The sequence below is a fragment of the Magnolia sinica genome, chromosome 1 (assembly GCF_029962835.1).
Source record: "Magnolia sinica isolate HGM2019 chromosome 1, MsV1, whole genome shotgun sequence".
In the NCBI taxonomy this organism is placed as follows: Eukaryota; Viridiplantae; Streptophyta; class Magnoliopsida; order Magnoliales; family Magnoliaceae; genus Magnolia; species Magnolia sinica.
This window is the reverse complement of record NC_080573.1, coordinates 53295933-53368021: the sequence shown is the minus strand read 5'-3', so window position 1 is coordinate 53368021 and position 72089 is coordinate 53295933. Positions and strand designations below refer to the sequence as shown.

Below are 72089 nucleotides of genomic sequence, written 5' to 3'. Positions count from 1 at the left end.
GATCGAAGACAGAGAAATCATCCATGAAGACCTCTAGATATTGCCCTACCATATAAAAAAATACTCATCATGCATCACTGAAAAGTGGCGGGGGCATTACATAGTCCAAATGGCATCATTCGGTAAGCAAAGGTGCCGTAAGGACATGTAAATGTAGTCTTTTCCTGATCTTCAGAGGCTATCTCTATCTGATTGTAGCCTGAATACCCATCAAGGAAATAATAATAGGAATGACCAGCTAACCTTTCCAAAATTTAATAAATGAAGGGCAAAGGAAAGTGGTCCTTCCTCGTGACGGTATTCAACTTCCTGTAATCAATGTACATTCTTCAACCAGTAGTAACTCTAGTTAGCACGAGTTCATTAATGGCATTGGCTACGATGGTAATTCTGGACTTCTTAGGAACCACCTGAGTTGGACTCACCCATTGACTATTGGATATGGGGTATATGATACCTACATCCAATAGTTTAAGAACCACGACTTTAACCACTTATTTCATGTTTGGATTTAGTTTACGTTGTGATTGCTGAGATGTCTTCGCATTATCCTCAAGATATATGCGGTGAGTATAAATCGAAGGGTCAATTCCCTTGAGGTCCGCAATCGTCCATCCACGGGCTCCCTTATGTTCAATGAGAGTAGATATGAGCATACTCTCCTGTTCTTTCTCCATGTGGGAAGAGATCATCACCGGGTATATCTCATCTTGACCTAAATAAACATATTTCAAATTAGAGGGCAAAGGTTTTCGGTCAAGCTTTGGTGGCTTGAGGTTAGACGGTAAAGGCACTTCATTAGTTTGGGGTAACTCTTCAAATTGTGACCTCCATCGGTTAACTTCAAGTATTGGCGCAGTATCAAGCATGACACCCATCTCCCTAATCATGTCATCGTTAAAATCATGGGAGTGTGCCAGACACATTTCTAGAGGATTAGAGGATAAGGTCAGAGGCATTATATCTTCTACGAAAGAGTCAATCATGTTAATGTTGTGGAAATCATCATCATCCTCTAACCGTTTGCCTGTATTGAAAAAGATATTTAACTCCAATGTCATATTCCTGAAAGACATACTCATGACTCCATTCCTACAATTAATGATTGCGTTTGAAGTGGTAAGGAATGGGCGACCAATGATGACGAGAATCTAAGTGCTTATGTTACTGATGGGTTCAATATCCAGGATGATAAAATCTACAGGATAGTAGAATCTGTCAACTTGGACCAACACATCCTCAATTATCCCTCTTTGTACACGAATAGAGCGATCAATAAGTTGTAATGTGGTTAAGGTGGGTTTTAATTCACCCAACCTTAACTGTTTATACACTGAATAGGGAATCAAAGTTACGCTCGCACCTAAGTTAAGAAGTGCGTGCTCAATACGGTAATTCTTAATTACACAAGCGATGGTTGGGCTACCGGGATCTTTGAATTTCTGTGGCACATCTTGCTTTAGGATGATACTCACTTTCTTAATTAAGAAGATTTTCTTTTGAATATTTTATTATCTTTTGGTCGTATATAAGTCTAACAGGAATTTGACATATAAAGGCATTTTTTACGGCATCAAGTAGAGGAATATTGACCTTCACTTGTTTCAACACCTCTAGAATGTCTTGAGAGTTAGAGAGAGGTTTTGGTGTAACCAACCGTTGGGGAAATGAAGTAATCTGTAACATCTCGAAAAAATTCGTACAAAGACCCGAGTACCACCTCAGTCAGAAATCACCAAGGACCGAAACCTGTAGAAAAGTAGACAGAAATTAATTAAGTATTAAACTAAATAATTAGTGGAATTAGGTTGAACCACTATCTATGTGAACTACATAACCCAAAACCATTAAAATTCCTAACTCAACATTACCTAAAAACCTAGGAGCAATCTCAAAACCCAGTTGCTCTCGGGAGCACATTGAAACCCCGTATCGGACCTGGACCGCGCGTTAAAAGTCTGATAGCCGCGAAACTATAAGGTTATGACCACCTTACTGGGCTTGACAACCATCGCGGGAATCGAGCCCGAATAGTATCCAGAAACACACAACTAGAACCTTGAGTAAAGTGTGTGAGAAACGTGAATATCTTTTGAAATTACACTGAAACTTAAGTGAATTAGGCTATTCACTTGTGGGCGAAATTTAAGGTTTCAGACCGTCAATTTCAGACCAAACTCTACCCGTGGATCAGAAAAATTTCCTTGCACATGTCAGTATACTTGTGACCTTGATCGAGTAACGATGACCGTCGAACAGAAACAGGTCCTCCATGATTGATCCACTAATCTAATCAAACCGAAATCTTAACCTGGCTTAGATCCATCGTCAGGGAACTTGCTCCACGACTTAGGTAAGAAATGGACCTTCCTAATGACCCCGTTTGTCAAAAAACAGGCACCCTTTAGATATACCCTAAGGATACCATGGCCCTGGGGCCATTGACATCACTTCTAGGCCTATTTAAGGACCTTAACCCACCCCTCTCTCATTTTATACGAATTTCTCTAACCCTAGGTGAGAGAAGAGAGAAAAGAGGAGAAAAGAGTGTGGAGAAGAGAGAGAGAGATCAGTAGATAGTTGTTGAGATTCACTCCCACCACTCCACGTATCGAATCATCTCTCCCGTTTCGCTACACCATCGATTCCAACTTCAATTTGGGTAAGATATCCTAACCCTAATCTTGTCTTAGGAATCTAAATAAGGTAAACGATGAAGTAGCTAACCTATTTCGTGATTTAGGTAGCCGTTGTGCTGTAGACGGGGACGTTGTGTACGAACCGAGTTCGTAATAGGCGTACCGACGAAAGGTGTAGACTATAAACGTTTAGGTTATGATTTTCAAGGTTTTCAATGTCAGTTAATGATTTATGACTGACTTAATTGCTGCCACATGCACTTAGATACGATGTTTTCCATACACCACACATATATGAACTATGTTGAAAATATAATGCATTCCATGTGTTTGTTGAAATGTTTGGATGAAAATGAAATCATGATTTGTGCTTGCCATAACTATTAACCTAGAATATATGATTGTTATATAATTCCTTATGAAAGGATTTGCCCTAATATATGTTATAACTAATTTATTTCATATATGTTGAAATGTGTAGTCTAAGAGTTTGATAAAATGTCTGAATGAGTAAGTGTTTGATGAATTGTACTTACTAAGGGTGTTGAGATAGGATTCTCAACTACCTCAGCTATATGTATAAATTCCTTCATGTAACTTAAATTCAACTACGTGATTTATGTATGAAATACATATGTATGATAATATGTTCATTGTGTGTTTTATAAAATGCTTAAATGATTGTAGCATTTGAATTATTTGTTCAATATTGTTATGACTATCACATGTGATTACCTATTGCATTTGAGTGTGATTGGGACTACTACGTAGTCCAGGCAATCGGTAACGGTTTCCAATCGAGTGGCCGAACTATTCCTGTCACAACGGATACGTTCGATGAATCTGAGTCGTACGGTGATTATTGATAGTGGTTAGGCCACGAGGAGTGTATATGCACTCCATGTCGATTAATTTAGTGTGCGCTCATACCAATCGAACTTGTCAAACAACCTAATTGTCATATTGTACGTTTACCATGTATGGACACTACTGCTTGAATCTAAGGTACCACTTACCAATGTAAAGCTTGTTTCTACCTTGGTATCACGATCCGGTAAGACTCATGAGCCGGGCATGGTGGTATGGGACACCGTGGTTGAGTTGTCGGCCTACGCTGGAGTGATGAGCCTCCCTATAGTGACTAGTGAGCAACCCAAACTCATGAGCCGAACATGGTGCTATGAGACACTATATTCGAGCTGTCGGCCTATAATTAGGTGAAAAGCCTCTCGTAGTGACCTCGAGTATAAATTAGGCCTACGCTGAGGTGACGAGCCTCCCGTAGCAACCTCGAGTGTAAACAGTTGAACTTGCCTATCTACTGTTTTCATCAGGGGTGATGCCCTACAACTTGCCTATCATACATGATTAACTAGGATTGACGACCCTAGATGGATCCTTGCTTGGGTAAATGATAAAAAGGGAGGTACCTTAACTTTCCGAATCTGCTATATGAATAAGCTTAAATAATTACTTGGCTAACACGATCATGCATCGCATTGTATGTGCTTTGGTGAGGAAGCACACGTTTAGGGAGTTTGCCATGCGCGATCGTGAGATGATGTCACTGAGGGAGTGCATCATGACAGCATATCATTCTTGCATTAACAAGAGTACTTAGGACATGACTATTGTACTGCTTTATCATTACTGCTTGACTGAATTAATAACATGTTAGCCTTTGCCTTATAGCTCCACTGAGTTGAACACTCACTCCCAATCTGGGATGGTGTTTTAAAACACCAACCGACTCTGTTTTAGCTGCAGATGATTGTGAGGCTTATGTGATGGAGCCAGATTTTTATGATGAGGAGTTCTCCTACATGCAACTCTCTGGCGGGTCTATGTAGACCTCGAGTTGCGTCGCCAGGATTACAGGGCTATGGATTAGCTGAACCTTTACACTTGAGATTTTGTAAATTTTGGAACCATACATTATTTATTTAGTGAGGTAACATGTTCATACTCTGGGGATCTATAACAACTTATATACTTTATATATCTATCACGGTCTTCTGCTTGCTTAATTTAATTATCTCTAGAGTATGATGTGCTGATTTAGTATAATCCCACTCATGTTTAATGCACTAATATGGGCAATATTTAAACATCATTATCTATGTTGCATAAGTGAAGCGTTGGGTCTCGGGAGTTCAGCTTTGCTCGACCCTCAAAATCCGGGGTGTTACACAATCGGCTTCCCTTGAGGTTCCAGTTCTAATTCTTGTGGAGTAGTACTAGGTCTATCATCTTTATCCTCTTCTGTGTCCTTAGCCTTTTCAGCCCTTACCGGAATAGATTTGTCAATTATCTTCTCACTCCTAAGAGTGGTGATAGATTTAGCTTGCTCCACCTAATTTGAAGAGCTTGGATCACTTATCTTGTATTGTGGTTTAGGATTGGGGAGAGGTTGAGCAGGAAGCATCCCCCTTTTTATAATCATAACACATGAATCCATCTTTTGCATATATTTTGTAAGATCTCGTATTACTTGAGTAAGCCCTTAGGTTTGTGTGGAATTTGGAATCGGTTCTTCCTGAGGTTTCACTTGATTTGAAATTTGATTAAATAAACCTTGTGGGGTAGCAGTTTGTCTATTCCTCCAACTGAAGTTTGGATGATTTCTCCAATAAGGATTGAATGTATTGGAGGTAGGTCCATTAAAAGGTCTTTGGTAATTGTTCACGACATTGAATTGCACATTCAACACCTCTTGGAAGGCAGGTATTGTTGAACAATTTTCAGTTGTGTGAATGTTGCTAGCATAAATACCACAAACAGTTTCCTTAGCCTTATCCTTTAATTCCATGGCCTCGAGTTTCCTGGTAAGATTAGCTACTTTAGTACTGATATCATCGTCCTCTTTCAGGAGATACATTCCATTCCTTTCCTTAGATTGAGTCAGCCTAGACATGGTGCTTGGTTTTGGAGAGATGTTCCCATGATTGTGTGTTTTTAGCAAGTTTATCAAAGTAGTCCCACACCTCATCGACACCTTTTGTCACGCCCCAAACTTGAAAATCGGATTCACAGGAACCCCGATCACCGAATTCGGTGCCGACAGCCTCCATAGTACCCCATTCTCGGCTCTTAGCGTCCATACGCCAGGTTTCGATCTTGGGATCCTATAAGGAGGATTTTTCAATGTACATTTAACTCATAATAAGCATAACCACAAGTTTACCCAAGTCACAAAGGCAACATCATCATCACATATCCACTAATATAATCATTTGACTACAATGCTGAAAAGAAAATACATAAATCGAAAATCAAGCTCCAGAAGACTGCTGCATGCTCCAAGCTCAACACTGCTGCAACCTAACATCACCTACACGCATCTATCGTGCATAAGCTTATAGAAAGCTTAGAGGGTGGTGTAAGTGTGTGCACAAGGTAAGTGTCAAGTATTCATTACAATGTCATCATCATACCGTATCGAAAATACTGGTAATCTATAAATTGTACAATATCAGAATAAGCAGAAGTACTGACAAGATCATGAATGATCAGAGCAAGTAGAAACACCGACAAGATCATGAATTATCAGAGTAAATAGAAATATTGACCAGATCATAAGTCATACGATAACAGAGTAAGTAGAAATACTGACAAGTTAATGAGTCATATATTATCAGAGTGCACAATACATATCAGCTATGCAAATGAGGAGTCATAAAGAGTCAAATATCAGATGGCGGGGATGTAATATAATATACAATTCCTAATGAGTTCACGAATATCATTAGCCGTATCTATACCATATAAATGCAGAAACACAGTAACCTAGAATGTCATATGTCGCGGATGTAATGCAATATGTGGTGCAAATGGAATGATCATACTGGAATGTGAAGTCGGGATGATAGTACGTAGTATCGCAGGCTATGGGGTCCATCACAAGTGACTTCTATCCAAACCAGTCCCATACCTAAATTTAGATTATCAGACTCGATGTGGTAAACTCCTGATCTCAGGTTAGTCGTGCGCCCAACCAAAATCCTGGCCATGAGAAGATACACATAACAAATAGTTGCACATTACCAGCCCAAGTGGATAGTGAATGAATGAATGAATGAATATGTAATTCTTGCTCAATAAGTCAACATATCAGTACGGTTCCTCTCTAGGATCATCACCGGGGTCTAGTACACTCCACACCACCTGCCACCCCATCAAGCGCACAACTGGGTAAGTGGAAGAGATCTCACTATCCGCTTGGCCAGTAGTTTGCTAATACCTACCTGGCTCATCGATAGCAGACCCATTCCTTGAGCTGGTCAAACTCAGCCTAGCCATGCCTATTCCCTCGGGCGGGTAAGGCCACACCCCCTCCCAATCGACCATGACATAGTGGGAGACGTGGCCTCCTGGTATCTGGCACTCGGGCGCTCATATATATTCACTCAGCCTCGACGTTGGGGCGTCCTCAAGTACCAAGAGGGTTTTAGGGATTTTCACCCAGGGCCATCTATGACAGCCCGATGCTCGAATCAAACATTTTCAGTGTCCCATCTGGCCATCCATGATATGCCTGTGGAGGTTACGGTCCTAATGTCGCTAGGGCATACAGTAATTACAACACAATGCGAGATGCATGAGTCATATAATCCATTCATGCATCAAACCTGCGCATACCGTGCGCTCATGTGAGATAACCTTCGCCTATCAAGGAGTTTCATATAACCTGCCCAATGACATATGCAATGGTCAACAACATCTCATAACAGGCATGCAGATGATGCGTATGGACATGTATGATGATGCTATGCTGTCACGTACTCATTATCGGTATCAATAACCGGCATCAACAATCGGCTTCGACAATGTGGACATTTAACCAACATTGCCTCCAAGGGATGGTCCACATAGAGCCAAACATATAATGGGCCCACAGCCCCACACAAAGGCTTAATATACAACACAATGAGCCTTACTCAAGGGCCACATATACACAATAGGTGGGCCCTGCTCATGGGCCTCAAATGCATGAGATGTGGGCCCTACACATGGGTCTCGAATACATCAAATGGGTCATGCATCATGGGCCTAATACATATCACAATGGGCCTTGCCCATAGGCCATGAATACATCACATTGGGCCTTGCCCATGGGCCTCAAATACATCACCATGGCCTTGTCCATGGGCCTCAAATACATCACAATGGGCCCCATCACATACACCTCCTATTCATCACATTAGGCCTTAAACACGAGCTACATATACATCACATAGGCCGAATACACATCATAATGGGCCTCAACTACAGGTTGCATATACATCATATAGGTCTCAACAATTGGCCTCGACAATTGAAATCGGCCTCGATAATCAGCCTCGACAATCAAAATCAGCAAGTCGGCCACGACAATCGGGATCGGTCAATAATCGAAATCGGCAAATCGGTCACGTCAATCGGAGTCGGCAATCGGTCATGATAAACGGAATCGATCGATAATCGGAATCGGCAAATCGGTTAGGGCAATCGGAATCGGCAATCGACCATGACAATCAGAATCGATCGATAATCAGAATTAGCGAATCGGTCACGGCAATCGATCATGATAAACAGAATCGATCGATAATCGAAATCGACAAATCGGTCAGGGCAACTGGAATCGACAATCGGCCATGACAATCGGAATCGATCGATAATCAGAATCGACAAATTGGTCACGGCAATCAAAATCGACAATCAGCTATGATAATAAAAAACGATCGATAATTGGAATTGAAAAATCGGTCACGGCAATCGGAATCGGCATTCGGCCACGTCAATCAGGATCGATCGATAATTGGAATCGGTAAATCGGTCACATCAATTGGAATCGACAATCGGCCACGGTAATGGCACCAATAATCAACAGTTAAAGAAAGTGGGGTCCATAAATGATCAGCTGATCAATCATAGTATAAAGATCGACACTCTGCCGTGGTTATATAGAATCCGATAGCACGGAACCATCCGTCTACGGCGAATGGGGCCCACTTATTTAGGTTAACCTATTAAGAGAATGATGAGAATGGGCTTAACAAGGCCTAAGGAAAGGTCACAATGTGGAAATCCAACCATCATTGCCCATTAATGTGGACATCTAACCAACATTGCTCCCAAGGAGTGGCCTACATAGGGCCAAACATATAGTGGGCACATGGCCTCAAGTACAATCATGATGGGCCTCATTTATGTCACCTAGTCCTCATCATATTGGGCCAACATACATCTCATCGGGCCACGAATACACAACAACTGGGCCTCACACCTGGGCATCGAATACATCTCAATAGGCCGCTTATGTCAAGCAGGCCACATCACATGGGCCGCATTATATGAGCCGCGCCAACGGGCTTTATGTACATCAAATAGGACGCACCGATGGGCCTCATGTATATCAAATCGGGCCCACCCTTATGTATATTTGAGATCCAGCCTATTCATAAGTTAACATAGAGATAAATGAAGTGAAAATAATTGTCAGTTTAATTGGAACTACTGTGGCCTTTAGAAGTTTGAATGGGGGATGTCACGGTCCACTATTTAAATGGTGGGGTCTACTTGAACTTTAGATCTGATTCACTCATTCTCCCATGCCATAAAATGATCTCATAAAAGGGTTGGACGGTATGGTTGCAACGCATGCATCATGGTGGGCCCCACCATCCAAACTGTGGATGGTGTAGATAAGACACGTACATCATGTGGGGCCTGCGGGCTGGCTGCTGACAAGAGGAGCAACTACATAGCTGCTGTGCATACAACTTGCTGCACTTCAAATGGCGAAGGTGGGTCCCACGTAGGGCCCACCCTTATATATACATAAAGCATATATGTATAATATATTCTAATATATTTATATATATCTACTGCTAACGCAGCTTTATGCACTAAAAGAGAGAGGTGGGTCCCACGTAGGGCCCACCCTCATGAATGAATTATATAATATATAATATATTATATCATATATATTATATTAATATATATAATATATTAATATTATATTAATAACATGCAACATCTAGGCCCTGGACGTTCACGTACATCTAAGGGAGGCCCCACACATGGGGTGGGTCCCACCGTCCAGGTTCAGTGGAGACCACACATGCTTGATGGTGTGGCCCATTAGAATGGATGGACGACGTGGGTGGGTCCCATGGACCCCACCGTACGTACACACTTCACTGTTAGCCATTGCACTAGGGAATCAATCCCAAGACCTCAGCATTGAAACGAGATATCGTTCACTCCGTCTGCCAGTTGAGCTATGGATCTGGGTGTGTCAGGGAGGGCCCCACATGGACGTGGGTCCCACCGTCTAGGGGTGGCAGACGGTCTGGATAAAGCACACAAACCATGGTGTGGCCCATCTAAAAGGATAGACGGCGTGGATAGGTCCCATGGACCCCACCGTCAGCACACACACCGTCAGCCACACCTACTGTCAGACACACTTCATTGTTGATGCACCCACGTCAGTCCACACTTCACTGTTGATGCACCCACATCAGTGCACCCAATGTCAGTCCACACTCACCATCTCACACCTCCACTGTCAGCACGCTTCACTGCTAGCCACGTCCAGCGTCCCTAGACACTGGACAGTGAATACAACACAGGCATCATGGTGGGTCCCACTTGGACGTGGCCCACTAGATTTGGATCAATTTGATATTTGTGTTCTCCTACATCCAGGCCCACCCAAAGACGGTCAGCAAGGTGGGCCCTGCGGATGGGACGACATGGATCATACATCATAGTGGGGTCCACAATACATGAGAGAGAGAGAGAGATCGACGAGGATGGAGGGGCCCCGCCACTATGGGCCCCTCTTTAATACAAAGCCTACATCAAGGTGGGTCCCACCACAAGTGGGCCCTTAAATCACAAAACAAATAAATAAGTAGAGATCTAAGATCATCCACTGTTCCTTCTAGCTCCCTAGGCTTCCTTTGCTCCTTAGCTTCGATCCTAATGGAGGAGATGGAGTTTGGATGGTTGAGATGGGAGATGAGAGGGTAGGAAGTGGGCCACACATAAAGTTCTCTTGGAGTTTAGAAAGGCCTTGGACGTATGGTATCTTAGTTGCTTGGAAATGAGTTTGAAAAATGAGAGAGTGAGGGTTATAAAGAGAGAGAGAGATAGATGGGTGATGGATGTGTAAGAGACTTTTTGACTTTTGTGATAGACGGTGTAAGAAAAGTATGGGTGTGTAAGAACCTTTTTGAATTTGGGGGTTGCTTGGGGAAGGGTGTGAGGTGATGGTGTACTTAGTTGAGATGATTGGTTGATGGGTTGATGGATGTGACAAGTTGTAGAGATTTCCTCAAAATTCATACGCGTGGTGTTTTCTTCGAATTGAACACAGGCCCACATCTCCTGGACTAGGTATCTCTTCTGCGCGCGAGACGCGGCATCGGAATCGCGGCGACGGTGCGGTCTCTAGGGTACAAGTCTCAAGTTGAGTTGACTCAGGTTGACGGCATGTAACTTAGGGTCGTGCACAAATACAGTTTAAGGGTCGAAGGTTGCCAGAATTCGACCAGGAAGACCGCGGAAGTCTACGGAACATTACAGTGTAGGATACGGGTCTTACACCTTTATTCATGAATTCCCCATTATACATTATCTCGACTAATTGGCTCATGGGTGATGTTAGTCCATCATAGAAAAAGTTCGTGATGCGACACGTTTCAAAACCATGTTGTGGGCATGAACTGACAAGATCCTTGAACCGCTCCCAACATTGGAAGAATGGTTCATCTTCCCTTTGGGCAAAGTTCATGATCAACTTTTTAAGGGTGTTCGTCTTATGGTATGGAAAAATTTTCTTTATGAACTCCCTTGTCATGTCATTCCATCTGCTAATAGATCGAGGATGTAGTGAATGTAACCATGTCTTACCTTTCTCTTTTAAAGAAAAAGGAAAAAGTTTCAACCTGACCATGTCATCAGACATGTTAGGAAAGTATAGAGTGGATATGATCGCGTCAAACTCTTTTAGATGTAAATATGGATTTTCTGACTCAAGCCCATGAAATTTCGGAAGGAGTTGGATCACCCCTAGCTTGATATCCATGTGTCCCGTATTCTCTGGAAAAATCATGCATGAGGGCGTGCTCACCCCCGCCGGTTGTAAATAATCTCATAAAGTACGAGGCGGGGGTGCTTAATGCATCTCATTCTCATCCTGGACTTCCCCAACCCTAGGTTGAGGTAGTCTTTCTGGTTTATTGGCTAGTTGATTTGCAGCCATAACCTCAATTAACTCTGGGGATCTCGAGCGGTGTCTAGTCCTGCGATGGATAGTCAATCCCTCAACCAATCCTCCTTCAGTCAAGAGACGTTGAGTGTTGTCACAGACCCACTTGGGCATGAAACACTCGCAACCCTCAATCTCAGATTCTAACCTAAAACTAAAGAAGAAAAGAAACAAAAATCTAGAAATAAAGAGAAAGAAGAGTTGGAAAGATGTTACCAAATCAGAAGTTCCTAAATTAAGATCTTGCAAAATAAAACAAAACAAGTCAGTTTCTAAAATTAGAAAGTTCCTAAAAAAAAGAAGAAAGTAAATTAGTTTCTAAAAAGGGAAAATTCCTAAAAAAGGAAAATAGAAAGTTTTTAAAAACAAATTAGGAAAGTTCTAAACCTAAATTAGAAATTAAGTTAGTTTCTAAAAATAAAAGAGATTGTTAAAATATAAAGTTTCTAAAAATAGAAAATAAAACCTTAATCCTAAAAATAGAAAAATAGAAAAATTAAAAAGATATTACCAATTTGGAAAGTTTAACTCAAGGCCATACAAAGCAGGAAAGTTAGGTTAGTTTCTAAAAAATTCAAACAGAAAAACCTAAGCCTAAAGTTAGAAAATATAAAAACCTAATCTTAAATTAATCCTAAAACTAGTTAATCTCAGAAAAATGCAACCATCAGTCCCCGGCAATGGCACCAAAAACCTGTTCACTACCCCAAGTATAGGGTTGCAATGTAGTAATAATCTCGGTAAGACCGAGGTCGAATCCACAGGGACTGAACCTTGTACGTATTTTGAAAGTAACCAAAACCAGAACTAGAACTAGAATAAGATGTAATCGAATAATGGTGAAATATTAAACTAGAAATTGTAAAATTCAACGGTGGGAAACTAGAGTGCCAAGGATCCAGTTGTAGAGATCAGGGAGATCTATGCTTGATTCACAAACACAATTGTATTTAGAGTCCCATCTTCATCCCATTGGAAGATATATCATTAAAAACCAAATCCGAACTTCCTTTAATCCAGTTTTTAAGAGATGAGAGGTATGAGAATTAGAATTGATTCCATCACAAAATCATGCTCATGAGACAAAGCAAACAACAGAATTTAACCAATCCACAACCAATCTAAAAGATTTATTAACGTTAGGAAGGATTCCGTCATCCAACCATGTCCGTGAGACGATGGTGAACAACAGAGCTTTCTAACTTCACAATCATAATAATGAAAAGAACATACTCAAAGCTATTGCAGATCCATTGTGATTTAAGTCACAATAAACCATTAAAAACTATGAATATTCCTTTCAATCAAACCAAAATCAAAGAGAGTTCAAAGTAACATGAATCAAAGCCATAAAGAACACCCCATCACGCTACAAGCTTCACCTCTTAGCCCTAGCTAAGAGGTTTAGCTTATCATAAATATGATGTTCTAAATCTCAGAAAAAATGACATAAAAAGGAAAGAAAAATAGAAGTAGAAGGAAGAAACTCCTAGCCGGCCATGCTCTCTCTCTCTCTCTCTCTCTCTCTCTCTCTCTCTCTCTTCTCTTTCTCCTCCTTGCTCATGTCCTAGGATACCTTTCCATGTCTCTGCATCTCTCTCTCTTTTATAGCCACATGAGGTGGTAGTTGCTGGAATCGGTGGAGGGAGCTTTTACGCAACAAACTGTGCGCGTAGGAAAATGTAAAACAATTTGCTTTAGAAACTGATTTTCGGGATGCTGATCATCCTAAAACTTGATTTAACTTCATAGATAGGGTCGTGGCCACCTGTTGCAGTGTGTGACGGTCCACATCATGGATCCGACTGTGTTCATGATCGTAGAACGGCCCATAGCGGTCGGATTTCACTAACGCAGGGCCTTTCAGAAATTAACTTGCGCTGATGCTTGGTGGGGCCCATGATTGAAGTTGACGGAGAAATCCACTCCGTCCATTGGATGTGTGGTGAAAAACTGGTTGGGTACGGGTATTTTTGGACATCAGTTGATGCGGCCCATTGAATGTTTGCTTCCGCCATCCATCCTACATTTGAACTTGATTTCCATGTGTGCACGTGCATGACAGTACTTGGACACCATAGCTAGGGTCGGTCCCACCGTCTGGATCAAATGAATAGTTCAGATCGTCCATTGGGATGATGGGGATGACCTACTGGTCATCACAACGTCCGTTGATTGCTGACGTTGTGCGTAATTAGAAAGCGGATCGGGTCAACAACCCTTGACCGGTCTGCCCAGTCCGGTGCAGTGCGGGAGTCCACCGGCTGTGCACACGCACGTGTACGTGTGGGGTCCACTGTGATGTATATGAGAAATTCGCTCTGTTCATCTATTTTTCCCTCTAATTCAAGGGGTTGAGACCAACATGTAAGCATATCCAAAGATCAGGTGGGCCCCAAATCAGTGATTTATGGGATGATCTGTCTGTTGGGCCACTTCCACAAAGATCCAAGGGATGAATTTCGACGAGTACGGTTAATATAGGGTCCTCAGTCCAGATAGAAAGTTTCGAGCCAAACGGATGGTGGGAACCTAGTGATCTTGCATTCAGAATGACTTTCAGGCCCCTTTAATTTCAATCACTTAATTTTCTCGGATCTTTGGCATGTAAATTCTTTGATCTCGGTCTCCTATGATCCATCCCTTGTCTTGGTGATTTGTGAGCATAAAATCCATGCCTTTAGTATCCTTTTTCAGTTTAAGCTCCTAAATTCACCTTGCAACATAAAGCCGATTAAAATAAAACGTTAAACATTATCATGTTCGTAAAACCAAGTAATAACTGGGGTTTAATATATAATATTTGACCCTCAACATGAGACAACATAAAGAAAGGAGAAGTGATGGAAAGGTAGTACCTGAAGAAGTAGAATATACGCTATTTCAAAGATCTTAGTGTGAAGATGGGTTAACACAAAAACTAGACAAACCGAAAGAAAACTGCCATAATCTTACGAAAGAAATAAATTCTAATCATAAACTAGGAAAGCAAGGGAAATCTACTCAATCATGTAGCAAGGTTCCTCCTCTGGCCAGTATCTTGATAAATTTCTCAGTAGGTTTCTCAACAAGATAATTCAAAAGGCCTTTTTACAATAAGTTTGGATGCCCTGGAGCATGAATATCAAGAGAAATTTATGGACCTCACCACAAAGTTTCCTTTTCATCTCCTGAGGTGTCCAAAGTATATATGATTCACTTATGACAGAAAAATTTTCAAAGTTAGTACAATATGGTGAATCAGAGATTACAATTATATGAAATTTAGAAAAATCCTCAGTAGGTGGTGTAGTCTCAACACATTCTGAAGTTTCAGACTTCGGTTCAATTCTCAGCTCCTTGTCCCTTGATGGTAAACATTCAGGATTTGAAGAAGGAGGTTTTTCAGAATAAGGATTTCCTCGATCAGTAACAATTACTGAGGCATTGTCTTCCAAGGCATCTGCTATTTCTTGAATCATATAGTCATTAGGATTCTCAAAGTGTGCCAAACAATCATCCAGAGAGTGGAGAGATTCAATTGAGAGGGACTTATTTTCCACATTGAGGTTTGTGATGATATGCCAAAGGACTCCATCTTATTTAAGAATAGAGTGAAACATGCTCTCTTGCTCTTCATCTTGGTGAGAGTCGATCATCATCGAATACATCTCGCCTTGCCCTGCATAGACAGATTGAGAATCAGAAGGTGAAGATTTAATGTGAAGACTCAGTTCATTAATACTAGTCAGTAGAGGCATTTTATCATTAGGGATGATTGTTCCAATGGTGGCCTCCACTAGGTAGTTTCAAATACTGGAGTCATGTCTAGTAAGTCGTCCATCTGCCTAATCAAATCATCATTTAAATTAGGGGAGTGGGCTGAGCAAGCCTCAAAAGGGTCATGCAGTTCACTAGGAATGAACTCGTCCTCCACATTCAAATTAAATGTGTCAGATAGGTGGAGTAGATCATTATGGTCAACAATTTCTTGTACTTCTTGATCATTTACCTGGACCATAATTAAGACTAATTCCTAAGAAATTTGGGCTATAAACTTATGGTTGTCATCCCACTCTTCATCATTGTCTAATTTAGTACAGTTCACAAGTGAGATGGGATCACTTTCCTTACATTGTATTTCTATATTGGGTTGAGGCTCGAATAAACTAGCCTCTTCATCTTCATTGAGATCAAATGTGTCATGTGAATTGAGTGTGTCAGCATTATTATATTTGAAAGATACCCATGTCTCTTGATAATTCATTTGGACAGTCATCGAGATCGACTCATCAGAAAATTGAACCATATGCTCATTAACAAGATTCAACTTCTCATTCTCAATTTCAGTATTCTCCTTACTCACAGAGCGTGAACTTATCTCTTGCATAGCTTTTGAAACTTCTTGTAATGCTTGGATGAGCTCTAGAGTTCGTGTGGATTTCTGAAGTGAATTCTCTTGGATTGTTTCTGTTTGGATTTCAAAAGTAGGGGATCCAAGAGAATAGCCATTATAATCCATTGTTGGTTCATCTCTCCAATCTTGATGTTTCCACTGATCATAGTCATACGGGTCATAGGTGGGAGAGTTTGATAGTTGTTAGTACACATTATCACCCCAATAATCATGTACTGTTCTCTTAATCGGTGGGATGTAATTATTCTCCCTCATATAATCACATATAGACTTCTTAATCGGTGGAGCATTATATTCCGGTCAGTTCTTAATCATGGTTTCAACAAAATTTTGAGACATAAGTTGTTTTCTAACATAATCATCTGATAGCCCTTCACAATATTTCTCATTTTCTAGAAGTAGCTCAGCATACTGACGTTCCCACTCTTGCATATGCATGGTGAAACCCTAATTCTAAATTTAATTCTAAAAAAAAATAAATCTACAGCAATATAGAAAGTAAGTAGATGGAAGAAGTTATTAGAAGAGAAGAACTACAATTAAAAATCCTATAAAATCAAAACAATCAAACTATGTTAGCAATCTTAGAAGAAGAAAGAGAAAAGATAAATAAAAGATAAATCCTAAAAATAAAATCTAATAACTGAAGAATCCTAAAAGCCCCAATCTTAACCTAACTAATTAATTTCATAAAAATGTAACCGTAGTCCCTGGCAACGGCGCCAAAAACTTGTTCATGACCCCAAGTGTAGGGTCGCGACGTAGTAATAATTTCGGTAAGACTGAGGTCAAATCCACAGGGAATAATCTTGTACATTTATAAAAATAACTATAAGTAGAACTAGAAGAAGATATAAATCTAAAATCTTGAATAAAGGGAGTAATTGTGATGCCACCTTGCTTGATTCAAGAGATCCAACTGAAGTAAGAGTCCTATCTTATCTAGTTGGAGAAAGAGATGATCGAATCTTTAAACTTCTCATTGATCCAGTCTCAAAGGAGGAGAATTGTGAGGATTTGGAAGGGATTCCGTCACCCAACCATGCCCCAGAGACGATGGCAAACAACAGGATTTACCAATCCCACAATCTCAATTAAGAAAAGAAGATATCTAAAGCTATCACAGATCTATTATGATTTGAGTCATAACAAACCATTGAAAACTGAAAATATTCCTTAAAATCAACTATAAATCAATGAAGTTCAATATAAACAAGAATCAAAGCAAAGTAAACATCCTCATCATGCTATAGGCTTCACCTCTTAACCCTATCTAAGAGGTTTAGCCAACCAAAGACATGATTAAAATAAGAACTCTTAAACAAAACAAAAAAGACCAACTAAGGAAGAAGACAAAAACTCCCGAGCGGTGGCTCCACCCTTTTGCTCCACTCCTTGAACCATAGATGATACCTAGGAACTTCCTAGGGACTCTTATTTATACTTGTGAAGCCCCATCTAACGCAACTCCTTGAAATTTTCAAAAATTACCTCAAGTTACGTGCTCTGCATAACTCCCGTGTTATGCTTCAGTCGGACCGAATTAAGATTGGAAATCACACTTTCTCATCGGACAATTATGCGTGATTTCGGTCGAACCGAAGTTGACTTTGGTCAGACTGAAGTTGATGTTAAAAATTCTTGTGCAGAAAATTTATCATATTTAGGTCGAACTGACTCCAACCGAAGTACTTCGGCCAGACCGAAGTTGGCTCAGGTAGGACCAAATTATCTTGATTTCTTGCTGGACAGTTTTCTATGATTTTAGTCGAACAAAAGTTGGCTCGGATCTGACCGAAATGTCCTGTTTTCTGCTCTGGATTCTACACTCTTTCAAGTCCTTTCTTCATCCTATGTACTTGGTTTCCTTAGATCTTTGGCATGTGAATTCTTCATTCTTGGTCTCCTAAGATCCGTCTTTTACTTTAGTTATATTTTAGCATTAAATCCATGCTTTTAGCATTGTTTCCAATCCAAGCTCTCAGATTCACCTTGCAACACAAACATGCCTAAAATATACCATTAAGCAGTATCATGTTCAATAAACTAGGATATTAATAGGGGAGAATATGCAAGATTTGACACTCAACAATCTCCTTAACCGAGCCTAGATGTAGTATAATGCGGAGGGGCTCTTCAGCTCACAGAAAGCTACCAGGAGCACATGTAGCTCGGCTAATGAGAGGAATCACAAGGGGCAGAGGGAACCGCCCACCGTCAACAGCAAGAAGAGAATGGATGATGATCCGAGTAGAGGTTAGTGGCCGAGACAATGATTGAAGAGCAGGTTCTGCTCATATAGCCCACTGAACGCGCAAGTCCTTATGGAGATTCGCGACAAAAGGATCCTAAAGTGGCAGAGCAGGATGAATGCCAATGTAAACAAGACAGATAAGTGGAAGTACTGCCACTTCAACCCTGACCATGGATACACCATCGTCGAATGTTTCGACCTCAATGAAGAGATCGAGTCCCTCATTCGAGGTAAACACCTACATGAATACATCAATGAGAGGACGAATGAGCGACCTAATAAAAGAGACAACCACACGACGATAAAAATACAATGAAGCGACAAGTGAAATTCATATGATATTTTAGGAGGAACCACAGGAGGTGGGGACTCGAACAGAGCTTGTATGGTTCGTGCCAAAAGCATCAGCAGTAACAACACAGAGCATTACATACACCTCACAAGTAAAGTTGTGAATGAGTAGAAGTTGATTCCCTGCAGCTTGACCTTCACTGAGGAAGACACCTAAGGAATCTGCCACCCACACGATGATGCCTTGGTGGTGACCATGGCCATGGTCAATCTTCATCACCATCTATGATAAAATGGGAATTGGGAGGTCCAGACTATGTCCTAACCACACTCCCTTCCTCAGGTTCGGTGTGACTACTGTCTGTGATTGCAGGAGATGGTCATAGCTAGACCACCATGATGATCTACTTCCGTGTGGTTGGATGCCCCTCCTTCCACAACATAATATTAGGATGACCATCCCTTTATGTCATCAAAGAAGTGGTATTTACCTACCACCTTGCGATGAAGTTCTCGACCAAGCATGGTGTTAGTCAAGTTAGGGGCGATTAGCATAAAGCCCGACAATGCTACTTAATGGCGATTAAGGCAAAAGCGCATTGGTAGATGATGGTGATTACATTTATGGATCCCTGAGAAGAATTTGTAGAGAGAGGGTCTCCAGTGGAAGATCCAGTGGCCGTACCTCTCTACGAGACCGAAGCAACTTGAACGGTTCAGGTCGACTCACTGTTAGTTGCAGATCAACATGATGAGATCATCGACCTACTAAAGCGGCATGCTGAAGTCTTCCAATGGTCACACCAGGACATACCTGGCATCAATCCGAAGGTGATGGTCCACAAACTGAAAATCAATCACGACCATCGATCTGTGAGACAAAAATGATGAGCGTTCGAACCAGAGTAGTACACAATCATCGATGAAGAGGTTGGTAAATTTTTCGAGGCCAAATTCATTAAAGAAATCTACTATCCCGACAGGATAACAAATGTCGTACTGGTGAAGAAATCAAATGAAAAATGGTGGATATGTGTTGACTACACAAACTTGAATAAAGCGTGCCTCAAAAGATAGTTTTCTTCTACCAAGGATCGACCAGCTAGTCAACAGCACAACCGGCACGAGCTCCTTAGCTTCATAGATGCCTACTCTAGTTATAACCAGATCGTCATGCACGAACATGACAAGTAGAAAGTGACCTTCGTCACCGAAAAAGGGCTCTACTTCTACAAGGTCATGCCTTTCGGATTGAAAAATGCCGGAGAAACGAATCAACGCCTTGTCAACAAGATGTTTGCTAAGCAAATCGGGCATTCTATAGAAGTCTATGTCGGCAACATGCTGGTCAAGAGAACTAGAGTGACAAACCACATGCCTGACCTTGAAGAAACATTTTCCATCTTGAGGAAATACTAGATGAAGCTAAACTTGAACAAGTGTGCCTTCGGGGTAAGCTCGAAAAAGTTTCTAATCTTTTTAGTGAATTATAAGGGAATTGAAGCAAATCTAGACAAGATCCAGGCACTATTGAACATGAGCTCATCCAAAACTATAAAAGAAATTCAGTGCCTCACAGGAAGAATTATGTCCCTCAACAGATTTGTCTCCAGAGTTATAGACAAGTGTCTAGCATTCTTCCAACAAATGAAAGGCAAGATGAAGCCGACATGGGAAGAGGATTGCGAACATGCCTTTCAACAGCTCAAGCCGTAACCAAGGTCATTCTCATTGCTATCCAAGCCCGAATAGGGAGAGCCACTACTACTTTACTTGGATGTCTCAGCCGCAACGGTTAGGTCGGCCTTGACATGAGAAGTTGGAGGCAAGCAACTTCCTATGTATTATGTGTAACACCCCGAACTTTTCAATACCCGAGTATTGAAAGTTCTAGAGTGTTACCATGAAATTTAACTTAGTTTGTACATGTGTACGATACCAATTTAGCTATTCTAACCTTATATCTATTCTCCAACATGAATCTGACCGTTGAGAATGATCTTTATCCATAGATTAAGCCATTCGACCGATGATTTTAAGACATACCATCATATATCTAAGTATCCTCACTTATACATCATAACCAACTGCATAGTCAAATATTCACTACTAGATAGAGACATCTGACCATCCACTTTGATTTTGGACCACCAGATCATAGTAAATTGCCTACTTAATCTCTACATCCATTTGTGCATGCATCAGATTGAGATTCTGATCTGTTTATCTTGTTCACTACCAATGAATATGCCTAACCCACCATCAAAACTACAATCTGAGAAACTTACACATGTGAACAAGTCACTTGAATCTAACGGTATACATGTCCTACATCTTAATCGCTCTAAAAACCCACTTGTGATCATCTGTTTACAAAATTGACCGTACATCCACATACATACATGATCAAATTACTAACCATCAAGTTTTCCTATTTTTAACATGTCATCTAACCATCTGTTATATTGGTTGATATATGTACATCCCCTTAGTTAATTTGGTGAATAATTTTTTATTCATAAATATTTGAATACAAGTTCCCTTGTAAGAATTACTTAGAAACGTGCCTATAATGATGTAAAAGTATTAGATTTTCCAACACTTGAATATCAGAAATAATTACGAAAATGTCATTAACCTAGACCCTTGAATTCTAGATCACATGGTTCTCATGATCTGTTTGATGTGAAATTTTATACCATACTTATGTATCATAAACCCCCACTTGGGGTGGTAAAAGTTCGACCACCATCTCCGCGACCATACGGGCACCAATGGCCTAAGCTTCGGCAAACGAAGCTGACCCGATGACCGCCTCGACCGCAATGACAGCAGGAGCTAAGGCCGACACGTCCCTTGTGACCTCCTAAGCAGCAGAAGAAGAAGGTACAACCTTTCCCTTGCTCTTGGAGGTCAGTTTCTTCTTCTTTTGAGCAAGCTTGGCTGGAGGGGGTGCCTTTCGCTTTGACGCCTTACCTCTGGCATATCTGCACAGCAGAAAAGCTTAGCGAAAAATTTACAAAGTATGACATATCCCGAAGTGACCTACTAAAAGACTTATAACTGTCAAGAAAAGGTCAAGACCTGACTTGAGGAGAAGCTCAGGTGTAAGGAGCAACCTCCAAGACCTTAGGTCGACATCCACCGACCGACCTTCAACAATCCGAGTAAGGGTCTTTGCGCCCATTGCAGTAGGATATTTGGGAACAACTGGAAAAAGAGAAGAAAAAGAATACCAATTAGAACAAAAGCAACGAGCAAGCAAAGCGAAGCGGGTCTGGACATACCAACTTGGCATAGAAAAGGAGGTCGGGACCCACGAACGCAGCTCGGAGATCCCTGGCGCCTCCCACTCCCTCGACGCCTATAACCATTTTCTTCTAATTTTTGTTGGAGGTTGGGACATCCATGATCAAGGCATTGCCAGTCCCCCACCAGGAGGAGAAATAATACCAACACTCATGTAGAGGGTTGGATTTCACTTGGTAACGGTCAACTCGGGTTGGTCGAGATCAGATTAGAGGATGAATGACCGTAGCAACGTTCTCCAAACGTTGGGGATTAGCTATCTCGGAGATAACCCAAGATTAGCAAATACTTCTCTCACTATCCTTTGAAGAGGAAGCCTAAGGTCGCACTAGAGGGCGACCTAAAAATGGCCACCTCTCCTTTAGGGGCTCATTGGGAAGCTCGCCCAGTGAGGGAACTTGGGGTACCACAGATTCTAGAATGTGGTATCCCGACCTTATCCTCACAATGTCGGCCTTCTTTAGCACAGACTCTACTTGCCCCCTTTCCTCCGACTCCGACGGATTCGCTATCCTCCTCCACCACCGGGAAAGTCCCCTTTGTCTCTGTCGGCTGCTCTGCCAGGGACTGTTCAAGCATTGGTGACGTATGGGACGCCCAAAAATCAATGTCGCTCATCATCATCAGCGGTGATGGCGGGTTCGACATGGGGCGAAGATCTTCTACCTTGCCATCATGGTTGGAATCCCCTTCAACGAACTTGAGGTTTTCGGCATGGCTGTAGGCACAAAAATGATGAAAAATCAGAAGAAGAAAAAAGAAAGAAAGGGAGGGGAGTAATGGAGTATAAATGAGGCTCACTAAGGGAAACAGTCTGCTTAAGAAGGACATCAGAAGAACACTCGTCGAAAATCACCTGATGCAAAGGAAGGAGAAGCACGCGAAGGTAGGAAAGGGCAAGTAACCCCTCCCGACATTAGGGCACCCCCTTTTATAGTGGAGTCACGCATACGAGCATTCATTACTTGTAATCAATGCGTAGCTGAAACAGCTCCTTAGCTCTTCCATCTCGACACGTGGTGGGCTCTCACTCACCGCATGACTCCACAGCCATGGATAGGCCACGCATCACTGCCTCACTCGCCTGGCACCGAAAAGGCGCTCGGACAGCCCACATGACCTTGAGCCATGGTACGCCACCTCGGGGGTGCCATAGTATGATTACCGATATGCCTCAATATTCGCACCTGTTGCCTTATTGAACCTTAATGATAGGATGACCCGACACTGTAAGTAAAAACAATCCAACCTGACCGGGTCTGACCTACTTCTCAAGCCTGTTCCGCGGACTTGAAAGCAGGGGGTCTTACTATTATGGGGGAAAATGGACCGACCCATGGGAGCAGGTTAGGTTGGAACCTTACACGCTCGACCAAACAAAAGACGACAAGAAGCTTAGTCTCCATAAGGGCCTGCTTCCTACTCAATCCATGACCGAGGAATGTGCTCGCAAAAGCACCTCCTCTAACGATTCCAATATCTCTAGAGTTCGTCAGGAACTCCCATTTCTCTGCTCGACTAGGGAGGCAGGTCGGTATGTCCTAGGTTGGCATGACACATGTTGGCATGTCCTAGGTCGGCATGACCCAAGTCGGCATAACCCCAGGTCGGCGTGACCCAAGTTCGTATGACTTAGGTAGGCATGGCTCAAAGTGGCATACCACTCCCAAGTCAGGTTAGCCAAGGCCACCTCGGCCTCTCACTGCACATCTTTGATGGTTTCGGGTAATCAGACCTCATCCATGAGAGATCCACCCAAGGTCTTCTCCAAAGATCTTGAAGGATATCCACAACACGCTCGGGATCCCGGGATCTTTGCCAAGGATTTCGGAATATCCTCTTACTAATACGGGATCCGAATCCACTTACAATACGTGCCTATTAAATAGGAAGATCTCCTCCATGTTACTGTCTCTCTTAAACTATAAATATATCTCTTAAACTATAAATATAGATGCCTTTAATGGTTAAAGGTACAGTCTTTAGCAAAAAACTCTCAATACTCAACTAGACCCAGATTCCCCACTTGACTTAGGCATCGTAGGGTCCCTTGCTGTCAGCTAGGGTTTTTCTTATCTGTTCCTTGTGCAGGTACACGGGTCCAGAAAGGGCTGACCGGATTTTTGCATAAACAACATGTAACCAGTGTAATTTTTATAACTTGTAAGGCCATTTGGTCAATTTCTATGTAAATTCTAAGGGCATGTTGAGCTGTGTAAGGCACTGTGGGTAACATTCCCAACGGAGTAAGTCACCCATTATTTAGGATGTGCAACATATTCACAAAAATCCCACAATTATTTAGCAATTTAATTTAAATCAAATGGTCTCCAGAGTTACCTGAGAATGGATCTAAAACAAGCTATCCTTTAAAATCAAAATTGTAAAAGAATGAATCTAAAATAAGTTATCCTTTAATATCAAAATTTTAATGGTCCTTAATCTATGGATGAGAATCAATGCGCACACCAAATTAATCAGAGGACTGAATGCACGGCTTGGACAACCCGAGGACATAACCAAATTCTACGCATTCACGGTGAAGGGTAATATGCTACAAGAATTCACCATGTGTCAGATCGAAGTCACTCAACATTTGTGGCACCGTGGATATGCCGTAGTCAATAAGTTAGACCTGTCTTCACATAAGTGCACCACATTTACTTGAGAAAACTGGAAAGAGGAAAAAGACTGATAAGGTTTGCATTCCCTGTACAAGTGTCGTGGACTTGACGCGATAAGCCTGGTTTTTGTGCCAGGTCCTGTTCAGAGTGGGACCCACTTGATGAATGAGCTGAAACTTACACACAAATTCCAGGTCGGCACGTGTTAGTTGCAGATGGCCTTTCAAATCTTACCGTCGGGGAAATGGTATTACGATTACTCTAATCTAATTAAAAATATAGAAGGGATCGCGTCTTTCTAGATTAGCACTTAAAGAATAGGAATATAAAATGGGTATTGATTGTAGTAGTTGGAGAGCGACAGTGGCTTAATTCATAAACTGACTTTTGTGGTCCTCTCAATTTGGCATCGACATTGTTGATGAAATTGTTGATGAAAAAAATCTGGTTCACTCTCGCTGAACTGCTGGACCTCAAAATACCTGCATAAAAAGAAGACAAAGGACCTTGGTTATAGCAGGGGGACCCTCTAATACCAAAGTCAGGCCAGTAATCTGAATCTACTATTATCGAGGGTTTTGAGTGAGAGATTCTACGTACCTTTACTCATGTCAGCATTTTTATAACTTTTTAAGTGCGTGTCGTGTATTGCAAGGCCTCTTGGAGGGTGATTGGAAGATAAATTATATGTGATGATTTTCCGAGTGAATATTTTAGAAGATAATCATATCTCATGTTAATATATTGCAAGTGTATCTGAATTCTGAGGTCTGTCCAAGGCCTGAGGTTGGTAACCGAGGCCAACCTCGGCCTCCAATGCTATCCTAGGCCGACCTGTAAGAAAGAAGACCATCTCAATGAGTTTTATATATAGATGTCCGCGTTTCTCAGCCTTGAATGCACTTTGAATCCCAATAGCTCCTTCAGCTTGTGTCCATCGCAGTGAATTCCCACTATATATATACATGGCTTGTGTCCTTATTTCTCATCCTCGAAAGAACTTTGAATCCCAATAGCTCCTTTAGCTTTCTTTTTTCCTCGGGTTTTATGAGAATGAGGATGGCTGCTCACATCCTTGTACTTTCCCTTCTCGCTTTCACTTGTTCTCTCACACATGCCTATGACCCCAGTCCCTTACAGGACTTCTGTGTTGCCATACTAGAACCACAACCACCAGGTTCCTATGCTCCTCTTTGCTGATTTTGAAACTTCATGATGCACTCACTATGTTGTCTCTGATTTTATACATGCAAGATGCAACCACGAGTGTATTTGACATCACATGTGACAACATATGAGATCCAACTCACCCATCAGGTGGGCCCAACTTCGTTGATTTCCTGGGCAGAGAAATAGACCAGATCATGTGTCTGGTGGGCTGAATATATAAAATTTAAATGCTCAAGATGATGTTGTCGTGTCGCTTGCCATATGAACTGAGCTAGATGATGTTATAGAGCCCACCTGATGAGTGGCATGGATCTTTCATGTAAGGCCGGGACTACACTAGTGAGCCTAATTGGCATTTTTCTTTAGAACTTCAATATTTGAAGACAAGTGTTCTTCTTCTATCTTATGGTAACATTTATTTTGCAGTATTTGTAAATGGGTTCGTGTGTAAGGACCCAAAGATGGTGCAAGCTGATGATTTCTTTTTCAGTGGACTAAACATGCCGGGCAACACTTCAAATAAGGTTAGGTCCAAAGTTACATTTGTCACTGTGGCTCAGATACCCGGACTCAACACTCTGGGTATATCCCTTGTCCGCATCGACATTGAACCTTACGGTGTCAATTCTCCTCACGAGCATCCACGGGCTTCAGAGATCTTGACAGTCATAGAGGGCACACTCTACGCTGGGTTCGTCACCTCCAACCCTGACAATCGCCTCATAACAAAGATCCTAAATAAGGGTGATGTGTTCGTCTTCCCAAAAGGCCTCATTCACTTCCAATTCAACATTGGCAAAACCCATGCGGTTGCAATCGCCAGTCTGAGCAGCCAGTTCCCTGGTGTCATGACCATATCTAATGCTGTCTTCGGTTCGAATCCGCCTATCCCTGATGATGTTCTCGCAAAGGCCTTCCAAGTGGACAACAAAGTGATTGATTTACTCAAGGCACAGTTCTAGATAATTAAACAGTTAAATATGTTATCCCCAAATAAGAAATGTTTTCTTAACCTATTGTAATAAAAACTTTCTGCTTGAATAAGTCAAATTAATAATAAGAGGTTTTATTTGGTTGGTTTGAGAAGTTGTTCTTTTTTAAGTTTATTTATTTATTTGTTTGTTTTTCCAAACTACCCATTTGTCATTGAAGGCAGATGAATTTGATCACTAGTTTCAGCATCAAGCAGAGGTAGAAGAAATTGAAGTTGAGCATCCGCATGCGTGGCAGAGCTAGGCCAATCATTAGCCAAGAGAGAGACAAGCCCTGGCCCAAAAATCAGCTGAATCCAATCAATTGGTGCACAAAACTCTGTACGGAATGTTAGATCTTGTTTGCGGAATTACTAGAGGATCTATTGTGCATTGGATATGGATATGGAGGTTTGAAGGAGGAGATGGCTTACCTTGTTGTGATGTCATTGTTGTGAAAATGGAATGTTAAGGTCTTCCTTTTCTTACACCCTTTAGAGAAGATACGGTGGGCTCAAGCTTCTGTCAGTGGTGTTGGATTGGGAGCCAACGCTGTTAATATAGATTAGAGGGGTGAGGAGTTCAAAACCCATCAAAACTCATCTCCCCAAGGCTCTACACGAATTGGTAATCCTAGTTCCTCTAAATTACTGTGTGCATATCACAGTTGTAGCACTCCACCCCTTATACGAATTTCTGGATGTATCACAACTTAGTAGGGCCCACTAGTGCACCTGATCACACTATCCAACCTTTAGGTTAATCTAGATCATTGATTAATAAGGCCAACCTTATATGATTCTTACATTCTCCCACTTGGGCTACATTGATCAATGTCAATGATTAATCTTTTGAAAATATTTTAAAATTTTGAGAAAACATCCAAATGATTAACCAATTTTATCATTGGATAATACAGGTAATGCTATTATAATCTGGTCCATCAAGACTGTTAGTTTCGGATCGCAGCAGCCATCATAATATTCAATCTAAGAAAAGTGAGACTAAGCATGGTCACAAATACTATTAGCCTTGACGACATAAATTTGGAACTATGAAATGTGGTATCAGGATTACACACATAATGTGATGATCTGTGTCTATCCTTAAGAGGTCTTGAAGCTTTAAAATGTCTCCAATGAGACATGACTATAATTTTACTTACTCAAAATTACATTGCGCATACTTAGAGAGAAACATAAATAAACTTTGTATCAAAATCATCAAAACTTTATCAAATGAAATCTCTCGAATGTCTATGAAAATAAAACATGCAAGTTCCACTAACTGAAAACATCCATAGGATTAATGACTCTCATGGATGCTACATGCTCCTGAAATAGCGTGATGAGGTTCCTTTTAGTGAGTGGATTTGCAATCGTCTGCTTAGTGCCAATGAACTCCACAGACAATTGATGATTATGGACTCTTTCCTTTACAACAACATACTTGATGTCGATGTGCCTTGACCTTGACGAATGCTTGTTGTTACTAGAGAAGGAAATTAAAGCTGAATTATCATAAAATATTCTCAACGGTTTAAGAATATGCTCCAGTATCGGAAAACTTGATAAGAAACGTTGTAAGCATAATGCTTGATTAGATGCTTCATGATAAGAAATTAATTCAGCTTTCATGGTAGTTAAGGCTGTGGTTGACGGTTTCACGCATTTCCAAGACAGCCCCACCAACCTTCATGAAGATGTAGTCTGAGGTGGACTTCTTCATATTAACGCGGACAACATAATTTGCATCTGAGTATGCAACCAACTCCAAATGGTCATATCTTCTATATGTGAATCCGAAGTCCTTTGTTCTTTGCATGTAGCGGAATACTTTCTTTGCAGCTATCCAATGTTGCATTCTTGAATTAGATAAGTACTTTCCCAACATTCCAACAACAAAGGAAATATTTAGTCACGTGCAGACTTGAGCACACACGATGCTCCCTACTACACTTAGGATTCCTTTATTCGATTCTTTTCCAAATTATTCTTAGGACACTGGAATTGGCCAAAATTTTCACCCTTTACAATGGGTAACTGTCTAGGAACACAATTTTACATGTCATACCTTTCGAGTACACTGGTAATATATGCCCTTTATGACAGGCTAACAGTCCATGTGATTTGTCACAAATCTCAATGCTGATGACATAAGAGGTGTCACCAAGGTCCATTTCAAATACTTAAGATAAGAATTTCTTGGTGTCTCTCAACATCCTGATGTCATTGGTATTCAATAGAATGTCATAATATACAAAATCATCATAACAAACTTACTCCCATTGATTTTAATGTAGATATAATACCCTGAACTTTACAATACCCGAGTATTGAAAGTTCTCGCGTGTTACCATGAAATTTAACTTATTATGTATATGAGTACATTACCAATCTAGCTATCTTAACCCTACATCTATTCTCCCACACGAATTTGCTGGTTGAGAATAATCTCCATTCATAGATCAAGCAATTTGATCATTGATTTTAAGATAGGATCATCATATACCTAAATATTCTCATTTTTCCATCATAACATACCACTCAGTTAAATATGCACTGTTAGATGGAGACATCTAACTGTCCACTTTGATTTTGGATCACCCGATCGTAGTAAACTAGCTACTTGATCCCTACATCCACTCGTATACACATCAAATTGATATTCCGATCTGTTCATCTTGTTCATCACCTATGAATATGCTTAACCCCACATCAGAACTACAATCTGAGAAAGTTACACATGTGAACAAGACACTCAAATCTAATGATACACATGTTCTACCCCCTAATCACTCTAGAAACCTACATTGTGTCCTTCCGTTTACAAAATTGGTTGTACATATACCTATATACACTATTAGAGTACTAACCATCAAGTTTTCCTATTTTAAACATATCATCTAACCATCCATTGTGTGGTTTGATATATGTATATTCTCTAATTAATTTGGTGAATAACTCTTTATACACAATGATTTAGATATAAGTCCTTTTGTAAAAGTTACTTAGAAGCATTCCTATAACCAAGTAGAATGATTAGATTTTCCAAAACTCTCATGTCAACAATAATTACAAAAATGCCAATAACCTAGACCCTTGATTTCTAGATCACATGGTTTCCACAATCCACTTGATGTTAAATTTTATACCATGCCTATGTATCATAAATTAACCATACATGTCAAATTTCGGTCCTTAGATCATTGTAAAATTGATCCAATTAACAAATCGACTCCTTAACTGTTGATTTTGATGTCCATCGTGTGAAGAAACCTTGTGAGTAGTCATAGTAGAATATTTTCCTTTATATGAATCACTTAGATTGTCCATAATATGGACCAAGTATGAAATATGAAGACCCCACTTTGATAGGTTTTTCCTTAGGCACGAAGTTATTCATATTGACTCCTTATAAATTTAGATCTTCCGATTTAACCACTTCCTTCCATCCATCGCGACTCAAATTTGGACCACACTCTAGCGTCATATAACTACGTGGTTATACAAAATTTAGACCCCGATATATGATCTTGCACCGTTGAATGCTTCTACCAGTTCCTTCCTTTTGATGCAAAATGTGATATTTTAAATCTAAGCCTTTTTTCACCATTGATCAACCACTAAATTTTGCCCAACCATTTTCCTATCATAACTACACATTTTTCCCAAAATTGGGCCCTGATCATTAAGTGTGGACCGTTAATTAAGAGTTCGTTTTGGCATCCGTTAGGAGAATTTTTAATATTGGCCAATATAAATTTCAAATCACCAAGAAAATTATATACCACGGATCTATTCGATGACCCTAACACAATGGATGAATTAGATTTAAAGAAAGATCGTCAAAAAATGAAAAATTGGAGAAACTTAATCCAAGTGTGATGTGAAAACAGCCCCCCTCTCATACACCCAGCCCCTTTTAAAAAGGGGGCATGCGTTCCCCTCTCCATTCACATGCCCAATGCCCAAGGAGAAAGAGAAAGAGAGAGAGAGAGAGAGAGAGAGAGAGAGAGAGAGAGAGAGAGAGAGGTGATACATGCTCATATGAATCATTGGTATAACATCATGATACATGCTCATATGCATCATTAGTATGCCTATTATGAGGGGTGATTGATTATAGTATATGCCATTGGGCTGAGATGTTTATGAGACTCCTTATGAGATGGAGTTGTCCCACATGATCGCGCGATATGCGCAGGTTTGATGCATGACTGGATGGAATGAATCACGCATCTCGCATTTTGTGTGACATGATCGACACACTGAGAACATGCTTAGTATAACATCATGATACATGCTCATATGCATCAATGGTAGTCTGTTATGAGGGGTGATTGATTATAGTATATGCCATTGGCTGAGATGTTTACGGGACTCATGAGACGGAGTTGCCCCACATGATCGCGCAGTACACGCAGGTTTGATGCATGATTGGATGGTATGACTCATGCATCTCATATTTTGTAACATTATCATTTGGCGCCCTAGCGACATCAGGGCTGTGACTTTCATAGGCATATCGTGGATAGCCAGCTGGGACACCGAAAATGTTTAGTTTGAGCATATGGGCACGTTTGATGTCTGTGGGTGAAATCCCTAAACCCTCATGGCTAGGGGATGCTCCAACGTCGAGACTGAGTGGATACATGAGCGCACGAGGACCGTATACCATTGGGTCGCATCTTCCACTATGTCGTGATCGGTTGGAAGGAGGTGTGGCCTTATCTGCCTGAGGGTAGGGGGCATAGTTAGGTTGAGTTTGACCAACTTATAAATGGGTCCGCTATCGACGAGCCTGGTAGATATTGGCTGAGTACTAGCCAGGCGGATATTGAGGTCTCTTCCACTTGCATGGTTACGGGTCCAGTGGGTGGCAATCTGGTGTAAAATGTACTAGACCTCGGTGATATCCCAGATATGTACAGTACTGATATGTGGACTTACTAAACAAGAGTTGCGTACTCAACATTTGAATCATTCATTCATTCACTCACTCACTATCCACTCGGGCTAGTGGTGCGCAACCAAATCATTATGTGTACCGTCGCAATGGCTAGGATTTTGGTTGGCCACATGACCAACCTGAGGTCAGGAGTTTACCACATTGAGTCTGGCTATCCAAATTTAGGTATGGGACTGGTTTGAATAGAAGTCCCTTGTGGTGAACCCTACAACTTTTAATACCACGTACTGTCATCCCGACTACACACTCTAGCTTTATCATTTCTTTTGCATTACATACTGCATTGCATCCTTTGTATATGACATATTATGATACCCCGTCATTGTGGTCACATGTGGACGGATGCTGATGTGGGCAGGGCTAAGCAAGCTTGGGGGAGCTACCGGTGGTTGGCAGGCTACTGTGCACACATTGAAGGCAAAACTTTATCTCATGTATTCGTGGACTCATCAGGATTTGCATATTGTATTGCATCCTCAGTACATGACATTTGGCTTATTTTGTCTTCGCATTGCATAGTCGATCTACATTGCTTCCTCAGTATATGATATTAGCTTATTATGTCCTTGCATCGCATAGCCTAGACAAGATGATGGTATTTATGAATTTGCTAGTATTTCCACTTGCTTTGATATTTATATGCTTGGCACGTGCATTACACATATTTACACCATCCTCTAAGCTTCCTGTAAGCTTATGCACAATAGATGCGTGCATGTGACGTTAGGACGCAACTGAGCTGAGGCATGAGCGTGTGGCAGAGCTTCTGGAGATTTGATATTTATCTTGTATTTTCCTTTCAGCATTATACTCGAATGATTTTATTAGTGGATATGTGGTGATGATGTTATTGTTTGTGTCTAGGTTATGCTTATAGATATATTTCTTACAAAAAAAAAATTGTACTGAAAATCCTCCTTGTAGGATCCCAGGATTGGAATTTGGCAAATGGGTGTCGGGAGCGGAGAATGGGGTATTACAGAGGCTGTCGAAACCGAATTCGGTGATCGAAAATTTTGTGAGCCTGGTTTCAGAGTTTGGGGTGTGACATTACTTGATTCAAGTAATCACAATTGGAATTGGAGTCATATCCTATCCAATTGAAAGATATAGCCATTAAATCAATCTAAACTTTCATTGACCTAATTCTCAATGGATGGAGAATTATGAAGATTGGAAAGGATTCCATCACCAAACCATGCCCATGGTACAATGGTAAACAGCATGATTTACCAATCCCATAATCTCAAGATAAGGAAAAAAAAGATACTCAAAGCTATTGCAGATCTATTGTAATTTGAATCACAATAAACCATAAAAAACTGAAAGTATTCCTTAAATATCAAACTAGAATCAAAGAAGGTTCAACATAAATATGAATCAAAGCAAGAGAAACAACCTATCACGCTACAAGCTTCATGTCTTAGCCTTAGCTAAGAGGTTTAGCCAACTATAAATATGATTGAACTAAAGTCTCTTAAGAAAAGTATAAAAACAAGCTAAAGAGTAAAAAGAAGAACTCTCGGACGACGACTCCAACTATCACGTTCCAAACCCAGGAACCGGGCTCACAAAATTTTCGATCACCGAATCCGATGCCGATAGCTTCCGTAGTATCCCATTTTTGGCTCCCAGCGCTCGCACGCCAGATTTCGATCCTGGGATACTACAAGGAGGATTTCTAGTAAAAAAAATTTGTAAAGAAGTATAACCACAAGTATACCCAAATGACAAGAACAACATCATCACCACGTATCCACTAATATAAATATTAGAATACAATGCTGAACGGGAAATACATTAATAACAAAATCTCTAAAACGATCTTCCACAAGCTCTGCCTCAACGCTGCTAAGACCTAATGTCACCTGCACGCAATGGTCATGCATAAGCTTACTAAGAAGCTTAGAGGGTGGTGCGTGTGTGTGCAATACATGTGCCAAGCACACAAATATAAAGGTAAGAAGAAATATTGGCAAGTCTATGAATATTGTTAACCATAACAAGGTTATGTGATGCAAGACATAGTATGTTAAGTGTTATATGTTGAGGATGCAATGCAATGTGCAAAGCCTTACAAGTCCACGCATACCATCAGCCTTATCTAAGCCATGTAATACAGAAATATAGTAAACCAAATGTCATAGACAGACGATGCAATACAATATGCAATGAAAGAAAAAGACTAAGTAGGAGTGTGTAGTCGGGATGATAATATGTGGTATCGCAAGCTATGGGGTTAATCACAAGAGACTTCTATCCAAACCAGTCTCATACCTAAATTTGGATAGCTAGACTCAATGTGGTAAACTCTTGATCTTAGGTTGGTCGTGTATCCAAACAAAATCATGATCATTGCAAGGGTACACATAATGATCTAGTTGCGCACCACCAACCTGAGTGGATAGTGAATGAATGAATGAATGAGTCAAAAGCAAACTCCTACTAAGTAAGTCCACATATAACCACTACAGTGCTTCCGATGTAGGACAAGGTTCCGCCCCACTGTATGCACAGTAGCCTGCCAACCACTGGTAGCTCGCCTAGGCCCTTAGGCCCCGCCACATCAGTATCTGCCCACATGTGCTCACCCACGTGTGTAACAGTGATAGGGCGTCACAATATCAATACCGTACATCTCTGGGATATCACCGGGGTCTAGTACACTCCACACTAGCTGCCGTCTCCCTAGCCCGCAACTAGCAAGAGGAAAAGACCTCACTATCTGCCTAACTAGTAGTCTAACAGTACCTACCCAACTTGTTGATAGCAGATCCATTTACGAGCTGGTCATACTCAGCCTAGCTTATATGCCCCTCACTCGAGCAGATAAGGCCACACCCCCTTCTAACCGACCACGACATAGTGGGAGATGTGACCTACTAGTATTCGACACTTAGGCGCTCATGTATCCACTCGGTCTAAACGTTGGAGCATCCCCTGGCCATGGAGTTTTAGGGATTTTCACCCACGGACATCTAAAGTGCCCATATGCTAAGTCTCAAACATTTCTGGTGTCCCATCTGGTCATCCACGGTATGCCTATGAAGGGCACAACCCTTGTGTTGCTAGGGCGTATAGTGATCATGTAACACAAAATGTGAGATACATGAGTGATACCATCTAGTCATGCATCAACCTGCGCGTACCGCGCGATCATATGGTGAAACTCCGTCTCGCAAGGAGTCCTTTAAATAACTTAGCCCAATGAGAATGTTATGATTAAACATTCCTTGCAACAGGCATACAAATGATGCATATGAACATATATCATGATGTAATACTAAACATGTTCTTAGTATGTCCTACTAGACTAAGTACACTAGCATGATTATCAGATATAACAGGCGATGATCGGCCTTAACCGGCATGTCACATACAAGAGTAGGAGCAGAATGATACGCCCCACTAGACATATAGAAGTCTATATGGAATGGTCCATGTTAGACTATAATAAACTACTCAAGGTACTAGTATATCATATATCCTAAGATGGGGTCCACTGCTAGGATGGTGGATCTAACCTATGAATCAAGATAAGCTTCGATAGTGGATATACCAAATCTGATACCACATATTCTTCCCTCTATGGAAACGGGTGATGATGTACTCTCCTATAGACAGCGGGTGGCCTAGATGTCATACTTACATTAAGGATGTGCCTCATGGGTGAGTCAAATGGGTATACAACAAAGAGAGTCAAGAAGATGAGTCTAAGTTCAATTAGTGGACTTCCTCACCCTGTCTATCATACAATAAATTGGGCTTCCCTATGGAGGCCCGGTAAGTACACAAGGCGGGATTCAAAGTTTAGATGATCCTACAAGTTGTGGTGGAAAGTACTAGCATCAATGGGGGCCTAATGGTTTGGGTTAGCCCAATAAGGGTAGGGTGGAAATGGGCTTATCAATGGGCCATAGGGAGGTTTACAATGGTGGACATTTAACCACCATTGCTCCTAATGTGCAGCCCATTAGGGAAGGGAATTTAACTCACAATGGGGTCCATGGCCCTTAGAATATCTAGAAAAAATGGATGGATGGTGTACGTATAACCTATACATCATGGTGGGCCTCGTAGACAGTCTAAAGGCCTAGGAAAAATGGATGAACAATGTGCGTACCATACACACGTCATGGTGGGCCTCGCAATACAGCCCATGTTCCATAAAATGGGTGGAAAATGTGTACACATCGTTCACATCATGGTGGGCCTCATAGGGTGGCCCATGGTCCAGAAAATGGATGGACAGTATACATATAACACATACATTAAAGTGGGCCTCACAGTCAATCTCATGGTGAGACCCCCTAGCCCAACACACATCATGGTGGGCCTTACAAGGCAACGGGGCCCATGGCCCTGAGAAAAGGGATGGACAGTGTGTGTAACACATGCACCATGGTGGACCTCATAAGGCAGCCCTTCAATGGGCACTCAATCACCACTATTGCCTAGTGTAGTCCACTTGGGATTTGGGCCTCCCTCTCAATGGGGCCCACAGCCCTTACGCTAACTGGGAAAGTGGATGGGCAGCGTGGAAATACAACACATACACACCTGCTATTACTGGCCCTGATTGGGAATCCAAATAGATGGACGATCTGGATAAAATACGTGCACGTGGTGGGCCTCACACATATCACTAATGGGCCCCCACACGTATGGACAGTATGGATATGAAACACATATAACAAGGTGGGCTCCTTCTGCTGGACGGCCAGCCCACCAGCGTGTTGGCCTTGCTGGGTGTCCAACAGATGGACAACCTGGATGAACACATATATATGGTGAGCCTCATCAGTGGGGCGGCTGTTGTGTTGCAAACAAACATCATAGTGGGCCTTACAAGTCGCAATGGGCCCCATAAGGAAATACATGCACAAGGTGTGCTAATGCTGGACGACCAGCCCCATCAACACCCATGCCCCAGCTGGGCGCCCAACAAATGGACGGTGTAGATGGGAATACACATTAGAGGTGGGCCCCGCTTGTAGGTAGGCCCTGTTCAAGTGCGCGATAAAATGGATAAATGGCATGGATAAAACATATACGTAGCGGCAGGCCCAACCATCTTGTTGGACGGTCAACCTTGCTGGGCTGCTGGCCCTGTTTCAACGTCCAGCAGATGGACGGCCTGGATAAACACATATATCACATTGGGTCTCACAAGGGCGTGGGACACCCGGAAGGTGGGCCTATCTAAATACCCACCTAGTCGGATGGACTGGGCAAATATACAACATATACATCATAGTGGGCCTGATTGGGCATCCCTGCTCGCTCGGCCAGGCCTAGTTGGGTTCACACCTTAAATTGATCTCTCCTGATGGATGATGTGGATAATACATACGTCACGTGGGTCCCACCGTCCCAGGTGGACGGTGAGGATAAAACATATATCATGGTGGTTCCACCCTCCACGTATTGGACGGTGGATAAAACACATAAATCAAGGTGGAATCTCACCATCCTATGCACTGGACGGTGGGGATGTAACACATAAATCAGTGGGTCCCACGTCCCAGGTGTGGACGGTGTGGACAAAATACATACATCTAGTGGTCCCACCGTCCCACGTGTGGACGGTGAGGATACAACATATATATCACGTGTGCCTCGCAGTCCCATGCTGTCTGGATGGTGGAGATCAAATACATAAATCAGGGTGGGGTCCATGTGGTGGCCCACCAGTCACGGACCAAACTAGTCTTTATGTTTTCCTTTCAACTAGGTCTATCCAAAATAGACAGGCAGTGTGTTGCCGCTGGATGGCCAACAGGGTGGCCCTGCTTGGCGAATGGCATGGATACAATACTTATGTTAAGGTGGGCAATCAAATAGGGAGAAAGAGTGAGTGAGAGAGAGAGAGAGAGAGAAACGTGTGGTGGAGGGAGTTCCGCCATTATGAGCTCCCTAGAACCATATTACGTACATCAAGATGGGTCTTAAAACATGTGGGCCCTCAAAAAAATGGAAATCAAGGTGGGGACACCATCCCCACCACAAACTTAAGGTCTAAATGACCTTTACATGTTGAGCATTAAATAAACATTATGGTGAGGTCCATGGAGAATGACGCCATCACGGATCTACATATATGAATCATGGTGGTCCATTGGCTACACCGTGGGTCCCAAATAAGATCCATACCATCGATCGGTAGGCCCCACTTGACCCATCATAAAAAACCACAATCTAATCCTATGAACAACCACTTATGGTCGTCTTCTTTAGATCCTTGGAATCCTTGGCTCGTAAGCTCTCTCTTTGATGGAGGATGATGAAGATTGAAGGGTTAGATGGTGAGATTTGGGGGAAGGGAAGTAGGCCTTGATCTTGGGTTCTTTCTCTCCTTAGAAATTTCTCTCTTTATTGCTTGGGATTTGGGTAGAAAAATGGAATGGGATGGAGTGAAGGATGGGAGAGAGGGATGGTGTTGTGTAAGAAGGATGGGATGAGAGGGATGGGTGGTGTAAGAGGAGTGACATGAGAGGTATGGGTTGTGTTGACTTTTGGGGGCATGAGGTGGCATGGGGTATGGGTTACCTTACATTATTGGTAAGAGAGGGATGGGCTAGGTATGGTTTGTGCTTGTACTTGATTAATTGATGTGATAGATTGGGTAGAGATTCTCTTGGGATTCGCAATGCGTGACATTTTCTCAAAATATACGCGAGCCCACTATTCCTAACTTGGGTATCGCATCGGTGTGCAAGACGCGGTGTTGGAACCACAGCGACGACGCGGTCGCTTGGGTATAAGTCTCGGGTTGAGTCGACTCAGATCTATGGGATATGACTTAGGGTCGCTCGCAAATGTTGTCTACAGGTCGCGGGTCACTAGGATTCGACGGGAATGATCGCGGGAGTCTAAGGAATAGTACGAACTAGGATATGGGCCTTACACCACCCTTTTGCTTCACTCTTCAAACCCTAGAAGATGCATAGGAATATCATAGGGACTCTTATTTATGGTTATACAACTCCAACTTTCGCACCGAGTTGGAAGAATCCGGAAACCACCTCAAATTTACGCAGTCCACTCAGAATTTGCGTAACCTTAAGCTAGCTGTAGCAAATGAATAACCATTAAAAACCTTTTGAAGGCCACAAAAGTCTTGGATCAATTTGATCTTTGTAGTTTACCTTCATCTAGATCTTCTTTACATTATCAACAAGTTGGATTGCAAATAAACATTACTAAAACCTTACGATGGGCTCTTTATAATTTTTAATGGCGAGGTACTATATTATCATTCTTTCCAGTGGTGTGGTCCACTTAAGATTTAAATCCATACAATTTTTTATACTCGGCCCAAAAAAGGGTTGGAGAAACGTATGGGCAGTAAGGATATACAACACATCATCAAAATCTCACTTTTGTTATCTAACTATTCAATTTTTCTTGTCAAAATACAAAATCTAGTTTTCTTTTTTAAAAAATATATATTTTTTTCAAATTTGTCAATTTTTTCACCACTTTGTTTAATTTTTAAAATTTTCTTTTTCAAAATGTTATATTTTTTTTAATCAAAATATTTGTTTTTTCTTTTTTTCAAAATTATCAACATTATTTGAAGTTTTTAAATATTTTTTTTCAAAATCTAGATTTTTATAAAATCACAGTTTTTTTTTTTTCAAAATCTAAATTTTTCTTAAACATCGTTAATTATTTTTATAAGCTTCTCAACTATTTTTTTTTCAAAATTCATAATTTGTTTAAACTTCTCAAATTTTGACCTGGATACATAATACATACATGAAGGTGGAAGGGTGAGACGGTTTAGGACCGTCTCTAATGCAGACGGTCTTTGACAGTCTCATATGACCACTAAAAGACAGCTAAGGACCATCTCTAATGCAGATGGTCTTTGACAGTCTCAAATGACCGCTATACGACAGCTAAGGACCGTCTCTACTGCAGATGGTCTTTGACAGTCTCAGATTACCAGTAAAAGACAACTAATGACCATCTCTAATGCATACGGTCTTTGACAGTTTCAAATGACTTCCTATAAGACAGCTAAGGACCGTCTCTAATGCAGACGATCTTTAACAATCTCCAATGACTACTATAAGACAGCTAATGACCGTCTCTAATGAAGACGGTCCTTGACCATGTCAGATGACTACATATAAGACAATTAAAGACCGTCTTTTATTCCAGACGGTCGATAGCCATCTTTTCTCTGAAGTTAACGATGGATTCTGACCATCTTAAATGATTTGCAGACGTTCAATGTTTATAAGACAATTTTACTTTATATTAAGGACGGTCAAGAGCTGTCTGAAATTTTAAAGACGGTTTACGACCGTCTTTAAACCAAGGAATTTTGCAGATGGTCCACAACCGTCTCAAAATTCATCCTTTTTTTTTTCCATTTTTCACGTAGTGATAAAACCAAATAATAAATGGGGAATAATATGTAATATTTGACCCTCAACAACAAACTCGCCATCATCAGCAAAAACCATACACCAAGGGATATCATCTTACTCATCATTGGTTAATTCATCTATAACAAGTGTAAAAGGTAAGGGTTTACTGGTAAGCCCTGATGAAGATGTACAGCTATTAGGAACTCACAAGTAGGGCTATCAATGGGCTAGGCCTAGGAGGCTCAAATTTTGAACTATTTGTGTTGGGTCATTGGGATGGGCCCATTCAAAATGTTGGCCCAGCCCATTGACGACCATTGACGCCATACTTATCCGTCTCGTCTAGGTTACTCTTTCTCCATCTCTATAGAAACCATGTAGGTTATTCCTCTTCTCTCTATATGCTCCCGCTATAACGTGAAGGAAAAAAGAAAAAGAAATAAAAAACCTTAAATTGGTGTTCTCTCAATGATATCATTGTTTCTTGTCTTAGTGTTTGTTCGGCCACTCTCTCCTCGAGTATGGCCTTGGCTGTTTTGATATTGTCTAGATTTATTTTACGGTACCTAACCTAGGATTTTGACTTTTAAGTCAATGTGTGATTTTGCAGATTCAATCACACAATATCAGTTAACGTGCCACATAATTCTGGATTTATTTCTCTTGTTAGATGACTTCTTTAGTATTGCACCTGATCTTAAGATTGATTTGTATATCTTGGCAGGCCATATTCTGTTATTGGGTTACCTCAAAGCTGTTCTCACTGACGTACGACATTGGTGAGTACATGTGCATCTGACTCTTTTAAGGCTGCTCTTGGATATACGACTGTATTGAATTACAAAAAGCTAGTTTAAAGTTCAAACAAGATGGAATGAACAAATCGTAATGGTGTGTCCTAGCATGCATGATGTGGACAAGCCTCACAATGCAGCCACATTCCTTTCATGTGTGACTTGAAATTAACATAATTGCAATTTAGAGCCTAATCCCTCATTATTAATGCTAGGTACAGTCCTTATGATTTGGTCGTTTCTATTTTATTGGATGAATCATTGGAATCCAATTTGATGGCCATCTAAACGTACAGACCGGTAAATTAAAAAATGCAATTCAGTGATACCCTTGTTTGGCTTTCTTGTGAGCATTTAAAAAGGGATTATCAGCTAACCATATTTGCACCATTTACTATATTTTGTTGTTTGTAACAGTCATTAAGCACCCTCCTATGAAGAGGTTCCTTGGACTTCCTGACCCGGTTCCGCCGCCAATAACTCACTACAAGAAACAGGGCCTTGGCCGACCGATGGGCCAACCTTTTACCGGCGGCCATTTTTAATGGCTGCCGGTAGGTTCCATATATATAAAAGAAAAGGAAAAAAAACCCTAAACCTAGCGTGACTCTTTCTTTTCTCCCTCTCTCTACAGCTCGCTCTCCCTCTCTCTCCCCACCGCCGATTCTCTCTCTCTCTCCGCGCCTCGCCCTCTCCGCTTGATCTATCTCTCTCTCTCTCTCTCTCTCTCTCTCTCTCTCTCTCTCTCTCTGCACCACTCCCTCTCTACTCGATCTACCTCTTAGCCTCTCCCTCTCAGCTCGATCTCTCTCTCCCTCTTCACTTTCAAATCCTCCCCTCCCTCTCCCTATCCGCTCGATCTACCTCTCCCTCTCCCTCTCTCTCCCTCTTTTATTTCTTCTTTTCTTTGGTCCAGCAGATTAAGGATCATTATGTAATATCAGCTCTCTCTCTCTCTCTATCTCTCTCTCTTCCTTATCTATTTATGTTAATTTGGGCATTTTTTTGGCATTTTTAATCCTTAAAGTAACATTGTGTAATGATTTGTGTTTTGGGAATTTTTGAGTTTCGAATCCCTAATTAGGGATTTTATAATGTTGATTCCCTAATTGTGGATTATAGATTAAAAAAAACTAAAAATCCCTAATTAGTGGAATTTTCTTTAGAGCTATGAAAGGCTTTGTTTCTCTCGAGAGTAGCTAGATTGGGAAAATGCTAAAACCATTAGCTTCTATGCGATCTGCAAAAGTTGGGATTAAAGATCAAGCATCATGAGGACAACCTGAAATTTCTGAAGACTTAAACAAACAACTTAGGATGAATCCATTTTTAATATGCAAGGTGTAACGCCCTGAATTTCGAGGGTCGAGCAAAGGCTCAACTCCCGAGATCCGTCACATCATTTATGTAACATAGATAATGATGATTAAATATTGTCCATATTAGTGCATTAAACATGAATGGGATTACACTAAATCAGCATGTCATATTCCAGAGAGAGATAAATTAAGCAAGCGAAAGACTGTGATAGATATAAAGTATATATGTATTTCATAACCTCCAGAGTATGAGTGTGTTACTGGGTTGAATATATGCATGTTTTGTTCCAAAATATACAAAATGACAAATTGTGAATGTCTGACTAAATCATATAGTCCCTGTAATCCTGATGATCAGTACATGGTCTACATAGACCCGCCTGATAGCTGTACATAGGAGAACTCCTCATCGTCATAAAAGTCTGGCTCCACCTCGTAAGCTGTATCATCATCTACAGCTAAAACAGAGTTTGATTGGTGTTTTAAAATACCGTCCCAGAGTGGAAGTGAGTGATCAACTCAGTGGTACTATAAGGCAAAGGTTAACATGTTATCAATTCAGTCAAGTAGTAATGATAAAGCAATACAACAAACATTCCCTAACTACTCTGGTTAATGCGAGGATGATATGTGGTAATGATGCATGCCCTCGCTTGCACTCCCTCAGCAACACCATCTCACGGTCGCACATGCTACTCCCACCGTTCCTTCATCTCCTAAGCACATGCAGTGTGGTGCATGATCGTGTTAGCTGAGTATTAATTAGGCCCATTCATACAGCAGATTCGGGAAGCTAAGGTGCCTCCCTTTATATCATTTACCTAAACGATGATCCATTGAGGGTCGTCAATCCTAGTTAATCACATACGATAAGCAGTTATAGGGCAACATCACCCCTGATTTAAAAAGCAGTGGATAGGCAAGTTCGCGAGTTTACACTCGAGGTCACAACGGAAGGCTCGTCACCTTAGCATAGGCCTATTTTATACTCAAGGTCACTACAAGAGGCTCATCACCTGATCGTAGGCCGACAACTTGAATACGGTGTCCCATACTACCGTATTCGGATCACGAGTTTGGGTTGCTCACTGGTTACTACGGGGAGGCTCGTCACCCCAGCGTAGGCCGATAGCTTGACCATGGTATCCCATACTACCATGCCCAACTCATGCATCTTAGCAGATCATGGTATCAAGGATAAACGGGCTTTACATTGGTAAGTGGTACCTTAGATTAAAGCAAAATCGTCCATACATGGTAAACACACATTAGGCCAATCGGGTTACTTGACAAGTTTGATTGGTATGAGCGCACGCTAAATTAATCGACATAGAGCACATACACACTCCTCGTGGCCTAACCACTGTTGATAATCACCATATGACTCGGATTCACCGAATGTATCCGTTGTGGCGAGACTAGTTCGGCCACTCGATCAAAAACGGTTACTGATTGCTTGAACTACGTATTAATCCCAATCATACTCAAATACAATAGGCATTCATATGTGATAGTCAAAACAACATCTAACAACCAATTCAAATACAATTCTCATGCAGGCATTTTAACAACCATATTGCACATGTTGTCATATATAAGCATTTCATCCATAAATCACGTAGTAGCAAGATAGGTTACAAGAAGGAAACTGTAACTATAAATAAGGTAATTGAGAATCCTATCTCAACACCCTTATTAAATACATTTCAACAAACAATTTCTCATTCAGACATTTTATCAAACACTTAGACTATACATTTCAACATACATGTAATAAATTAGTTATAACATATATTATGGTAAATCCTTTTATAAAGGAGTTGTCATACGTACAACAAATATGAATTCTAGATTAATAGTCATGGCAAGCATAAATCATAATTTCCTATTCATTCAAACATTTCTACAAACATATGGAATGCATTTAGTATATAACCTAGTTTATACATACATGATATATCGAAAACGTCATAATTAAGATCATATGGCAGCAATCAAGTCAGACATAAATCATTGCTGACATTGAAAGCCTTGAAAACCATAACCTAAACGTTTATAGTCCACACCTTTCGTCGGTACGCTCGTTATGAAATTGGTTCGTACACTACGTCTTTATCTACGGCACAACAACTACCTAAACATTGAAATAGGTTAGCTATTTCACTGGTTTCTCTATTTGGATTCCTAATACAGATTAGGGTTAGGATTTCTTACATAAAAACGGAGTTGAAATGAGTTGAATAGCTAGACAAAAAGGCGATTCGATGAGTGGAGTAGCAGAATAGGAGTACTGCAGCAAACCCCAAAGGTTTCCCTTCGATCTCCACTCTTTTTCTCCTCTTTTCTTTCTTCTCTCTCCTAGGGTTAGAGAAAATTCATATGGAATGAGATAGGGGTGGGTTTAGGGCATTACATAGGCATACTTAGGTTATAGCTAAAAGGCGTCTGTTTCGGGCCAACAGAGCTCATCTAGAGGTTCATTGCTCGCATACGGTATGAAGAAAGTTCTCTGACAATGGATCTATGCCAGGTTAAGGTTTTGGTCCGATTGGATTAGTGGAACAATTGTGAAGGACCCGTTTCAGTTCAACGGTCATCGTCACTCGATCAGTGCCACAAGTATACCGATGGGTACAGGGAAATTTTCCTGATCCAAGGGTGTAGTTGGGTTAGAATCTAACGGTTTGAAACCTTAAATTTAGCCTGCAAGCGAATGGTCCAATTCACTTAAGTTTGAGTTCATTTTCTAAAGATATTCGCGTTTCTCACATGCTTCACTCCAGGCTCAAGTTGTGCGTTTCTAGATACTATTTGGACTCGATTCCTGTGATGCTTGTCAAGCCTAGTAAGGTGGTCATAACCTTATAGGTTCACAGTCATCAGACTTTCGACGCGCGGTTCAGGTCCGATATGGAGTTTTAATGTGCTCCCGAGAGCAACTGGGTTTTGAGATTGATCCTAGGTTTTTAGGTAATGTTAGGTTAGCGATTCTAATGGTTTTGGGTCTTGCAGTTCGTATAGAAAGTGGTTCGAGCTAATTCTCCAATTTATTTAGTTTAGTACTTAATTAATTTTCGCTTAATTTCTACAGAATTCAATCCTTAGTGATTTCTGCCTAAGGTGATACTCGGGTCTGTGTACGAATTTTTCTGAGACGTTACACAAGGTTAGCCTAATACTTTTCTTTAGTGTGGTGTCCTTGTATCATCTTGTCTATGATCCATGGTATTGACAGATTGGAACATCATCACTTGACAACAACTGTTTTTAGCTTGTAAACCTTCTAATCTGTAGTTTTGAACCTTGTTTTTAGCTTTAATATACACATAGTACATATGTTGGGATTCAACATAATGACCAAAATAGGTCTGGGGCTTATTTCTTGGTCCTCCTACCCCATTGTGGGGCTTGAACTTTCACACGATGGGATTAGGTCCACTTTGCCACACCAAACCCTCCTGGTTCAAAGGAACTTGACCTCAATCAACACATTAGAAACTTCTGCTACAGTTACTGTTTATTAAAAAACAGCCAAAAATAAAAAATACAGAAAAATACAAAATGTTATTTTAATGACTAATCTAAGGCATGAATTTGTACATCTATTCATCCTACATTTATTCCAACCATTTACAATAAAATATTAAACAAAAAAAAAAAAAATCTGTTGATTTTTCTTGACAGTCACTGTTCATTTGAAATCAGCTTTAAAAAAAAAAAAAAAAAAAAAAAAAAAAAACAAGAAGAAATGATGGTGGATGAGTGACTGTCATTTAAGAAATGAAGTCCCATTGTTGCATAACTTCCAAGCAGTGATCTTAGCCTTTGTGTTGTAGTGGATGGATAGTGTCCTATCTCGAGGTGATGAAGTTGATTTCTTCCACGATGAGTTTCGTTGTCCAGTTTATGTCAACGATGTGGTAAAGGTCATACTAGCTTTGACTAAGATGTGGATTTCAAGTATGGATACAACAAGGCATTCTACTCTCTCTCTCTCTCTCTCTCTCTCTCTCTCTCTATAACATTATGATTTGAGGTATTTACTTGCTCCTTTGTAAATGCCATAACTACCTTACACTCCCTAACAGAAATAATATTAAAGTTCACTTCCTCTCTCAAATTTGAATTTACCCCGATCTCCTATTCACTTCTTTAATCATTTCACGTTCTTGGATTAGGGCATCATCACAGAAGGAATGTGTGGACACTGGTTAGATGGGCTCCATAGCACGTGCTAACATGGCCCATGAGTGAGAGATTTGATCCAAACATCCCCTTGCCCAAAATTCAAACCAATGTACTTGTCATGCGAGCCACACTTTTACGAGAAAATGGAAAGTAAGAAGAACTAATCATTGGTCTATGTTCGGATATTCAACACATTTATGGCCTACTTTATGTGTGTACTAGCTTGACTTTTGGTCTAATTGATGCTTGCACCTTACCTGATGAATGGATAGGATCTCAGACATGTGTCCCTCATGTGAGGGAGTACAATTAGCACCCCCTTACCTGATGAATGGATAGGATCTCAGACATGTGTCCCTCATGTGAGGGAGTACAATTAGCACCCCCTTCCACCTTTTTTGTTTCTTTCTTCCCCTCGAGGGAGCACTCTTGCACTCTACTGCTGCCTTAAAAAACACAGATTAACAGAGGAATTATGTGATACATAACCCTCATCTTTCCCCATTATGCATGGGTTTTCAGTTTTGACTAGTGGGGCCCATGGTTTGGTAATGCACACCGTTGATTTGCTGAGTCCCACTGTGCACAGTTCATTAACTCAAGAATCTACTAGCTTAAAAGGTCCAAGGAACCAACATTAAGACCTTTTTCAATTGAATGTGGATTGTTGCTGCATTTCTCTGCTTATCTGTCTACCTATAGCCAAAAATTGATAGGTTAAGATTCCTTGTCAAGGAGGTTTTCGAGGTATAGAACATCCACTGTGGGACACAACAAACCAATGGTTGGGATTATGTAAACATGGCCCTTCTCAAAACTAAAAACTCGTCTATGCTCTGCAAAGATGCGGGCAAGTGGTGTAAATCCTCAAGGGAACAGGTACACAATTGTCAATTGTGTCCAGCTCGTCATCTACAGCCATGGAGCAAAATGATTTATGTTCAAGACTGGCTATGATGGGCACAGTCCAAGGTCCTAACCATCAATTCAGTTGTCTCCAAGTGGACAGTTAGAACAAAAAGAAAGTCTTTTTCTGGTTAACAACCTGATGGATTCAGGATCAATCTATGCAAAATTTTTATCATGGCCATCAGCAGGTGGCAGGATACATTGTAGTGCTATTTTTTCAATCTATGTTGAATCATTCTTCATCGCAAAAAGGAAAGTGGAAAATGTTAGAATGCTCGTGTGGACTTTATTCATTTAAACTCTCTCTCTCTCTCTCTCTCTCTCTCTCTCTCTCTCTCTCTCTCTCTCTATATATATATATATATATATATATATTATATTATATAACAAAAATAGAACTGATCATTTCTTACAATATCAGAGAAAAGAGACTTTGATATTTAGATGATCTAAAGCGAAATCTCTTGTTTAGAGGCTATTGGCTCTCTCTACGTCGAAGGTGAAGACATGTTTTGCCTTTCTCACCTGCTGCACTTATTCTTTGCCATTTTCATTGAAAAGAATTCCCTTTACCACCAACAATCATCATCTATTATAATTCTCAGAAGTGATCCTTGCTTTCAAAATTTGTCAGATTTGCAGGACTTATTCTGTGAGGAAAAGTTGGGTTATTTTTAATTGGCGGAGGAAATAACTGTTTAAGTTTTTTTTTTTTTTTTTTTTTTTAAACATTTCATTTGTTTATATCATCTTTTATTTTTTTATTTTTTTATTTTTTAATTATTTTGTAGGTGGAAGCTGATGAAGCATGTTTGAATGATCAAGGCACATTGGCTAAGATGAACTCATTTCTTGAAGATGCATTTAATTCATCATGGTAAAATCTCTAGATTAAAATTTCATTTGTTTATATCATCTTTTTTTTTTTTTTTGGAGCTCTTATTTTTTTTTATTTTGTAGGTGGAAGCTGACGAAGCATGTTTGAATGATCAAGGCACATTGGCTAAGATGAACTCATTTCTTGAAGATGCATTTAATTCATCATGGTAAAATCTCTAGATGTTGATGCTGGGAAGCCTTTGACCATTTTTCTGGTAGTGTTTGCTTAATGGACGATGCATTCCAAAAAGTTACCAGAAAAAAAGAATTGTTCCCAACTCAGCTGAAATTTGCAACTAAATGCAGTCTTTAATACCCATGATTTTCTGAGGGTTTTTTTTTTTTTTTTTTTTTTTTTTTTTTGTCATGGTGTGTTTCAGGGTTGTGCTTGCTAGGATATTGTATTATATTGGGCTAGAGCGAACTTCGTCGACATTTACTTGTCATGTCCAACTTATTTCCATCAGTGATCTTGTTGGCTATCATCTTCAGGTATAACCCACTCCTGTCAGCATTTTAAGGATTTCTTTTGATTTATATAACATATCAAATTTTGGCACTTTCTAAAGGATCATGTAGACTTTGAAATAAGTAGGGAAGCATTGCTTTCTGTTTTTGGGACATGGGTTTTCAAGTTTGGCGGATGGATGGTCTTCATCCAAGTATTTATGTTCATTTCATGTTATGTAGGAAAAAGCGGAAATTGAACTTAAGAAACTATGTGAAAGCCTTGGTTTCAATTAACCTAGTGTTTTTTTTTTCTAAAACAATAATATTCATCTCTTAGTAAAATTGGTTCTTGTCAGTATATGAGAAACATTATTATTATAATTTCTATTACGGCATGTACTACTAAGAGAAACCATTATTAAATTTAATTTTTTTTTTTTTAAAAAAAAGAGGAAATGGCTATGGCTATTGACCATAGCCCTTGAACTACAAACCGTAGCTATTACTAGCTTCAGCTTTTATCCGTAGCCTTTGCCCCTTCTTCTAATAGTGTTAGACGGTCCATGACCATCCTTCTTTACAGATGGTCCATAACTGTCCTTTAATTGGCCATCTTTAATGACAGTTCATGACTGTCCTTCTTTACAGATGGTCCATAATTGTGTTTTTAACGTCCACCTTTAATGACAGTCCATAACTCCTTTGAACGTCCTCCTTTAATGGCGGTTCATGACCATCCTTAAACTAATACGACACAGCAAAATAGGACGGCCCACGCGACAGTTCAAAACCGTCCTTTATTAAGATTTGAGACGGTTTTTAGCTGTCATTTTTTTCACTGTTTTGGCGTAGTGTTAGAGTTCTACTTGTATAGTGAATAACATAGGGCTTCCTCTGGTGTAATACCAGCCCAATAACATAGTAAGATACATCGCATATAATCTCAAAAGGGATGCTCCAATCGGGTGGCTACATGATAGGTGCGGTAGTTAACATGCCCTTGATCTTAGTGAAAGCTTCTTGGCATTGTTCAGTCAACTCGTATGGTACATCCCTTTGAAGTAGATTGCATAAAGGACGAGAGCGATGACTAAAGTCCTTTATGAATCGTCTATATAATCCGGCGTGCCATAGGAAGGATCACACGTCATATATGCTCTTGGGTGGAGGTAGGTTAGAGATAAGATCAATTTTTTTCATGTCTACCTCAATTCCCTTGGATGAAATTATGTGTCCAAGCACAATTCCCTTGGGAACCATGAAATGACATTTCTCCCAATTTAAAGCCAAATTATTTTCCTCGCTTCACTTGTACACACATTTAAGATTTTTCAAACACTTGCTGAAGGATGGACCAAAGACAGAGAAGTCATCTATAAAGACCTCTAAATATTGTCCCACTATGTTAGAAAAAATACTCAACATGCATCGCTGAAAAGTGGATGGGGCATTACACAATCTAAATGGCATCCTTCGGTAAGCAAAGGTGCCAAATGGACATATGAACATTGTCTTTTCTTAATCTCCAAGGGTCATCTCATCTGCTTGTGGCACAAATAACCGTCAAGGAAGCAATAGTTAGAGTGACCAGCTTGTCTTTTCAAAATTTGATCAATAAAGGGCAAAGGAAAGTGGTCCTTTCTTGTGATGGTATTCAATTTTTTATAGTCAATGCACATTCTCCAACCAGTAGTAACTCTAGTTGGTACAAGTTCATTGTCAGCATTGGCCATGATGGTGATTCTGGACTTCTTAAGAACCACCTGAGTTGGACTCACCCATTGACTGTTAGATATAGAGTATATTATACCCACATCCAACAAGTTAAGTACCTCAACCTTAACCACTTCTTTCATATTTGGATTGAGTCGACGTTGTGGTTGTCGGGAGGTTTTCACATTATTCTCAGGATGAATGTGGTGAGTACAAATCGAATGATCAATTCGGTCCGTAATTGATCATCCAAGGGCTTCTTTATGCTCAATGAGAGTAGAAATAAAAATACTCTCTTATTCTTTTTCTTGGTGGGAAGAAATCACCACCGAGTATGTCATATCATGACCTAAGTAGACATATTTAAGATCAATGGGCAAAGGTTTTAGGTCAAGCTTTGGTGCTTTAAGGCTAGACGATAGAGGCATTACATCGGTTGGGGGCAATTTTTCAAATTGTGACCTCCATTGGTTAACTTTAAGTACTGGCTTAGTATCAAGCAAGTCATCCATATCCCTAATAATGTCATCATCTAAATCACGGGAGTAGGCCAAGCATGTCTCAACAGTGTTAGAGTATAGAGTCAAAAGTGTTCTATCTTCCATGAAAGAATTGATCATGTTAATGTCATGGGTATCATCATCATCCTCTAACTGTTTGTTCATATTGAAAAAGATGTTGAGCTCCAATGTCATGTTTTTGAAAGATAAATTCATAATTATATTCCTATAATTCATGATAGCATTTGACGTAATAAGGAATGGGCGACCAAGAATAATAGGTATTTGAGTACTCATATCTATGATGGGTTGAGTATCTAGGACAATAAAATCTACTGAATAGTAGAATTTATTAACTTAGACCAACACATTCTTAATCATCCATCGTGGTATACGAACTGAGAATCGACAAATTGTAATGTGGTCCAGGAGGGTTTCAATTCTCTTAAACCTAATTGTTTGTAAATTGAGTAAGGGATCAAGTTAACATTCACCCCCAAGTCAAGAAGTACGTGCTTAATTCGGTGGTTCCCAAATACATGAGTGATGGTTGGGCTACAAGGATCTTTGTATTTTTGTGGCATATCTTTCTTGAAGATGGCACTTACTTTTCTGTCAAAAAGATTTTCTTTTGTATGTTTTGCCATCTTTTGGTATTGCATAGATCTTTCTAAAATTTTACATATGAAGGTATTTGTTTAACAACATCCAGTAGAGGAATATTGACCTTCATTTGCTTAAGCACATTTAGAATATTCTAAGAGTTAGAGAGGTTTTGGTGCAATCAACCGTTGAGGGAATGACGCAATTGGTTTACTTCGAGGTTCTGATTCTAACCCATGTGGAGCATTGTTAGGTTTATCATTCTCAATTTCTTTCGGGTTCTTAGGTTTTTCAGCCCTCACTGGAATGGTTTTGTCAATAATCTTCTCACTCCTAAGAGTGGTGATAGACTTAGCTTACATCATCTGATTTGAAGAGCTTGGGTCACTTATTTTATATTACGGTTTTGGATTGGGGAGGGGTTGGGCTAGAAGCATCCCTTTCTCCCCAGTCGCTAAGGGTGACTCAATCTTTTGGATTAATGATGCAAACATGTAACATTCCAAATTTTCACGGATAGAGTTTATACTTGTGTCCAAGAAAACCGGGTGTTAATAATGTATAAATTTGATACTTTAAAAATTACACCTTTTTTTTTCATTTAAATCACATTTAGATACATTCATGAAGGTAATATTCATGAGAATAAAATTGACTGTATTGATTATTTTATCAAAGTAAAAGAATTCAGTAAATAATTAAATGCCCACTCAATAGGAGCTTATTACATTTATCAAGATTGCAGTGGAAGTATAAAATTAAATCATAAAACTATCTTTTTATTCTTTCAGTATAATCTTTCATAGGGAGATGATCCTCTAGGTCTTCAATTTGTACATCACATGCATCATTTGTATGGTTGGAGAGGGTCAACACCCTACTTATAGTGATGGTTATCCGTTATGATTAATAATAATTCAAGACATTTATAAAAGTAATGTTAAGGTTCTAATACGTCATGTACTTCACCACTACGAGAGGTATCAATATGCGCAATCAATGTATATATGAATGTGTGACTAGCAAAGTGTGCGCAACTCATCATACGTGGTGTTCAATATCACAATGTGGAATGTAGTTCAAAATATCTAATTCACCTCACATTCTCACACTATGGAGATTCGCCAGAGTGTCCAACACTAATGTGGATTTATGCAGACATTTCAAGGAGACACAACAACACAATTGGGGAATTTATGTAACACGATGTGTTCATAGAGTGACTATTTACGACATCCAATCTTGAGAAGTGATGTAACATGCATGGCAATTTACTTACATCGATTGTGTACCACACCAACCAACCCACGGAATTACGTGTTGACCAAGAGGGCCACTACTCGTAATGTATTACGTCCACGATAAATATTTGAATCACTAGTTATGATACCTTTAACATATCACTTACAATTAATAGAGAGAGAATTCGAATTATAGGAGCTTTGGAATTCTAAGGCACATACCCAAGCCATAAAAGTAAATAGCACGAGGCTGATATAATAAAGAGAAGAGTAGCAATGGCTAACTCAACAACGAGGAGAGTGACAAGGGCCAACTTAATAATAAGGAGAGTAGTAATAGCGAACTCAATAAAGAGGAGTAACAAGGGTTAACTCAACAAATTGGAAAAGGCAAGGGCAAGTCCATGGCCTCACGTAGATTTATAAAGATCGCGTATAATTAAAGCCATACCAAAATTTTCAAAGGATAAATAATTGATGTTGGTAAATTAAACAATTGTAGAGAAGTTCACAGTATCATGAAAACATGTAAAAGGTAAGCTAATATCATCTTAAATCAAGTAAGCTTAAGAGAGAAAAACCCTCACCTTGGTTGTCTGAACATCCTCTAAGGTTAAATGTCTAGGGTAATCTAGAACAAACCTTTTATTTTGATTCACCTATTTTGAATTTGACTAGAGTGAATGTTAGAGGTTCCAAGTTATGTCATGTATTAATCTAAGCTTTAGGACTCGGGCGTGTCCTTTCACTAAGTCAACTCAGTTTTATCATGGTGGTGTTCTCCACCTCTTTCAGTAAAGGAGTTTGAAGGAAGGGAATTATAAAGCTAAGGAGGAAGAAGGAAGGGGGGAATTTACATTGGTTGGAGTGTTTTGCCCGGCTTGATGTTGCTGCATCCATCCGATGTTTCTTCTCTCTCTCTCTCTCTCTCTTCCTCTCTTTCTTTCTTCTTTTCTTGTTAGTGTGCCTCCCAGCGTGGGAAGTATGTATTTATACAATCCTGGACTTCCAGAACTTTCTGTATAGAGGGTGCGTGGTGGTGTACGTAAGGTCGAGTAGACGCTCACTGTTGGTGGCCGTTTTATCTTGGTTTTCTTCTTTTAGGTGGGACGTTTCACCCTCCCTTTAAGCAGTTTTGTTAGTTTTGAGAGCGCTTGCAGATGGAAGGTCGGGATCTCGTTCTTGGGTGCAAGAGCGTGCATCCAGCCGATCGAAAGGTGTCCCTGTTTCAACGGAGCTGTCGCATCTTGCGATTTATTTATGTGAAAGTCGACGAACGCCGATCTCTTATCTCCTTTTTCTTCTACTGACATTGGTGTGGTTGGACTTCTTTTCTCCAAGGAGTGGATGGTTCTGATCAGCCCGGGTAGCCCCCTTTGGATTTCCTATGCGGAGAGTTTGAATCGGATTTGGTTTCTGACGCTGTGTGTGGAGAGAAAGGCAAAACAAGTGCGGATGTTTTCGGTCGTTTTCTCGCTAGGACTTGTGGGGCCCATTCCTACTACCCTTTTGAAAGATCTGTTTCATCTATTAGGTTAATAAGTACATTTTGGTTAATGGCTCCAAACTTAGAGATGATCTGCGTTCTGGCGGCCCCTGCAGCTGATCATAGTGTGCGCCGTGCTCTACCACTCACTAGGCCTTGTTCGGAGGTGGGGCCCACACATGATGGACGGTATAGATTTCCTTGATGGACTGTCATGGTGGGCTACAACACGTCCCAACAAACAATGTTCGTTCTTCCAGACGAGACAGGAGATGGATTTGAAAGAGGGAAGGTTTTTCGTCCTATTTTAACGGGTCAAGGGGTTTTGACCGAGTTTGCTATCCGGTGCAAAGCCAATGCACACCCTTTGGTGCACCTACGTGGTTAAGATGGGCCCCACAATGATGCTTGTGGGAAATCCACTCTAGCCATCCAATTTTTAAATGGCCCAGTTAAGTCCATCTAGCTCTCGATGAGGCAGATCCAAGCTTTGGTAGCCCATACAACTTGAATGGGGGATCTAGTTATGGATATCCATGGATTTGATTGTCGGATTGTTCTGAATTTGAACGTCACCAGTTAAAGGGTCCTAAGGGTGTTTGGGTGTGATATGGGGGTTGACTCGAAACTCAGGTGGTCCGTCAGATATCTTTAACTATCGGTGAATAGTTGACTAGAGGGTTGGTTATGATGGTCAAAAGAAATACTTGGGTGTAAGCTGATCCTATTTTGAAATCAACAGTCAGATGGTTTGGTCTATGAATATAGATTATTCCCAACGGTTAGATTCGTGTTAGGGAGTAGATGTAAAGTTAAGATGGTTAGATTAGTATCATACACATGTACCTATTACGTTAAATTCCATGGTGACACTTGAGAACTTTTAATACTCGGGTATTGGAAAGTTCAAGATGTTACAAAACATTTCCATTGTTGTTTTGAGATCTTGGAATGCTTACACCATATTTTGGTTGAATAGCTCTTGGTTTTGCATGAACTTTTGAACCATATCCTCTTTAGGCTTCTTTTAATTTAAGAATTGCATAAGGGCCTCTTATGGGTTAGCTGTTTGTCCATTCCTCCAACTGAAATTTGGGCGGTTCTTCCAGCTGGAGTTGTATGTATTTGAGGTGGGTCCTTTGAAAGGTCTTTCATAATTATTTGCGGCATTTGATTGCTCATTCAATATCTCTTGAAAATAAGGAATTGTTGGGCAATTCTCAGTTGTATGTATATTACAAGCACAAATACCACAAACATCTTCCGCAGCCTTTTTGGGTTCTACCTTTGTAAGTTCCATGGCCTTGACTTTTCTTATGAGTTTGGCCATTCTTGGATATATATCATCTTCCTCTTTTAAAACATAAATTCCTTCCCTTTCTTTTTATTGAGTAGGCTTAGAAGTGATAGTTCTTGAGTATCTCATGATTGCATGTTTTCAACAAGTTTATCAAAATAATCACACGCATCATCGACTTCTGTAACGCCTCAATTTTTGAAACCCAAGTATATGACTCGTTTTCCAAAAACCCGAGTGTTAGCCTTTAAAATTCAGTGTAAATTTAAACCAATTTGTCATTAATCAGAGTTAGCAGCAAATGTAGCTAGAGTAAACCATGCATTGTATAAAAACATTCTAACCATGATAAAAATCCAAATGTAGTACTCATATAGGACTTATAAAATCCCAAATAACAAAGTTTATTATATAAAAACATGAAATTTATCATTTAATAATGGAGCTTAATATGGGTTGCAGGGACCCCGTCTAGCTCCTCAACTACTCGATCTGCTCTAACAACCTAGTGAACAACATGCTCACTCTATACCTACATCAACTGATATGGTTTGATAGTGTTAATAACTATTGTAGTGAGGAGTACCCTCTAAGATTACACACTCATCATTCATAATCCAGGATTGATCGTAAGTCATGAGAATGAACATATTAAATAACGCAATTAATCATCATGAGCATATATTAAAAAATTAAGCCAATCACATAATCTCGTCATAAGAAAAATATAACAGCAATCGCAATGCAAGTGAATGTGTCCCGATAGTCTAACAATCAATCTTACCACTTTCTATTGCACCCGAAAATCACATTGTACGTGAACTCCGCAAGATGGCTAGAATAATTGATAAGCGAACTCCCGCTCCACCTGAAAATCATAGTACAAGTGAACTCCGCAAGGTGAATAGAAAATTAACCTTTAAACCTCTACTTTACCTGAAAATCATATCGTACATGAACTCCACAAGATGGCTAGAAAATTGATAAGCGAATTCCTGCTCCACCCGAAAATCATGGTACGACTAAACACCGTAAGGCGAAGAGAGAATCAACAAGGGGCATTCCAACATTATCTGAAAATCATATGAACTCTATAAGATGGCTAGAAAATCAATAAGTGAACTCCTGCTCCACCTGAAAATCATAACAAACTGCGTATATTGGAAATCAGCATACATATATCTACTTTACCCGGAAATCATATCATATGTGAACTCCACAAGATGGCTAGAAAATCGATGAGCAAACTCCCGATTCACTCGAAAATCCCAGTACGACTGAACACCGATGAAGAGATAGTCAATATACAAACTCTAGACTACTCGAAAATCATATCATATGTGAACATTGTAAGATGGCTAGAAAATCGATAAGCGAACTCCCGCTCCACCCAAAAATTACGATACGACTGAACACTGCAAGATGGTTAGGGAACAACAATATATGTGAATATAACCAATAAGCCACAAAAGGGCACCAATAATCCATCAAAGCCACAAGGGCAAATATGCGGTTTAAGTTGTGTAAGGAAAATGTGCGATCTAAGCCGTGTAAGGTAAATGTGTGATTCAAGCCGTGTAAGACAAATATGGACCGCAAGATGGTAAGTCCAAGATAGGTTCCACTCATTCCATCACTTAAGTGTAAGTGGTAACATACAGTTAATTAATACATGTACAACTAGAGATAACATGTTATCATCAAATCATTTATGCATGCTATAATTAAAGAGAGATGCCTATCATCTAACACATGAATTAATTGCACAACAAATTAGCATATTCAATAGTAAGGTAAGTAACTCAATCAGAGGAATCATATCATCATCTATATCCAAATTGATGAAATTAACTGGGAAGCTCAAAGGGTGAGTCCTCACCTTAGAGCTTAGATTTATTTCTTGCTTGGTTGGAGATCATTAAAGGACTCAAAACACTCAATTAACCTAAAATATCACATGTCAATGGTTAGGATAGAATAGGCTCAGATGTGCCTAAATGATTAAGATTCCCAATGTGTATTCGGGTTAGATTCAAATTGGCACAACTAGACAAACTAAAATTTAATTTAAATCCAAGAAAATGTGTAATCTCAAATCCTAAATTAGCCACTAATTAGTTATAATGAACATTCTAGATAGAGTAGAGCTTGCTTACCAAAAATCAAAGTCAACTTGGATCTAACCCGGCTCGGAATGATCTATCCTTCTCAACGAAAATGATCTGCACCAATATCATTCACATACTTACAACTAAGAAACTGACTAAATATTTAATTACATTAAATCAGGGTTAATCAATGCAAGAAGCTAAGTTGACTCACCTTAACCTGGATTAACTCATTTGGGTTGGGCGAGCTTTAATCGGGTAGACTCATCAGGCCCACCCACTTCCTCTTTGCCTCTCTTTTCTTATTGGAACCCGGCTGGACTAGGCCTACCTCAACCCAGTCAAACTCAGTTTCAACCGAGTCAACTCAATTTTGACCAAACAACAGCCCCAAGCTCCCTTCTCATTTTCTTTTCCTCTCCTTCTCCCTTTCTTCCTCCCACTATTCTACTCTTTATTCCTTCTTTATTCTATCCTGCTTCTTCTCTTACTTGACCAACAACTAGCTGATGACTCAGACCCAACTCGGATTGAACACGTCGAGTCGAGCTGGTGCGGTTTGATGCAGCCTCCTCATGGTCTCTCTCTCCCTCTCATTTTCTCTTCCTCTCCTTCCTTTCTTCTTTTTCTCCCTGCTGGAATCTCCAGCTAGAGCTGGAGTAGACCAGCGCCTAAGTCACGCTGGAATCAACGACGAGCTAGACTCGTTCCAGTGGCTGGATGCAGCACCCTTCAATTCACGTTGAAACATGAGTGCAACAACAATCCTCTCTCATATTTCTCTCCCTGCTTCCTTTTCTCTCCTCATCAACTAATCAGGATGGAGCTTAGCTCGAACTCAGACCCAACTCAGATAGACCAAGATCACCACTCGGTGTAGCAATGTGGCTCTGGTCAGAGCCGCTCCTCACTTCTTTCTCTACCTTCTTCTTCCTTCTTTTGTTTCTATTTTTCTTCTTCCCTTCTTGTTTTCTCCCTCTCCTTCTCTAAGGCTTCTTCTCGGCCAAACAAGGCCTAGACTCAGCCCAAGCTGATACACTACGGCAATGACACCTCTCTCTCTTTCTTTCGTTCTCTTTCTTTTCTTTCCTCTTTTCTTTTTTTCTTTTTTTTAGGATGGGTCGCCCTAATAGTAGTCCTTTATAGGTCCTAATAGTTTTCCCTAGGGTTAACGAGCATTAACTGTTTAATCTATTACCATTCATATCTTTCACTCGAGTCAAAGCATCTCAATGATGCTAATAGTGCAAATCTTAGGTGCATGACCATAAGACATCCATACAAATGTTTTTATGGCTTAATGGTCCACCTAATGGACGTCCCAGATCAGAAGATGGGGCCCACCAGGAGGTGGTGGTTTTTTTCTAGCTAACGGAGAAGTTAACATGGTCAATAATGGCAGAATTTCAACGGACACGTGATTTAGTGATCTGATGCATATGGATGGTGTGGATTCATCCTCTGATAATAGTGGGGCCCTTCAGATGGATGGTGATCCATGGCTTTTGCTTAATGGCTCGAGTTCAGCTCGTGGTGGCAGTGGAAACCCCTTTCTACTGTTGAAAATCCCTAGCATGGAGGGCTAAGATCACTTGGAACGCATGGTTAGGATGGAGTGGAGCAGAGGTACGTGGATTGCCAGCATGGAAAGTAGAAAGAAAAAAATTCTTTCCATTTTCAGAAAGAATGGTGACACAGCCCTTTTTCACCATGTGCACATATGTGTGATCTAATAGGTGAATCAACCATCATTTTGGTCGTCCATATCTTCTAAATGAAATTGACGGTTTGGATCAAGCATATGCCTAATCGTGGTGAGCTACAACGCTCATAAACGGGCGTCCGTTTAAATATTATTGGGCGGGAGAATTACGAAAGGAAATTTCCTTCTTTTTTTGCATTTCACGAGTCAAACCAGTTTTGACCTGCTGACCATCTTGGTATGGCGTGGGTGCATGCACAGGTTGTATGCATGCATTACAGGTGGGGTCCACCTTGATGCTTCATTTCATAATCTAGTCCGTCCATCAGGTTCTATGGCCCATGATAGGCTAACACCCCAAAATGAGACAAATCTAAAGTTCATATGGTCTAGATTGAATGTATTTTAAATCTTGCATGTTCACTAATATAAACTCAGTGATCAGATCGTCGACTATTGATTCCTGCTAATTTGATGGTCGGATTGTTTCCTAGGCCTGATCATCATCGATTTGAGGGTTTTAGGGGCCTAAGGACAATCTGCCTAATGATTTATGGTTGGATTTGAGGCCCAATTCCTGCAATACAATCTTGTATTGTTCATAACCCATTTCTAGGGTTAAGGATTGGTGGATCTGATGATCTAGAGTTTAAGCATAGGCAATGCATGGTTCGATTCATCTTTAATGGGTCCTACATGCCCATTATTGACACTTCCATGGTTAAATCTGGTGATCCAACAATGTAAGTGTTCAGACTTACTCTTTAATAGTTCTAGGTGTCCTAAAGTTAATACAAGTGAAGATATAGCCATTGATCCCATGCTCAGAGGGTCAGATGGCTCAATCTACAGATAAAGATCCTTCTAATAGCTAGATTTAAGTCAGGACAAGGGCGGATGTTTAGATGAATTAGCTCCTTGTTTATACTAAGTTAGGTCCTCATGGTAACACTCGAGTACTAAAAAGTATGGGGTGTTACAGGTTCCTTGTTCATGAATTCTCCATTATACATCATCTCCACAAATTGGCGCATGGGTGAGGTCAATCCCTCATAGAAAAAGCTTGTTATACGCCATATTTTGTAGCCATGTTGTGGACATGAATTTATGAGATCCTTAAATTGCTCCCGACATTAGAAGAATGTCTCATCCTCTTTTTGCATAAAATTCATGATTGCTTTCCTTAAGGTATTTGTTTTATGATAGGGGAAGAATTTTTTGAGGAACTCCCTTGTCATCTCAACCCATGTGTCAATGGACCTTGGTCTTAAGGAATGTAACCATAACTTAGCCTTTTCTTTCAAAGAAAAAGGAAACAATTTTAGTCTAATTGTGTCCTTAGACACGTTTGGGAAGTGTAATGTATAGATATTATCTCATCAAACTCTTTCATATGCAAATATGGACTCTCATATTCTAGTCCATGAAACTTAGGGAGGAGTTGAATTACCCCTGGTTTAATATCCACAGTTCCTGCATTTAATGGAAATATCATGCAGGAAGGTATACTCACCCCCGCCGGTTGAGTACGAGGCAGGGGTGCATTATGCACCTTGTTTTCATCTTGAACTTCCTCAACTGGTAATTGAGGTTGAGGTTGATTTGCGGCCATCACTTCAATTAACTAAGAGGATCTCAAGTGGTGTTTAATCCTGTGATGGATAGGTAACCCTTTGACTTATCCTCCTTCACTCAAAAGACGGAGGGTGTTGTCACAAATCTACTTGGGCATAAAACACTCCCAGCCCTCAAGTAACTAAACAATTAAACCTTTAAAAAAAACTAGAAAAAATAAAATAAATAAGAGATCTAAAAAAGAAAAAAGATAAGAGAGGGTGGGAACAAAATTACCGAATAACAGTTGCTATGTTAGGATCTTACAAAATAGAAAACAATGTTAGTTTCTAAAAATAATTTTAGAAAAAATCATAACCTAAAAACATAGTAGAAAAATAATCATAATCTTAACCTATTTCTAATACCAATTAATTTCAGAAAAATGAGCCGTAGTCCCCGTTAACAACGCCAAAAATTTGCTCACAACCCCAAGTGTTGGGTCACAATGTAGTAATGATTAGGTAAGATTAAGGTCGAATCCACAGGGATAAAACTTGTACGTATTTTGAAAATAACTAGAACTAGAATTAAAAAAAGATCTAAATTGAAATCTGAATAATTGAGAGTAATGGTGAATAATGTTGACTAAAACTTATGAATTTAAAGGTGGGAACTAGGGTGCTAAGGATCCACTTGTAGTTATTACGATGATACCTTACTTGATTCAAGGAATACGATTAGAATTGGAGTCCTATCCTATCAAATTGGAAGACAAAGCAATTTAAATCAAATTTGAACTTTTCAATGACCTAATTCTCAATGGAGGAGAATTGTGATGATTGAAAGGGATTCCATCACCCTACCATGCCTAGGAGATAATGGTGAACAACAAGATTTACCAATCTCACAATCTCAAAATAGGAAAAGAAGATATCCAAAGCTATCACAGCATCTATTATAATTTGAGTTACAATAAATCATAAAAAACTGAAAATATTTCTTTAATATTAAACTAGAAATCAATGAGGTCCAATAGGAACAAAAATCAAAGCAAGATAATCATCCAAACATACTACATGTTTCACCTCTTATCCCTAATTAAGAGGTTTAGCCAACCATAGACATGATTGAAACTAAATCTCTTAAACAAAGCATAAAAAATAAATTAGGTAAAAAGAAAAACTTTTTGGTGGGTGCTCCACCCTTATACTATGCTCCTTGAGACCATTCCAAGCCCTAGAAAATGCTTTGGAGCATCTTAAGGAGTCCTATTTATAGTTATGGAACTCCAACTTTCGCACCAAGTTGGAAAAATTTAGAACCCGCCTCAAATTTATACTCTGCATAGTTTTCCAAAATATACTTTCAGAACTTTCATTTTTTAGACTCAGAGTTTTAGAATATGTGTTTTAGAACAATTTTCAGGATTCATTTTTTTTTCACTTTAAATCTTCGATTATCTTCATTCTTCACTTGGTTTCCTTGGATCTTTAGCATTAGAATTCTTCATTAATGACTTCCAAATCTCCAAATCTTCATGTAGTAATCTTTTGAGCATAAATCTTCCTTTTGACATCAATTTCACCTTAAGCTCTCGAAATCACCTAGCACACGAAAACATGCATAATTATATCGATTAAGCATTATTATATTTATAAAACCAATGTATTAATTGGGGAAGTATACATTATTTCACACTCAATGGGAAGCACATGGACATCTCCAATGGATAATGGACTATGACCCAGGGGTTTGCTATTTAGCATCCATGTGTCATAACTTGGCAAGTTGATCTATTTTGCCTTTCATAGTTTGATATACATAGTTGATTCATGGGCATCCATTTTATATGCATGCATGAACACATCATGAAATTAGAGTCGTTGTGTTATTCCATATGCCTGGACATGATGCAAAGGAGTTGAAGGATTTTGGATATTGTTTTGATTTGGGCCATCATGCTGGTCCATATGATTGGATGAGATGCATCTATGTACTATGTTTGGTATCTCGTGTTAGTCCATATGGTTATTTGGTGCCCTCGTGTTGGTCTTTGTGCTTAGATGAAAGTCTAGAGGAATTAGGGTGTGTACATGCCATTGTGATTATACACTTGATTGTGTGGGCTTTCATAAATAACATATTTCATGAGCGGATGTTTTATATGGTAGCCACGTGATGGCTAGTTTGGTGAGATGATTGTGTTGAGGCCTTTTGATGGCTAAGTATTGATATTGTTGGGAAGTTTTGAGAAGGGTGTGCCATGGCTACCCTGGGCTTAGATCCCGATCTTGAAGACGCCTATCCTCTAATGAACCCGCTAAGATTGGTCAATCGGGTCCTCTTCTGTCGTGTATCAAGTGGGGTTAAGCACAGTATGACGGGTGCAAGAGTCCTTTCCACTACAGGGATCGGGAAGGGAAGAGGTGTGACGAGCCTACCTACTGTCATGTGCCGGGTCGAGGTGGGTGGTAATCTGATTGCTGAGACCAGGTAGCGTGAAATAAATAAGGGTCCCCCATTGTTAAGCCGATGGCTAAATGGGTAGGGGTTGGCATGCTTAATACTTTTCTTTTTGGAAATATTGTCCCACTCTTATATGAGTATGGTTGTTTACCCATGTGTGGTACGTTTGTGATTTCTGGTGGAGATGTACTAGCAGATGAAGATGGATGTTGTCTCACTCTTTTGTGAGGATGGTGGATTTGTCACGCCCCAAACTCAGAAACCGGGCTCACAAAATTTTCGCTTGCCGAATCCGGCGCTGACAACCGCCATAGTACCACATTCTTGACTCTCGGTACCTATATACTAGGTTCTGATCCAGGGATCCTACAAGGGGGATTTTCAACATGAATTGGATTCGTAATAAGCATAACCATAAGCATAACCCATGAACAATAACCAAGGCACCATCACAAAATCCACTATGATAAAAAAAACTTTAAGGTATAATGCGCATAAAGGGAAATACAATAACAGAATCGGAAGCTCCAGAAGTCTGCTGCATGCTCCAATCTCAATGTTATGCGGTGTTCTAGCATCACCTGCATGCAACGGTCATGCATAAGCTTATAAAGCTTAGAGGGTGGTGAGAGTGTGTGCGCAATATAAGCGTGCTTAAAATGCAATATCAAAGTAATGTAGAATATGCTGGCGAATCCATGAATACTATCAGCCGTACCAAGGCTATGCGATGCAAGGCATGAATACTATCAGCCATATCAAAGCCAAGAGATGCAAAGCGTGAATAATGTCTGCCATACCAAGGCTATGCAATACGAGATGCAACTCAAGCATACCAGTCCTCATCCGAATTCACATATCAATGTAGCTCATCACTAGAGCATAAAATATTAGCACAGTTCTCACACTGGACAATCATCGGGGTCTAGTATACTCTACGCCAGCTTGCCGCCCCTATCCGATCGCATAACTGGGTAAGTGGAAGAGACCACACTATCTGCCTGCTAATATCGGGCTTAGCTTGTCGATAGCGGACTCATTCCTCAAGGTGGTCAAACTCAACCTAGATATTGTCCCCTCACTCAGGCAGGTAAGGTCACCCCCCTTTCCAACCGACCACGACATAGTGGGAGACGCGACCTACTGGTATAAGGCCCTCGTGTGCTCATGTATCCACTCGGTCTCGACGTTGGAGTCATCCTTTGGTACCATCGAGTTTAGGAATTTTCACCCAGGGACATCTATGGCGCCCCGATGCTAGTAACAATATTTTCAATGTCTGAATATGCCATCCACGATATGCCTGTGGAGGTCACAACCTTGATGTCACTAATGCGTACAGTAATCATGTCACATACATGTGAGCAACTCCTATCAGTGAGTCCCATAGATAATCTGCCCAATGGCATATGCTATGATCAGTCACTCATATCAAGCATACATATGATGCATGTGGGCATGAATCATGAAGTTATACTAAGCATGTTATATGGTGATAAACTATCTTCATAACGAAGATGGGCCTAGACGGCCTACACACAATAAGTATGGGCCTAACAATGGGCCATAGGAAGAGTTACAATGCGGATATTTAACCATCATTGCTCTTACAATGTGGACGTCAAACCATCATTGCTCCTAAGGTACGACCCGCCATAAACATCATTACATACATCATGTTGGAATCACACATCGTAATGGACCTTATATACATCACATTTAGTGTCATGCCCCAAACTTGAAAACCAGGCTTACAAAATTTTTGATCACCGAGTCCAGTGCCGACAGCCTCCGTAGTACCCCATTCTCGACTTCCAGCACACATACGCCAAATTTTCGATCCTGGGATCCTATAAGGAGGATTTTCAACATACATTTGTTTCATAACAAGCATAACCACAAGTTTATCCAAATTACAAAGATAACATCATCATCACATATCCACTAATATAAACATTTGAATATAATGCTGAAAGGAAAATACATATATCGAAATCAAAGCTCCAAAAGTCAGCTGCATGTTCCAAGCTCAACGCTGCTGCTACGCCACCTGCACGCATCTATCGTGCATAAGCTTATAGAAAGCTTAGAGGGTGGTGAAAGTGTGTCCGCAAGATAAGTGCCAAGCATACAAATACAATGTCATAATTATATAATGTCATAAATACTGGCAAGATCATGAATCATACGATATTAAAGTAAGCGAAAAAATACTGGTAAGTCCACGATTCATATAATATCAGAGTATGCAATATAGATTATAATGAGCCAAATATCATATACTGCGAATGCAATGCAATATGCAAATCCTGCTAAGTCCGTCTAGGCCATATAAGGGCAGAAACATAGCAATCCAAAATGCCATATGTTGCGGAGGTAATGCAATATGCGATGCGAATAAAATGACTAAGCTGGAGTGAAGTCGGGATGATAGTACATAGTATCGCTGGCTATGGGGTCCATCACAAGGGAATTTCATCCAAACCAGTCTCATACCTAAATTTAGATAGTCAAACACAATGTTGTAAACTCTTGATCTCAGATTAGTCACGCGCCTAACTGAAATCCTGGCCATTACGAAGGTACACATATTAAATTAGTTGTGCACCACCAGCCTGAGTGGATAGTGAATGAATGAATGAATGAATGATTATGCAACTCCTACTCAATAAGTCTACAAATCAGTACCGTACATCTTTGGAATCATCACTAGGATCTAGTATACTCTACATGCAATCGTCGCCCATTGGACGCGCAACCATGCAAGTGGAAGAGACCTCACTATCTGCCTGGCCAGTAGCCACAATACGTTTGGCTCTATGTGGGCCCCTGACCTCGCATAAGAGCATAATACACATCACTATGGGCATCACTTATGGGCCGCATATACATCACAATGGGCCTCGACATATGGGCCATAATACATCACATCGGGCCTCACTCATGGGCCTCGTATACATCACAATGGGCATCGGTACATGGGCCATAAAATACCCACAAAATACATCAAGGTAGGCCTCATAGATGGGCCACAAGTATATCAGAGTGGGCCTAACAAATGGGCCACAAAATACATCACAGTGGGCTTGACGGATGGGCCACAAAATTCATCAAAGTGGGCTTGACGGATGGGCCACAAAATACATCAAGGTGGGCCTCAGAGATGGGCAACAAGTATATCAAAGTGGGCCTCTCGAATGGGCCAAGAAATACATCAAAGTAGGCCTCTCAGATGGGTTACAAAATACATCAAGATGGGCCACACCAATGGGCCTTATATCCACTACAAAGGGCCTCAAGTGGGAGCTTGGATTACATCTAAAATCATTTCAATATTTGCAGGTGCAACATGTGTATCACTCTGTACACTATCATTCTATGGGGCACATGGTACTCTAATGATGATCATCACCGCCCAAACATGGTCCATGTAAATCAGCACTATCCAAACATTGTCCAGCACCGTCCAACACATCTGGACGATGTGGATGAAATAATACATCACGGTGTGGTCCCACTTCCTTTGATGGACAGAGTTGATATAAAACACATACAGCACAGTGGTCCCACATCCTTTGTTGGATGGAGTGGATATAAAAGACATACATCACAGTGGTCCCATGTGGGTGTGGGCTACACGTGTCATCAAGGTGGCCTCATGTGCATAACACGGATGGCATAGATATAGAACATATACATCAAAAGGGGACCCCCAGAAGCTGCTGACGTCAATACGTAGCTATTACTGTGCAGCCTCAGCAATGGATGGATGGTATTAGATATAATACATTCATCTGGTGAGTCCACACGCATGGGACCCACCAGCAATGGATGTACGGTATGGTATAACACACCTCATGATCGAACGCACAGAACTTGTGGGCGTTAGCACAGCAGCATAGCTGCTGGGACCCATGTCCATACCAATGGATGTTGTGGATGTAAGGAGGGTCCACACCTAGACGGTGAAGCACATACAGCATGTGTGGGCCCCACAGATGGACGACACGTATACAACACATGCATTAGGGGTAGGGTCCATGTCTACAGGTGGATGGTCATGGATAAAACATGTACATCAAGGTGGTTTCCACCATCTAGATCACTAGACAGTGTGGAAATAAAACACATACATCATGTGTGGGCCCCATGTCCATGTGTGGACGAGGTGGCTGAAGCACGCACATCACGTGTGGGGCTCTACAGATGGATGGTGTGCATCTAACGCGCATCACGGTAGGTACCCACCGTCCACCATCTATTGGATGGCTGGGATATAGAATAAATACATTAAAGTGGGGTCCACACACCATGTCCAAGGATTGGACATCCTGAATTTGCTAATCAGGTGGGCCACATCAACACCATCCAAAGAGAGAGAGAGAGAGAGAGAGAGAGAAACGTGAAGGGGAGGGACCTCGCCGCTAATGGGCCCTCCCTTATTCAATGCATACATCAAGATGGGTCCAAACATATGTGGGACCTCAAATCATCAAATCCAAACAAAATCACTCACCATTTTTATTTCTTCTTGGTCCGATGAAATCCTTAGCTCCCTGGCTTCAACTTTAATGGAGGATGATGGAGATTGGACAGTTGGATGTTGGAGATGAGAGGTAGGAAGGTGGGCCACACTAGCTCCTCTTTGGTAGCTTGGACTTTTCTCTTGGGAACTTGAAAATGAAAAAATGAGAGAGAGAGAGGTTGGGAAGCAAAGAGAGAGAGGGATGGGTGTGAGTGGGTGATGGAGTGATGGGAAGTGATGGGAGTGTACTTGACATGTATGGGTTGTAAGAGAGAGAGTTGACTTTGGGGTGCTCTTGTACTTGACATGATGGGATGTGATGTGATTGATTGATGGGACATATTCTCTTTGAATCGCAAATGCACGACGTTTTCCTCGAATTGATGCGGGCCCACATCTCCTGGCCTGGGTATCGCCTCGGAGCGTGAGACGCGGCGTCGGAACTGCGGCGACGGCATGGTCACAAGGATACATGTTTCGGGTCGAGTCGACTCAGATTGATAAGGTACGACTCATGGTTGCGTGCAAATACCGATTACAGATCACGGGTTGTTGAAATTTGACCGGGAGGACCACGAAATCCTATGGAACGGTATGAGCTAGGATACGAGTCTCACATTCGACCTCACACAAAGGCCTCACATACGTCTCATTGGGCCTCACTTATAGTCCTTATATACATCACATTAGGCCTCAACCCATGGGCCTCAAATACATCCCAATGAGCCTGATATACATCAAGTGGGCCACATCACATGGGTCGCGCCAATGGGCCTCATATACATTAAATAGGCCACATCACATGGGCTACATCAATGGGCACCATATACATCAAGTAGGCTGCATCCATGGGTCGCACCAATGGCCCTCATATACATCAAGTGGGCCATATCACATGGGCCGCACCAATGAGCCTCAATACATCAAGTATGCCGCATCCATGGGCCGCACCAATGGGCCTCATATACATCAAGTGGGCCGCAACAACGGGCCTCATATACACCAAGGTATACCGCAACAACGGTCCTTATATACATCAAGGTAGGCCGATCGTCCTAGCGGGACTATCTACACCATTATCTATTATTAAAGATCATTTAGAGCATTACCCACAAAAATGAATCATATCGGAAGATCATCTGGACCATACCACAATTAGCAGTGGAGATAATGATTTTCCCTGCTTAAAATTCGCAAGGCCCCCCATCACTTTTATTTTCCATCCAATCTATTCGTACGGTCACGAAGACCTGAATTAAGGTTTAAAAAATAAATTTCATATTGATCCAAAACTTCTGGGATACCAAAAGGGCTTTAATGGTGGCCGTTTAATTCTCCATTATTTTCTACAGTGTGGTCCACCTGATATATGGATCTGCCTCATTTTTACTCTCAAGCCTTAAGAAGAGCTTGCCATCTAGATGGACAGTTTGGATGTAACACATACGTCTGCGGTGGGTCCCACCATCCAGCCATCTGGACGGTGTGGATTAGACCCATACATCTGGTGGGTCCCACAAAACTTGTTGACATCACTACATCAGCTATATAGTTGGTGTGAGGTACCCCCGTCAATCCGTCAGTAGGTGAGTCCCACACGGGCCCACCATATACATATACATACATATATATATATATACACATATACATATATATAATTATATTATTAATTTTATTTTATTTTTTGTTTTGAAGATCTCCAGCGTCCAGGCCCTGTGTGGATATGCATCACATGTGGGCCCCACATGGATGGACGATTTGGGTATAAAACATACCTCGTGATCAAGGCCCACAAGACGGTAGGGATATACAATACATGCATCCTTGTGGGGTTCACGTCCCTGGACGGCTGGGATACAAAACATACGGCATGTTGGCCCATGACCATGTCCAGACCGCTGGACATCTGGATGAAATAGATGGACAGCATTGGTAAAACACATGCACCATGGTGGAGACCCACCATCCAGCAGCTATTAGACGGTGCAGAGATGAATGAAACACATGCACCATAGGTGGGCCCACATGTGTGGCCCACCTCAGCTCTGAATGAGCTGATATTTGTATTTGCCTTTCATCCAGGACTGTTGGACGGTGCTAGCAGCGCTGCACCATCCTACCACTTGCTGGGCATCGACAAGGTGGGCCCCACGGGTGACTAGCATGGATATAAAATACATACTTTGTGGTGGGGTGTGTCAGGGTGGGCCACACACATATCATCATCAATCATAAGAAGAAGAGAGAGAAGAGAGAGAGAGAGAGAGAGAGAGAGAGAGATCGGCATAGTGGAGGGACCCCACCACTATGGGCCCCTCTTAGATCATAACACATACATCAAAGTGGGTCCCATCATAAGTGGGCCCTTAAATTGAAATCAATGGTGGATATCCTAAAATCACCCACCTATATCACTCCTTAATCCCTTGGCTTCCTTAGCTCCAATGCTCAACCTTTGATAGTGGATGATGAAGTTGGATGATGGAGATGAGAGTTTTTAGGGTAGGGAAGTGGGCCACACCTAACTTCTCCTTAGGAGGCTTGGACGATTAGTCTCTTGGTTACTTGGGAGTGAAGAGAGGAAATGAGAGAGAGAGAGAGAGAGAAATGATGGGATGAAAAAGTGATGGAGTGATGGGTGATGGGTGTAAGGAAGGGATGGGTAGAGAGAAAAAGAGAGAGAATTGACTTTAGGAATGGGAGAGAGATGGGTAGGGTATGGGTTACTTGTACTTGTGATAGGATGTGTACTTGATTGATTGATGTGATGGGTTGTAGAGATTCTCTTGGGATTTGCAATGCGCGGTGTTTTTCTCAAAATAAACATAGGCCCACAACTCCTAGCTTGGGTATTACATCGGCATGCGAGACGCGACATTGGAACCATGGCGACGGCACGGTCGCTAGGGTATAAATTTCAAGTCGAGTCGACATAGATCTTTAGGATGCGACTTAGAGTCACGTGCAAACGCCAATTATAAGTCATGGGTTACCGAAATTCGACTGGGAGGATTGCGGGAGTCCAAGGAATGGTACGATCTAGGATACGGGCCTTACAGGATTACCCATGTGTGGCATGTTTGTGGTTCCTGGTAGAGATGTATCATGTGTTGTGGAGACATACTCGCAGAAATGACGGATGTTTAGCATTTGACTTATGCATTCATTCATCTAGTATTCACTGGGACTGATGGTGCGCAAATAAATCATTATATATACCTTTGCAATGGCCACATTTTTTATTAGGTATGGGACTAACCTGAGATTATGAGTTTACCATATTGAGTCTAACTATCCAAATCAAGTATGAGATTGGTTTGGATAGAAGTCTCTTGTGATGAACCCCACAGCTTGCGATACCACGTATTATCGTTCCGACTACACATGACAGCTTTATCATTTCTTCTCTATCGTATGTCCTATTGTAGAATATGTAATTTGATTATCTTGTACATGATAATTGGGTATTCTCATGATTCATGGTTGCTAGTCGAGTGACATGCCTAACATTGATGTCATGCTCATGATAACATGTGTAGTTATACAGCATGCTTGATTGATAACCTACTCACATATGATAACATGCTCAGTTGATAACATGCCTATGGTTGTTTTGGATGTCTTTATGGGAGCGCCCTCATACGCCGTGTTTTATTCTTGACACACAGTAGACTCACGAGTTGTGGTTTGCTCATAAAGATGACTTACACTTTTTCAGGATGCATGCAAGAGTTGTTGGAGTTTTATATTGTTTCCTTTAATATTATTGAACTATTGCACCATATTATATGTGATATGTCGAATAGGTTCATCTCTTCGAATGCATTAATACCATGTACAAAATAAGTAACCACCTAATCAGATTAACCATTTATAATAATAAAAATCCTCCACCGAGAGTTGGGTTTTGTCACGCCCCAAACCCGGGGACGGACAGCTTCCGTGATGCCCCGAATTCGGCACTCGACTTCCATACACCAAGTCCCGAGTTCGGCGCACCACAAGAAAGATTTTTGACTGAATTTTTTTTTTATATATACATAGTAATACCTGAGCATGAAGATCCATGATCAAACTACCAAGCAAC

General features: G+C 40.6%; 1 protein-coding gene and 1 non-coding gene across 2 annotated transcripts; both read left to right on the top strand.

The window, feature by feature from the left end:
* The first annotated feature begins 11332 nt into the window (after positions 1-11332).
* LOC131222982 (small nucleolar RNA R71) lies at positions 11333-11439 on the top strand. Its single transcript, XR_009160254.1, has one exon. It is a non-coding gene; the product is annotated as a small nucleolar RNA R71 (small nucleolar RNA).
* Positions 11440-25736: 14297 nt separating this feature from the next.
* LOC131249977 (putative germin-like protein 2-1) lies at positions 25737-27022 on the top strand. The gene is made up of 2 exons (XM_058250688.1): positions 25737-25949; positions 26369-27022. Exons 1-2 carry the CDS (start codon positions 25820-25822, stop codon positions 26902-26904), a joined length of 666 nt encoding a protein of 221 aa, XP_058106671.1. The 5' UTR covers positions 25737-25819; the 3' UTR covers positions 26905-27022.
* The last annotated feature ends 45067 nt before the right edge of the window (positions 27023-72089 follow it).

Coding starts and splice junctions, on each gene's coding strand:
- LOC131249977 (XM_058250688.1), top strand. CDS start 25,820: ATGAGAATGAGGATGGCTGCTCACATCCTTGTACTTTCCCTTCTCGCT. Junction 25,950..26,368: donor ACTAGAACCACAACCACCAG/GTTCCTATGCTC, acceptor TTTATTTTGCAG/TATTTGTAAATGGGTTCGTG.